At 47.7% G+C, this 71097-nt stretch overlaps 5 protein-coding genes across 5 annotated transcripts; 1 reads left to right on the top strand and 4 right to left on the bottom strand.

Moving 5' to 3' along the window:
- Positions 1 to 26593: 26593 nt before the first annotated feature.
- Positions 26594 to 26964, bottom strand: PtA15_1A550 (uncharacterized protein; the record flags this gene model as incomplete). The annotated part of the gene is made up of 2 exons (XM_053165589.1): positions 26594 to 26821; positions 26911 to 26964. 2 exons carry the CDS (start codon positions 26962 to 26964, stop codon positions 26594 to 26596), a joined length of 282 nt encoding a protein of 93 aa, XP_053016765.1.
- Positions 26965 to 32296: 5332 nt separating this feature from the next.
- On the bottom strand, positions 32297 to 33082 carry PtA15_1A549 (uncharacterized protein; the record flags this gene model as incomplete). The annotated part of the gene is made up of 2 exons (XM_053165587.1): positions 32297 to 32695; positions 33068 to 33082. The coding sequence occupies 2 exons, from the start codon at positions 33080 to 33082 to the stop codon at positions 32297 to 32299; spliced, it is 414 nt and encodes a 137-aa protein (XP_053016764.1).
- Positions 33083 to 41683: 8601 nt separating this feature from the next.
- PtA15_1A548 (uncharacterized protein) lies at positions 41684 to 43830 on the top strand (the record flags this gene model as incomplete). The annotated part of the gene is made up of 9 exons (XM_053165586.1): positions 41684 to 41737; positions 41811 to 41866; positions 41945 to 42056; positions 42155 to 42290; positions 42415 to 42493; positions 42582 to 43161; positions 43230 to 43355; positions 43415 to 43699; positions 43768 to 43830. 9 exons carry the CDS (start codon positions 41684 to 41686, stop codon positions 43828 to 43830), a joined length of 1491 nt encoding a protein of 496 aa, XP_053016763.1.
- A 1177-nt stretch (positions 43831 to 45007) lies between these two features.
- Positions 45008 to 53924, bottom strand: PtA15_1A547 (uncharacterized protein; the record flags this gene model as incomplete). Its single annotated transcript, XM_053165585.1, has 25 exons — positions 45008 to 45181; positions 45254 to 46064; positions 46137 to 46637; positions 46703 to 46802; positions 46888 to 47256; positions 47332 to 47624; positions 47700 to 47918; positions 47999 to 49184; positions 49260 to 49481; positions 49545 to 49895; positions 49972 to 50052; positions 50117 to 50224; positions 50306 to 50500; positions 50569 to 50625; positions 50695 to 50952; positions 51017 to 51063; positions 51124 to 51131; positions 51211 to 51703; positions 51776 to 51960; positions 52022 to 52318; positions 52399 to 52648; positions 52711 to 53205; positions 53295 to 53442; positions 53542 to 53677; positions 53754 to 53924. The coding sequence occupies 25 exons, from the start codon at positions 53922 to 53924 to the stop codon at positions 45008 to 45010; spliced, it is 7155 nt and encodes a 2384-aa protein (XP_053016762.1).
- A 10052-nt stretch (positions 53925 to 63976) lies between these two features.
- PtA15_1A546 (uncharacterized protein) lies at positions 63977 to 69616 on the bottom strand (the record flags this gene model as incomplete). The annotated part of the gene is made up of 4 exons (XM_053165584.1): positions 63977 to 63994; positions 65963 to 66322; positions 69321 to 69376; positions 69442 to 69616. The coding sequence occupies 4 exons, from the start codon at positions 69614 to 69616 to the stop codon at positions 63977 to 63979; spliced, it is 609 nt and encodes a 202-aa protein (XP_053016761.1).
- Between the last annotated feature and the right edge of the window lie 1481 nt (positions 69617 to 71097).

The raw sequence follows: 71097 nt of genomic DNA, 5'->3' as shown, positions 1-71097 counted from the left end.
GGTCCTCCAGGCTTTTGTTGTAAACCAAAACCATTTCACCAGGATCCAAGGATCTCCTAAGCCTAGCCGCCATCCGCCGATCCCAATATCTGACTGATGATTCCCTGGCTCTTAGCAATTTTTCATAAGCTATTCCCAGAATCTCTTCCCGTTGCTCCAGTTGCTTGGTCCGGGCTTCCAGGAGTTCCTCCGTCGTATGAATTTCGGTCCAATCAATCCCAAGAAAAGTGTCCATCTCAATATCCACGGGTAGCACTGCTTTTTGGCCAAATACTAGCTCGTATGGTGAGTATCCAGTTGTTCGCTTGGTGGAGATTCTGTCTGCAAAAAGAACTAATGGTAGATATTCTCGCCATTTACCACCAGATTCTCCGCACATCTTGATCAGGGTGTCCTTAATGGGTCAATGGCCTCTTTCAATCATGCCGTTAGCCTCAGGGTAGTAGGGTGTAGGTGGTTTGAAAGTAGCTCCAATCTTTTCTACTGCCTTTATAAACTCGTTCTTGAATTCTGGTCCATTGTCTGCCGTGACCGTCTTGATTACGCCGTACCGATAGACCCATTCTTCAAGGAGAAATTTTCCAATGGTTGCGGCTGTCAGTTTCACCAGAGGAGCCGCTTTGACCCATCCGGATAAATCATCCCGCACCACTAGTAAGTACTTATATCGTCCAGCCTTGATATGAAAGACATCCAAAGCTACGCGCCCAAATAAGCTGCTCTCTCCTGTCGGGTGCCGTATTTCTCGTGGAACTAGTGGGTCCCTCTTTTGACAAGGTTCGCAGCTCTGTACCCATAACTTGACTTTTTTCTTCAAACTAGGCCACCAGAATCTACACACTAATCGCTGATATGTCTCTTCAAGACCACGATGCCCAAGGTCTTCATGTACCATTCGTAAAATTTTGCATTGGTAGGATGTCTTGGAGATGACTAGTTGTGACATTGGTGAGTGCCTGCGCATGAGTCGTCCTTCTTGGATAAAATAGTTTGCTGATTTTCGCTTGAGTTTCTGGAATTCGTCTGGGTTCATAGAGTGAGGTTTACAAAGCGTCCTGAGATATTCCTTCAAGTCTGTCCAGAATCCCGGGGCTTCCCATTCAAAGACCTCTGTGGTGGTGGACGTCCCATTAAATTGTGAGCAGACTTTGATTACAGGTTCATCTTCATCAAAATCCTCTGTGTCGTTATAGAATTCTTCTTCTTCATCACTTATTGGTCGTCTAGAAAGTGCATCCGGCATTGTGAAAGTTTTTCCTGGCTTGTGGGCCATCTCAAACGAAAAGAGTTGGATGAATGCTACCCATCGTGTCATGGGTGCATTTGGGAGCGAAGGTGAGTTGATCATCTGAATTAGGGACTGTGCGTCTACCTGGAGTTCAAAGTGTTGGCCCCATAGAAGTGTCTGTAATTTCTTCAAAATTCGCGCCACACCGCAGAGTTCCAATTTCGCCTGCGAATATCTCGACTCAACCGGCGAAAACACTATTGATTCGTATAATACTGGTCGGTTTAGTCCTGTTTCAAGCTCCTGTTGTGAAAGTACTGCTCCAGCCGCAATGAAACTGGAATCTACAGCCAGTACAATCAGCCCTGCGTCCGGAGAGTAGTCGAGATTCTTGAGGGTGATGTCTTCTCCAATTATCTTTTTCAACTGGTTGAAGGAATTGTCACAGCTTTCGTCCCAGAGCCATTCTATGTCTTTTTGAGTTAACTTTTGAAGGGGAGCCGCAATTTCAGACAAATTTTTTACAAAAATCCTGACGTAAGTTACTATTCCCATGAAGCCTCGGAGTTCCGTAATGTTGTTGGGAGTTGGCCATGTTGTTATTTTGTTCTTTTTCTGATCCGATACCCTCCGACCTTCTTTACAGACCACGTGACCCACAATATCCAAAGCAGGTACACAGCATGCAAACTTCTTTCCTGAAATAGTGAGTCCTGCTTCTTCTATTCGAAATAATATTCGCTCCAGTGTTTGAGCGTATTCCCAGATAAAACGGCGTATTCCTGAATTTTCTTCCAGAACTTTGTCATTGTATGTGGTGCCTGGTCCTTTAATACCCCCATTGTCGATAAACACTCCTGCGTGTTTTGGTATTTCGTCCTGAAGGATCCACATCATTTGTGCTTGATATACTGCTACCGAGTTGGTGGCGCCTTGTGGAAGTCTCGTGAGTTGAAATCTGCCCAAAGGAGTATCAAAGGTGGTAAGGGGTCTGGATTCTGGAGCTAATTCTCTTTCGTCGTGACCACCCATAATATCCCCCAATCCATAACAGGCACGACCGGCGAACGATTCGACAAATTCTTCGGTTGCGGGTGGTAACCCTGCATCTTTAATGGTAACCTTATTCATTTCTTGCAGGTCGTGAACTATCCTTAACTTTCCGTCATGCTTGAGTACGCAAAACACCGGACTGGAATAACTTGATGTCGATTGTTCATAGAGTTTATTCCGTACCCGTTTGCGTACTTGCTCCACATATTCGTCTTTAATGGCGGCTGGGATCGGAATGGGTTTCTTCTGCCACGGCACGTGGTTGATTACTGGTATGACATAAGGTAAACCATACGAGTGCTTCAAGAGTCCTCTTTCTTCTGGCGTGAAGGCGACCGCTTTTTCCCGGATCACAATCAGGTGCTTAAAAAGTTTCAACTCTTCTTCCCAAAGCCACCCTTCTGGCCCAAAGTTAACTACCTTTAATTGTTCTTCAGTGATCCTGGAGGTAGGGGTGAAGTCTGGAGGGTTTGGCGTGAGTGGTGTTTTATATGGATCCCGTGAAAGTGGAGGTCGCTGAAGTGGAGGATTTAATGTTTGCGGAATTGGTTGGTTGATTGGTCGAACCTTCTTGGCAACTGGTTTATATTTTGTCATACACCATAGGTTTCCGTCTTTCCAGCTTTGGCACAGTCTGTCTTGAAATGTTGACCCTAATCCATTAGAGAGTAAAGATTCGATAGGCTGTTGCAAGTCGTTGTCTGTTTGCAATATTCTCGTGGTGTTGACGGAAGGAGGTAATCCAAGACCCCTAGGTTTATTGAAAGGGCCCGAATCTGGTTTTGTAGGTGAGTCCTTCTTTATGTTACAGATTTTTAATAGCTTAAGGAAAATGATAAGAATGTTCTTTTTAAGCGAAAAAAATTTAAAGAGGTATATTTTTATTTGTTTTGATGTTTTCCCAAAGTGTTTTAAGAGGAATGATTTGAGCCAGTCGATGAAATCCAGCGTCCGAGATATAACCCGCTTGACTAGCTGAAGCGAGTTACTCCCTAGCTGGATGCCGGTAGTTATAAAAAATGCTGACTAGGTGCCTTTTTGAACATTCGATATTCTTTGCTCTGGACATGTTCTGATGCAGGAACCGATTTCACGCTATTGGTGCTGAGGTCCTTCCGATTATCCCATCCTCGACCTTGCCCGGTTCGAGCCAACGGTACTGAAATTTGCCGGCCCTTGGTTCCTGCAAACGTGAGAGTCTCCCCCGTTTCGTGGTATTCCAAGGTGCAGTCGTAGTCGAAAAGGAAAGGCCGTCCTAAAATGCAATCTTGAGCTTTTGGTGATATAAAGAGGTGAGCGGGCCCAGAAAATCGGCCAATCTGTATTGGGCAATTTTTGACTACGCCGGTTATGTCGCATCTGGCCCCACCAACACCTTGCATGGGTATGTTTACTATCACAGATTCTAGCTCCAAATCTTCGGCTACTGATCGGGGTATGACATTGACCATAGAACCGGAATCCACCATAAAGTCGACTTTTTCCCCGCCGATTTGCGCTGTTATGTATCCTAGGGCGCAACTGTAGTAGCATGGGTCAGACGGACCTTCTTCCTCTGGTAGGGTGGTCATTGGCGCCGCTACTTTAGCTTCTTTAGTTGCAATGTAGGTGGTTGAGGTATTCTTCCCCGAAAGACGTCCCTGCAACTTTGCTATGATCTGTTCTGTGTAAGAAGGTGATATTGCAGTGAGTTGCGCAAAAGTTGTAGGAATCTTAACATTGTCCAAGTCATGTATTAGAGCTTCCTCTGGGGATTCCTTCGTGCTGATAGTCGGTATTCGTTCCCTACTCCAGACTTTCTCAGACGTCCTCCTAGGTAGTTCTTTTGGAGCAGGAGCTTCCTCCCCGTCTTCTTGGTCAATATCCATAGTATCCTTCTCTGGTTCTTGAATCCTAACGCTTCGACGTCCCTTCTGTCCTTCAGATCTTGTAATAGCATGGTTCTTCATAAATTTATCTGCTCCTAACGACGGTGGGTCCCAATCTATGGTTTGCGCCGAAGACTTCATAAGCGGAGTATTCCCGTTCCCATTTCTTCGAGATTCTGCCAAACTTCTGATGGCGTCCTGCATTTGAGGATTTGCTGATGAGGTGGCAACTACCGAGCGAATTGGCCTTGAAGGTATCCATGGTATGTGTTCCCCATTGGGTAAGAACCAATCTTTCCCCACTTGTTTCACCAATCCTTGTTCCTCGTCTTTCAGAAATTCTGGGCATCTTGCCGTAGCGTGCCCTTCTCTTTTGCAGTAATAACAGACCATGGTTTCGTATAATGGTGTTGATGGTCGTGGCGCTTCTTGAGAAAATTCTTGTCTATCTGTGGCACCTTGTCGGTTGTATGTTGTTGGTAAGATACTCTGCATTTTCTGTTTCATTGCTGCAAATTCTTGCTGCATGTCTTGAATCCGTTGTTCCACTATCTTATTGTTTGGTGTTTCCTTTAACATCTGATCTCGTCGCTTCCCATCTCCTTTCTTTATGTCCAAGTCTTTCTGCATCGTACGGTTTGCTTCCGAGAAATTTGAGAGATTCGTGTATCCCTCGTCAACTCGCACTTCCGTTTCTGCCGCTATCAGTAAATCGTCCCATTTAGGAGCCTTGTTACTTCCATCCTTGGCTTTTGGTAGTTGATCCTTGGTGACTAGTGTACGTTTGATGCTTCGTTGACTCTCAATTGAAAAGGCGCTTAAGAATAATATTCCGGCGTCGTCATTCTTGTTGATATGTTTGTTTTTTACCAGATAGGAGAGTACTAGCGTGAACTTTGATACATATAGCTTATAGTCCCGATAATTTGTGATACCCTCCTTTGCTTGTTGTTTTGCTACTTTCACAAGGTCGTCGATTGTATACATGATTGTATTATCCAGGTTGCCCCATGCTTTCACCATTTCTGCTCGGAGTTTTGTCCAATTGTAAGCGTCGTATCCGTCCATTTCCTCAAGTTGACATTTTAACTCCTCCTTTTGTATAAATCTCAGGATCTGAGCCGCCTTATCGTGATTGATGGCCCCGTATGCATTCGCTGTTCTTTCAAATCTGTTAAGGAACTTCATGAACTGAGTTCCTTCATAGTAAAGTCCCGAGTCCTTGATAATGACCGGCCTTGGTGGGTAGGCAGCCTCATAATATGCTGACCCAGTTTGTTGATCTGGTTTTCGTGGTTCTGGTTGTAAAGGTTGTTGTTGTCCAGCCTGAGCCTGATTTCTTTTTGGTTGAAACTGAGGCTGGAACATTGGTTCTTGTCTGTTTTCCGTGTTGTGTATTCCATACCCAGATGGTTGTTGTTGTCAAGGTGTGGATTGTCTCGGTGGTATATTTTGATGTTGTGGGGTTTCATCTGAATCTGATACGTCTTCTTCCATTTGGGTCCGGAACTGATTTTCTGGTCCTTCCCTTTGTCCTTTCGAGGTGGTGGCGGTGGATTCTGGGTATCCTGGTTCCAAAGCGTTCCTGAAGTTCCGGCTAGTGGTCTGTTCCTGAACGGGGTCGAGGGTGCAAATCCATCTTCCAAATCTGGTATATTGAATGGTAAACTCATGTTGTTTTGTGTTGATTCCTAGTTTTTATAATATGTCGATCCTTGGCTAACTGTTACTGTGCTCTGAAAAAGAAACAATAATATCTCTGGTCTCTGGTCTCTTTACCAGGGCAATTTGGGGGTTCTCTTCTCAATACTTCAAAAAAAATAAATAACTTTTACCGTAATGGGAGTATTCTTCAAACAGTATCCTAATTATCCAAATCCTTAGGTACTACACACCGTTGTTCAGTATATAATCGGCTGTTTCCTTCGAGTTGGCTCCAGAGTTTTCTACTAACAGTATCTGATTATCCGGATCCTTTGGTACGACACACCGTCTTCCAGTATATAATCAGCCGCTTCCTTCGAAAAACTCCTTTCAGATCCGGTGGTTACACTTTCTCTTCAGAGGTTTGTAATCGGTCCCGTAGATGGTTCCTAAAATTGAACTAGTCGTCCAACAGAATAACTGAATATGCCGTTGAGTATTCTAGATTTGTTGATAAATTCAATTCCTTTTTCCGTCCAAAGTTGAAATCCTTCGACGAATGCTTCTGGTTTTGATTGAAATTGGTTATACGTTTGTCGATCCACAAGATTATCCTATCACGTTGGGGACTCCCTTGTACAACTCAAAAGTGTTCCTGAAAACCTTTTTCTGAATGGAGAAGGGGATGATGGAGGTGCAAACTCTGCCCTTCTATACTACCAGAAAACAAGACCCACCAAGGTAAGCTTGGCAAGTTTTAATGAAGTGATAGGGTTGGTTGGTTCAAGATGAGCTTGTTGATGACACTGAATAATTTGTTGATATTGTTATTGTAAGGGTTGTTATGTATGTAGGTTGTTAAATGTATGTAAGGTTGTTTATGTAAATGTTGGGTTGACTGTAATTGGTGAGTAATGAACTCAGGAAAAGACCACTGAGGGGGGGAAGAGAGCTCCTTATATAGACAAATGTGAGGGAATTTAGCTACAAAGAGGCCATGTATGAGGGATTTTAGCTGCAGGGAAACTGAATGAGTGACTATGATTGGTCAGAACATGAGGGATTTAATGTGGTACTTCTATGATGTCACCTGCAGCTGTCAGTTGTGAAGATCCACTAATTTAGAATGCATGTACATACTATGCAGTGTAGATGAGTATGTGTAGCTGTCCAGCAGCTAGGTTGTGTATGTAAACGTGAGGTTGTAATAGGAGGTGAGGTGTATATGTAGCTTGGAATGTAACTTCTAGTCCTGTCAAGTCCTGTCCTTGCGCCATAGTCCATGATTCCTGATGAATACTATGTAAATAAAAGAAAACAGAGAATTTTTTTATTTTTGATGTAGTGGAACCTTTCCATCTACCACAACGCATACAGCGAGTCCCTCCGATCATCCAAAAAACAACCCATCCGAAATCCAATCACCGTCCTATCCGAGTCTTATCATCCCAAATCCAACCACCGTCCTCCTTTTCTCTTGACCTCTCCAAAATTCCTCTGATTCAACATGGTCCGACAAAACATTCAGTTCAACCACAAGAAAAGGATTCGAACGGAAACTTCAAAAATCACGGCAATCTGTAACGTTATCTCCGAGATGAATCATACTCCGAAGTCATTCCTGATTTCCTTTCTGACAATCAGCAATTCTGCCATTGCTTTTAAACGTCGATATTGGAGGACTAAGCGAGGATGGCAGTCTACTTTGGAGCTCTTCGGAACGCTCAGCTCTTTTGTTTGTCAAAAAAAAAAGGGAAAGCTCAATGGGATAAATACATACTTGACGAGGTAATGTATTTTAATCTATCTCTAAGGTTCCATGTATCATAATTGTTCAATCTTACTAATTTTTTGTTGACTTATATGTGCAAAAACAGGCAACAGAGATCGTCCAGATGCAAAAACTGCCGAGTGGCGCTTACCCGGAGGGCGCGTACCACAGCACAAAGTCAATTAGCGAAGATATCTTTTCGCCGGAATCCAAACATACTCGAGACCACAAACTTGTCACAGCCCACATGCCTTTCCTATTTCAATTAATCTACCGCAAGCTAAGCTTTCAACCTGGCACGGCCACCAATCCACATCTAGCAAATGATGATGATGAGCCAATGGAAGAGAACAATTCCATCCCTCCAACCAATCTGGATGGAAATGGAGTCAATCCGACAGATGAGATTGACATGAACTCGCCCTTTGATCACAACAAACGAGCCTACATGGTATGTTCCTCAGTCTTTCAAGTTTTTACTACTTTTTTTTTTGTGGCTAGCAGCTCAAGACTGATTTTGATTTATTTTTTTATTAATACAGGTTGCCAAAACCATCTGCGCGATGGTTGCTTTTGTCAAAAACCGAAGAAACAACGGCCCCCAACTAACAAATTCTGTAACCTTCCTTGCCAGCGGGGTCACCGATTGGGTCTCCGTCTTTTTAAATTATATTGGTTTGTCTTCCTCTCGAAGGACCGCTCAACTTGCGCTGAACACTGTCGGACGCCAGTCTTGCCTTCGGATCTCCCAAGCTATTGCCAAACCAATTGCGCCATCCCTTGGGGCCTTTTTATGTTTTGATAATCTTGATTTCGAACAAAGAGTACACACAAGATCCGTCGGCCACTCTAGTCACATGTTCCATGGCACATGGGGCTATGTCCATCACCCAAATCCGAAGCTTGTCTCGTCGGTCTCGGCATCCGATCTCACGGTTGAAAGTTACCAACAGGCCATGTCAAATGCAAGTAGCTTTGACGTCCACTCTTGAATGTTCTTACCAACACCCCAGGAGGAAGTTCAGTGGGAGTTGGTTATAAAAAGCCAAATAACTTCAGCTCTCCTCGACCATCTTGCCACTCAAGCCAATTCCTACGTATCCGTCAATAAAAATCCGCCAGTTGTCGAACAAATATCAGCCGAGATCCCAGATATCACAATGCTGAAGCTAATGATTGCTTCAGATAACTCAGCTCAAGGGGCCGGTGAAGTTTTCAATGCAATTGTTGATCAATCAACCGCTTCCATGTCCGATTTTGCCTCTCGAGTTCAAGTGGTGGACGGCGATTTGGCAACCTGTACTAATATCACAACTCTCCGAACACAACGCATACCAAGCAGGCACAAAGAAGAAAGTCTCCTTAACATTGTTACAATCTTGGGTGGTGCGCATACCTTGTGGAACATCGGTCAGGCTATCTACTCCAAGCACCTCGGTGATACCTCTGATGCTCGTGACTCAGGCGCCTGGCGAATTTTGGACGGATTAGGTATACCTTTCAAGAAAATGCTAGACAAAAAGGATTTCACTAGCATGATTAAAAACATCGAGAAGATTCAGAAAGCCAGCCTAGTACATTGTCTCATGTAAGTTTTATACGATCTCCTTGATTTGTTCAAAGGGTTATTGCTTTTCTTAACCAGTTTATTCTATCCACAGGGTTGTTATGGGGATCGCGGAGAAACATCTTACGGAGAAGCTCCCACAACTTTCTAGCGCAAGGATCAAAGAAATTGTTGATGAAACTTACAAGCGTTTTTTTTTGATTGAGGCTAAGGAAGCTGCCAAACTTCATACCTTGCCAAAGCTAAGGAATTTGATCTTGCGACTGTCTGATTTCGCAACCGTCGTTGAGGGTAACTTGGCGATGCAAGCCGGAGATATTGGTCGGATCATGAATGTTTGGAAGCGCTGGGCTGTCCTTTTGAAAGGAATCAAGAAACTTACAAACTACTCGATCCAACTTCCCAGAATGATCTTGCTTCTCAACGAAGTTTTACCCCCAGGACTCGGAAAACTCATCAAACACTCAATGTTTATTGCGCCAAATGGCAAACAAAAACATTTTGTTGCAAAGGATCGGTACCTCAAAAACCAAAACTATTGGTTAAAGCACTTCTTCAATCACACTGGTCGAGGCTCTAACATCGATTGACTGAAGGATGTGTATTCTCCAATTGTCCCCTTGGTACAAGTTTTTCTAATCTTTTCATATTAAATACAAGTTCTTTGCTAATAACTGACTATTTTCCCTTTGTAGCTTCAAGACTTAGTAGGTACATTGATAACAGACTGCGCGAAGGAAACAATTGGACAAGTTCATCACAATCAACTCGATCTAGTTTTGCTCAACAACTGCTTGCAGATGTGTCGACAAAACGATCTATGCTACGTCGCCAGCAAGCTTGACGAACATATCCCAAAGGAAGTCGATGATTTCTACGCTACAGGGATAAAAAAAATGAAAACAGTCTTTATGCAGAAGGGGAAACGCCTCAACAAACTTCGACCACCACCGGTAAAGAACTGGAGCCGCCAATTCAAAAATCAACTGCAGCAAGAAAACAACGGTGAATCAGATGTCAGTTCGAAGGGCGATTCAGAACCAGGCGAATCAGAGGATGATTTGGAAAGTAGTGGCAGGGACAACTGCGAAAGCAGCAGCCACAACGATTCTGACAGCGGAGATGAAGATTGATTATGCACGCAATTCTTGGTCTCTTATCAGCGTAAGTCTTTTTGAAGTCCTCTAGGACAATCTTGTCCTCCTCCCACTTCTTCTTTTTTTCTGACTTCCTTTTGGCGTCCTGCTCCTCCTTTTTTGACTTGTTCTCCGCACGCACCCGCCGGTTTTCTTCCACTTGTCTTGCGGTAGCCCTTGGCTTTCGAACCTGGACCATCGTTGGCGTTCCTTCACCTTCTCCAAGCACGGGTACATTGGATCTTGGAAGTGCGGCGATACTTCGGGTGGATGTCGACTGCTCTGGCAAATTAGCTCGATTTTTTGACCGGGCTGTTTCCTTGGTTGGGACCTTTCTTTTTAAGTTTTGTAGCCGCTCCATTTCATTATCAATATGTTTTGAGTACTTGTCTAGTTCCCTCAAATAGGCTTGGTAATCTGGCCCATCTCGGAAGTTGTTCAAGGTTTCTTCAAGCATATCTAACTCGCCGCTCAGTTGTTCTCCACCCACATGATTAGCAATATCACTCCTAGTTTTAACGCTGTCCATGTTTCTTGCAATGGCATCGGCCTCCGTTGGCCCAAATATTTGTTTGAGTGAAAAGGATTGCGGGCGCCCGTAAGTCTCAACAAAAAAGCGCTTGAATGACTCAATCAATATATAGTACAATTTCAGTTCGATTGGTCTGAGATCTCGCTCTTTCGGCTTGGCAACATGCGAGCGTTTCTCGGTTGGTTTTGTCACCGGAAGTGGGCCAGGTACTTCTTTTGGATTTTCTAAGATTGGATCAAAGTTGTTATTGCTAATCTGTTTCATTCGAGCCTTTAAATACTGCGCCTCCTTGGGAGCACAATTAGAGCATTTGCATGGCTTAAAATTTTCAGTGACCTTGCGAGATTCTTTGTGGATGTAATTTATATCGTCTTGGTCCATGGGTATGTATCCATGCCTGAAATCACGCCAATCATAAAGTAAGTTTGCCATACATATTCAATTTCAGCTTATGAAAATGTCTCACAAGTTGTCTATTGAAAGGGCTATGCGGATGCAGACCGGCGTGATGGCGAGGGCATCCATTCGAGTGTCATTGGCTTGCTTGTCGGCCTTCTTGATGGCTTCCGGGGTGTTCAGACCAAATTTTCTCTTTTTCTCAACGAAAAGGATTGCCAATCCTGTCTTACCGTTGCACCCGCAACGTCCAATCATCTGACTGATACACGATGGATCGCCGCGGCCCATGTGGATCACTCGCCGAACCCTTTTCCAATTCTGGCCAAGCCCCAAGGCCATCGTACATGAGATACACAAAAAATCAGCCCGCTCATAACCGGAGATCGTATCCTCCTTGTTCATGTCGCCGGTGCTGGCATGAAACCTGCGAATCAGGGGACTATTGGGATTAAATTCTTCGCCAGCGGTATTGTGAGCCTCATTTGCAACCTTCATGACTTGAAGTGTTGCATTTCTTGTACCAGAGTAGATCAAAGTAGGTACCATTGCTTCATTCTCAACTTCATCTTGTCCTGGGAACATATCTAAGAGATCTTTGGCCGACTTAAGGGAGAAATCCATTGGGAATCACAGTATTCGAAGCTGGAGAACCTGATATTATCCTCGGGGATTTTGAGACTTTTAAGAATCTCTGTGACAGCAATAGGACGGCATGTTGCCGAAAGGAAGAGGACAGGCGTGCTCTCGGTAGCCATCATTTGACGGCCCAGGTCCCCGTAAGACGGACAAAATACGGCTCGATCTTGATGGCGCTTGTGAGCGGATGACTTCTTGGCTTGTTTGTTGGCAACGAGTCCCCAGCTGTAGATCATATGCGCTTCATCCACCACGATCAAGGCCAGGCGATCTTGGAAGGACGAGTCATGGTAGATTTCGGAAAACATGGCGTTGTTCAAGAATACCTCCGGGCTAAGGTATACAAAATTATATTTTCCTTTCTGGATATTGGCCGCAACTTCCTGAGTGAAGTTTTGATTTTTCAGATTAACAGCAGTGTACCCGGCGGCTGTTTTCTCTAGAACCTGATTGTCACCCAAAGCATCGAGCGGATTCAGCACAAGGATGACAGCCTTCCTCGACTTGGCAAATAGGTTGTAGTACATCTCCGAGATGCAAGATTTACCACAACCCGTCCCGGTCATGACAAAGGTGTGACTTCCGCCGACCAGATTAGCCACCGCGTCGACTTGGACCGGCTTCGGAGGTTCATTCTCAGGGTAACGTGGTATGCAGTCGTCGACTATTGCTTGTGTCAGCTCGTTGTCTCCCATGCGGGTCCACCTACAGCTAACCCAGGAGAGCTTGCAACTTGGCGCGCAAACTCCGAGACTTTGTGCCGCAGCGGCCAGACTTGTCCGCAGCTCCAGACATCCGTGCGCGCGGACCGTGCCCGGGGGAACCCGGGGGAGGAGCCTGCAGGAGAGCTGCCTGCCGCCGACCCAAACCCTGCCTGCTGCCACCACCAACCCACCACCCACCACCGCCGAATCGACTGCCGAGCGACGCCAGCCTGCCACCGCCACCAATTTCATCCATCCCCGTTGTCCATTCCATCCACCGCCGCTGTCGAATCCAGCCACCACCACCATCATCAAACCCAGCAGTCGCCACTGACATTGCAGCTTGGATTCTCTCACAGGTATGTTCCTATTTGATTTCCCTTGAATGTCACAAAGCTGATCCCTCCTCTAGACACCATGTTTGTCAAGTATTCAGCCTCCTTCAAATTCATCGTTGTTCGGGCAGCCCTTGATGGAAAACCACTCGCCGAAATCAACGCGGCAAATGGATCTGAGGTTAGTTCTGATTCCCTCCGACGGTGGTGTGTTCTATACGAAAAGACTCGTTCGGTTGTCGTCGATCCCAAAACGTACGAAAAAAGGGGGCGCCCTTTGGCTCTCAGTGAAGAAGAACGATTGTTTCTCTTGGAGCTAGTCACTGACAACCCAACGATCTACCTACAAGAAATTCAGCAGGCACTATCCACCGAATGCAACCTCCAAATCTCAGTCCAAACCATCTCGAACGAGCTTCATGGACGCCTCCAAATGAGTCAAAAAACTATGCGTAAGGTAAATCCGAATCAAGACCGGACTCAACGAGCCAAGTACCTCCTTTTGATGGCCAACTTTGAGCCTGAATGCCTCGTCTTCACTGGTCAGTTTTATTTCTTCTCTCTCTGAATTTTTATTTGTATATAGTAGCTAACACCCTCCCTCTCTGAAAGATGAAAGCGGGGTATGTTTGGATGCAGTGATCCGCACTCGGGGTTGGGCTCAAGTGGGTGAGAGGACGTCACGGCTCCCGGTAGCGCGGGCTACCCACCGCTTCAATTTAATCCCAGCGGTGGCCCTGAGCGGGCTGGTTGCAGTGATGATACAGTCTGAAACTGTCAAGCGAATCGATTTCGAGACATACTTAGAGCATGTGTTGGTGAGTAGCTTGATGGATTCTGCGCGCGGCATCCTAACTGACCACTTTTTTTTTTTTTGAAGCTTCCAAATATGAATCCATACCCAGGACCCCAAAGCATCGTTGTGATGGATAATGCGCAAATCCATCACAACGGGAACATCGAACGCATAGTCGAGGATCACAGCTGTCTGCTGATCTATCTTCCGGCCTACTCCCCCGACCTGAACCCAATTGAAAAGGGTTTTAGTGTGTTAAAATCATCACTCAGACAATATGGCGAACTTGATGGGGGCGAAACCGATGGGGAGGCAATCGAGGCCTTTGCAAGGCTTGTTTTCACCGACGAACTCATGCGAGGCCTGTTCCAAGGGTCTGGTTACACCGATTAATGGATCCCCGGACTACCGGCTGCCCGTTTTTTTGACTACCGGCTGCCCATTTTTTTGTATTGATAAACAACTTGCTCAATTCTTTGTAACATTACTTTGTAATCAATGTGCTCGATTCTTTGACTTAACATTCGGTTTTTCTGCATATTTATCTGACTCCGGATGTAATTAACCACAAGATTGAGACTTCATTGGGAAAACGGGTCTGCTGAGATCCTCCCGTTCCAAGAGCCTCCCATTCCAAGAGACCCATGTGATGCGCAAACTCATCTTGGACCAATCAAATGGACTATTGATTGCTCCTTCAAATGGACTATCGATTATAACAACGTTAACCAGTTTTATTTACAAAAAGAGATGGTCGGAAGGAGGTTAGAATTTACATAAAGAGATGGTCAGAAGGAGGCTAGAATGCTGGAGCTACAATGTATTGATGACTTTGAAACAATAAGGAAAAGGAGTACATAAGAATGGATCGGGGGAGTAAGATACTTATTGGTTTCTAGAACCCTGGTTTCTAGAAACCTTCATTAAGTGATGCGCATATTTCTTTGCAGATGAGACAATGGATCGGGCGGGGCCTTCGGGGATACCTCTGCTGGCAAGCTCGTCAGAACTGAAGGACTTGAACATAGTCCAGTGAGTGATCCCAAGGGTTCCGATCCCCTCAATGACTCCAGGGGAATCTGGATTGACGTGTGCAAATTCAAGGAAATCCTCGAGGCTGTGGTCCTCGCCGCTTGGAGGGGTTATTGGTGAGGTGACAAAGCCCGGGGGGGATGTTCTGGGGTGCTGGGGCCGGTCGGGCCGGTCATTGAGTTCGAGGCGGCCAGTTGCATTGGGTTCAAGAACACTCCCGGAGGCATTGAAAATCCAAACTGTGTTGGATATTGGAATCCGGCCGACGTTGTTGGATACTGAAACGCGGCCGAAACGGGAGCTGGAAGTGTGGGGTGAACTGGAGCTTGAGGCGGCGGTACATCCTCCTTGGTCTGAAATTGAAAGCTGTCCGATTTTGGGGGAACACGGAGGGTGACTTGGCCGGGGTTGGTCTTCTATGAATCTCATGAGCAGTCAGATCAGATCCTCAGCCATACATCCCAAGGGAATAAAGGGAATAGAACACACTCACAATTGCTTTGGCCCACATAGCAATTCGCTTGGGAGTCATCTTGAAAAACTCGTTGGGGTTCTCGGGATTGATGAACACGCCGACCTCGTGACTTCTAGTCAGGTGTTCAGTGGGTTCGTGGATACAGCCAAGTTGCTGCACCAAGTCCGTGAGGGAAGCCGCTTCCTGTGCACCTGCGGAGGGCCCATCGGATGGAGTTTCTTCAGAGCTGGGACCGGCATGCATGGTCCTGAGGTGTTTGTAGGCAGATTCTTTCTAAAATATCACACAAAATGAGGTCAATGAGACATTCCGACTGGGTTGAGGTGGACAGGAAAAAGCCACTTACCTGAGCTACAACTATCGGATCTTTCTGGACCAAGCGACATATAATCTGGCGGCTTTCCGGAGTGCCCTCGGCAACCAGGAGGAACTGGGTGAATATCTCATCGGAATCGATTCTTTTTGTTTGGGCTGCTGAAAACACGCGTCCATTTGGGATAATCGCATTCCAAACAATTTTACCTTTTAGAGCTTGGGCTCGGGCAAAGAATCCAAGCCCCTCGTCTTCGCTGTGTTCAATCTCATTGATTGCCGCAGCTTTGAAACTCTCGAGATCGTAGTTGTGAGTGTCCCAGTTGATCATCAGCTTGCCAGGTTCCGATTCGACTTTATTGTATTGGGGGCCAATGGAACCAGCTAGGCTTCGTCGCTTGCGGGGGTTTGCAGCAGGAGGTTTGGGAAGGGGCGTAAATAGGATGAACTCAATACTTATGGGAACCTCAGGGCGGCCCGAAGTGGATCCTGCACGATTGGGAAGTGCCTGGCTGTGTTGTTGAGAGTTGGTAGCCAATGATTGAGATAGTATCAAGTCGCTCGATCGGCTGGTGGCTGCGCTCGATTGGCTGGTGGCTGGTGAAGCTGGAGGTAAGCCCGAGAGTGATGGGTCGATGTGAGACGGTCTTTGCTGGCTTCGTATGAAGGCGTCCCGGCGGCGGTTGCGATCCGCGACCAAGTGAGCAGTGCCATCAAAAAGCGAGGGCACGTGTCTGTCGGCAGGCGGCGTCAGTGGGTGGTGGAACCATTCGCGGTATTCGGACGGTGAAACTGAACAATAACGGGAGTTATTGTCCATCCCGAACCTGCTACTTTTACGGAAATGATCAATTGCGGCATAGAAATTAGTTCGTGGTAAGAAAAGGCCCACACATGATGATGATAAACCAAAATAACTCACGCGTGTTGGATTGTTCCCCAATGGCACAATGGTTCCAAAGGACCGTTGGGGTTGATTTTACTGGGGGTGGCGGTGGCGGGGTTGATGGATTCGGCGGTGGTGGGTGGTGGGTTGGTGGTGGCGGCAGGCAGGGTTTGGGTCGGCGGCAGGCAGCTCTCCTGCAGGCTCCTCCCCCGGGTTCCCCCGGGCACGGTCCGCGCGCACGGATGTCTGGAGCTGCGGACAAGTCTGGCCGCTGCGGCACAAAGTCTCGGAGTTTGCGCGCCAAGTTGCAAGCTCTCCTGGGTTAGCTGTATTTGCTAACCAAGCTTTTGACGACTTCTCCTTAGTTGGCGGCATTCTGAGGCAGTCGAGTAAGATGGGACTGAGTGTCCTATGTATAGTCGTGTTGGTGAGGTCTATCGGGTCGGATTCCTTGAGCTTTGGAGATATTTTTGTCGATCTCCTGAGATCTGTTGTGTCTGAGTTCTTGAGCTTTGTCATTCTCTGTTTTTTTCTGTCCGTCAATCTCTTCTTTATGCTTTTCATCTCTCCCTCTGACGTGTATTTCCGTTGATCTCCTCTTTTTTTTCTTCACTCTCTCTTGCATGTATAGAAAGCTTTCACATGCATCCTATTTCATTTAGAGGGGTATGGCATTATTCTCCGATCACAAAATGCCAAATTGAAATTTAATTAAGTGATTGAAAAACCGTAAAGCTCCAAGGAGACTTTGAAATGTGACTGATTTCAAAAAAATATAGAAAAATCACAGAACAGAATGGGGAGGAAGTAACTGTGTAGGATCCAAGATAACATGCCAGCGTATAGCTGGGATAAAAATTTGAAAGGCTGGGGTGTGTTGAACAATTTATAATGAAAAAGGAAAAAAACCCCAGGTCATTTTTGGGATTCTCTCACGCGAGGCTCTCCATGTTAGGTGTAAGCCCCGCTTGCACCTACGGCTTGGCGGTGCCGCGGGCTTTGTTACGCTCGCAAAAGGCTGGTATGGACTCTGGCCGTGCCAGGCGGAGGCAGTCGGGTGAGGGGATGGTGCTAAGTGCTGCCCTCGTCGATGGTCCTGCAAAGAATATTGGGTACGGTCAAACAAAGGTGAATATAGCGGTGGGGGGGATTTGTGTGAGAGGGAACGAGGGAGTTGGAATACCCTCGGCGGTTTTGGTTGGGTGTAAGAGCACAGGAAAATGGGAAAATCAGAGGAATGGCGGCGTGTTCGTCGGAATGTCGGCCGTTGATCAGAAGAAGGGAAACTCAGAGACTCAGGATCTACATGATCCGGATCAATAAACTCAGAACTCAAAAGATGATGATATTCCTCGTGGTTCGGAGGTGGATACCATGCGGATCCCTCCTCCAAGTTTGGCTGAACTTGGATTCAGGCCCGCGACATGCCGCGTGACGAGCCCTCGTGCCCGCCGCGCCCATACAACTAAGATGAGAAGATGAAGAAAAAGAACAACCAAAAAGAAACAACCTCCACACCAAAACCAAAGGGAAAAACAAACAAACCAACATCTGAAAACAAACAAAAGAACCAACCCTCCTCCAACTCATCCTCTCCAACGTGCGCAAAGAAGAAACAGAAAAAAAAAAATGTGTGTAAAAGAAAAAATAAATGGAGGAATCAAAAACAAAACCAAACAAACAAAAGGAAAGAAAGAAAGAAGAGAAAGTGAAAGAAAGGAAAGAGGGGAGAAATGAGAGAAGAAGCCTGAAAAGTCTTGAGAGTGTCGTGCGCGCCGCGCCGTTGAGAATGAAGGTCTTGATGATCTTGAGGCCTTCATCCTGGTGTCTTGATCCTGTGTACACACCAGAACTCCACACCGGCTTCAGTTTCTTTTCTATATTTTGTTCTTCCTTTCGTATCTTGTTTTCTACTCACGGGTATAAGCCGAGTTATTGTAGTAACTTTGTCTTATCCTGTCTAAACGCTTCCGATGCGTCTGTTTCTAGTGATTGGGTGAGTCACGTCTGTGTTAGGTTCTGGTTCTTTCCTTTGTGCTTAGTCTGGTTTGTGCTGTACTTACGGATAGCTGTTGCTGCCGATAGTCTGCCTAGTAGTTCTGGTTGGTTCTTGGGTCCAAGTTGTTCCTCAAGAGTTCTGCGTAAGAACACGGCAAAGTTAGTCTTAAGGTTTTAAGTCTACTTTCCGCTTGGTCTTGGGACGTACAAGGTTCTCTGTTTGGGCATTGACCAATAAGGTTCTGGCCTGGAACGCTTCTGTAATCAACAAGCAATACTTTGACGTCAGCTTCTGTGGTTAGGGCTGGGGTCTGGGGTCTGGACTGCGAAAGGGTTTACATTTCATTGCAGCTGGGCTTGGGCTTGCGCCTTGAGCTACCCGCGCAAGCTTCCTGAATGGTTGCTGCGGGGCTTGGTCTGTATTCCTACACTCTTCTTGTTGTGATGTTGATGTTTGTATCAGGCGTCCTGGTCTACCCAATGCACTACAGCTCCTCAAAAGTTTTTGCACTTGTTTAAAATAAATCACCTGTGACCAGTGAATGCAATTTTTTTACTCTACCAATGATCAGAGAAAGGCATGCCCGCGTCCCTCATACAGTCAAACCTCTCTAACCACATGCTTGTATCAGCGGTGGGTAGTTCTTGCGTTACCGATAACGGTAATGTAACGGTTTTTAAGCTGTTATTGTTACAGTTACTTGTAACGGTGGTGCGCTACGTTATCGCGCCACTCATGCTTGTACCATTTTTTTCTATTTGTTACGTTAACCAGGCCCGCGGCGCGCCAGATAACGGGCTTATTTCAGTGCCAAAACGGCCCTTGAGGGCTTGTTATTGCGTTATCCAAGCAATAAAGTAGCGTAACAGCGTCGGAAAAAGACCCGTTACGCTATCCATATGCCACTCAAACGGCCCGCTACTCGTAAAATAACGGGGCGCAGTGGATAACGCATGTAATTACGTTATGCAAATAGCGCAGATGACACAACGTAATGTAACTACCCACCGTTGCTTGTATAAGGGCATAACCTCTCATAGCACATACTCATTGGGCCACAAAATAAATGAAATGTTGGCCTATAGCTAGCCCTTCTAACCACATAACTTTCCAAACCAATAGTAAAATTTGTCCACCAAAGGGTGTGAAGCTAGAGAGTGTAATGACTAGAGTACTACAATAAAAAATTGGGCAGGCCAGAGATTGAGTATCTTGTGAATGTCTACAGAATAGCTAATGATAACAAAGGGAACACTTCCAAAAGGTTAAAATAAGGATTGTTTATCTAAGATAACAACTGATTGATAGATAAGGCTTGAATTCACACTTCTGATGATCATGATATATTAGGGGGTTTCACAATAAGCATTTTTGCTTCTCACGGCACTAAATTTCTTTACTCGCGGGTGACATACTTGCTTAAAATTTTGGCGTGAAGTCCCGCAAGAAATTTCCCCGAGGATCCTCATAACAATACTCGTGAGCGCTCAAACACCTTCCCGGGTTTCCTTATTGTGAAACCCCTTATTACAATGAGTTGAGAGGCTTACAAATTAGGATTTGAAGTCCTTCTATATTTTTATAATGTACCTGTGCACTTTGGTTGTATTATAACTCCTTTGGAAATAAATGGAGGACTTTCCATCAAGTCTGGGAGCCTCCCAGATCTCAATTTACACAGCCAAATTCTTAATTTTTGACAAAAAGTGGAATGTTTTCCTAACCCTACAGTTAATTAATTGCATGTGCACTGGTTGAGTTTTTGATAGGTGTAATACAGGATTTAGAGGAGCATCTAGAGCTCTCTAAATGACAATGGGAAGTCATCCAATGAATACAAGACCTTTCTATTTTCCATTTTTCTTTCTGGTGATTATTGGGAATCTGGTTCCTGGGCAAAATAACCATTGTCTTTACTGTAAATCTTGGTCCATTTTGTATTGAATTTGTTTTTCATACTGCATATATTTTTTTTTTTTTGTATTTTATCCTGAAATCTGTCAGATGAGGCTCAGAACCAATACCACCCCCAGAGGCACAATTCTCCAGTTGATGGTCTTGGAGAAGGCTAGTGAATACCTGGGCTCATGTTTGGAATCAGGATAGTTTGTTGATCCTGAATTCCACTCCCCAGGTCAATAGGCTGCTGTTGGATATTCCAAATTTGTTCAAATCCTGTTTGTGCATAATTAGCTATGTTAACTCAGTTATTGGAGGGGGGACACTATCCCACTGATTCCCACATGGACCCTCCAAAGGAGGGAACTATGCGCTATGTGGACCCCATGGTGGCAGAGAATTAGAAAATTTGCATTTCTCAATCCTTTCTGGATGTTCCATTTGTCACTGGCAATTAAAACTTTGGGGGAACAAAAGATGCACAAGATCATGCAGAATCTTTGTACATACTAAAGCTATGGTTCAGGGCCTTGGGTGGATTTTGCATTCATTTTCTTTTTTGACTAAAATGTGTCCTGCTTCATCCTGAATTGCACATCTGGCACTTTAAAAAATTCAAAACCAATGATATTACAACTCTGATTCCAGGTCAACCAGAGGCACATTATTCTAAAACATGGTAGATAGAAAGATGAGGACAGCTTGGAACATCCTAGAAATCCAAACTAGAGCAAAAAAGGTCCAGGAACTTGATTCAAGAGAATTTCCACTGGGGGAAGGCTAAATGTACTACCAAGCTTTACTAAATGTACTCCAAAAATGGAGTGCAAAATTGGGTACTCCAAAAATATTGGTGTGTACAATGATTCACTCCACAAATCACTGGAGTAAACATATGGCTACTCCAAAAAATGTTCAATTTTTGGAGTGCACAATCCTTGCACTACTAATATTTTGGAGGGCACTATTGTACACTCCTTTTTAATTTCTTTTTCTATTTTTTGCTCTGGGAAATGGAGTGCAAAAAAATGTACTCCTATACTAAACACAAGGTCCGCCTCCCAGACCTTCCAGGGTTGCTTGAAATTTTTGAAAATGGCCTGGCTTGAGTCTATCCAAGTTTATTGAAGCCTCTGAATCAAAAAACAAAACTTCGAGGGTTTGCCCTACAAATCTCCAAAAATCACAAAAAAAAATAAAGGGTTTCCCCTCTACAGCTTCTAGAAGAGAAACATGAAGGGATTTCCCTTTACAAATGCCCAAATCAACAATAAAACACAATTTTACAACAACCTGCAACCAGCCACCTAACATCAGCAAGCTGATGCACTGTGGCCCACCATCCATCCCTGTCTATCAGGGTTAAAAAATGGTGAGAGGATGACCCCCAGCGCGCCGCATTACAACATGAAAAGGGGGGCCAACAAGTTTAGCCCCTCAAACTGCGCAAGTGCAAAAGCGGAGGGGGTGAGGACAAACCGCAGCGGCAGAGGACACCTGGGGATTATCCAAACACAAGAGCACCCCCCCTTTCATACAACATCAACCAGAAAGCTCAACTCAAACATTGCCCTTGACTTGGCTTGCATGTATCCTTGACAACAACACCACTGCCACGCTTCCAATGTGTTTTTGACCCGCGAGGCACATATTAGCTACTGCCTGGATCTTCTGGCCACCCTGGTCAACACATCCAACATGCGCTAGGAAGCTGAAATTGACCCTAGACTTTGACCTGTTGGGGGCATTGTGGTGCCACCGCCATGTACAGTGCCCAGAAGAAAGTTTTCATGAAATTTCTTTTGACAAGAACACATACAAACCATGCCTGCTAATTTCTGATTTATTAGGAGGATGGACAGAAAGGTTCCAAAAGAATGAATATAAGTAATGTTCTTGGCAAAAATAAGTGCATACTAGCTGAAAATATTTTTTCATCAAATGATAATTTTGGAAAATCTTTAATACTATTCCAAAAAAATCATGAATAATCAGAATCAATAGACTGAAATGTGACTTGAATGATAATAAATGAAAAAAATGAATCCCAAAATCCATCCTAAATTTTAGTTGGCAGTGAAAACACCTCAGACACTGTTTTTTTGTTACCTGCAGTGCAAATTTGCAATTTTTGAGGTACTTTCCCTGCCCACAAAAATTTAGGATGGATTTTGGGATTCATTTTTTTCATTTATTATCATTCATGTCACATTTCATTATATTGATTCTGATTATTCATGATTTTTTTGGAATAGTATTAAAGATTTTCCAAAGTTATCATTTAATGAAAAAACTAGAGGCCAAGGCGGCTTCGCCGCTGCACTTTTTGGGGTACAGGGGAAATCTTATATCTGGCAAAGTGGTTAGTACCAATCATTCAGAGATTAATGTGTAGAAATATTGATGGCTGTTACTGGTTCTTGAAGGCAGTTTAACTATTTCAAATGGTGGGCACCAGTCATTGAAGCAAGTACATATTACTCTTTTGAATTCTGGGTACCATTCATTGAAGAGCTTAACTCTTTTGAATTCTGGGTTCAAATTCCATTCATTGAAGAGAGTACAGCAATACCAAAAAAGCTTGCGGGTGGGCGAGGCTGAAAATCCAACAGACAAAATTTTTCGCTTCAGCCCCGCCCCCTGTATTCTTCCAATTCTTCTCATCTTCCAGCCCCTTCGCCCTCGACCATATCCCATATCCCCTCCCACCTCCGCCATCGGAAATGGCCCCCGACCAAATCCTCCCCCGCCGGACCCAACCACTGCCCAGCCGCCAGCCAGGAACCAATCCAGCAACCGCCCAAAAAATTTTTTCACCGGTAAGCCGCCACCCTTTTTCCGCATCCATGATCAATCACTCACGTCCGCTCTGAAACTGCCCAGCTGCTGCAAGACTAGCCACCACCCAGTATCCCACCCGGCCCCCCAAAATAAATCTTCGGTGAGCCCCCTTTTTTGCATCCTTTGACCGCCGGATCAACCACTGACAGTGGTTGTTGCCACCCTTATTGTCCCCGGCCCAATTTCGTAGCCGCTGCCTGATTCTTGTGAGTTTAGTTTTTTATCGTCCCCCCCCCCCCCCCCCCCCGCCCTGCAAACCGTTGCTGACGAAAATCGTACCCCCAGACAATGTCAATTCCACCTTCCAACAAGCGATTCAGCGTCACCCGCCGGGTGGACCCGCTGCCCTTTGCCAATGTGCATGGCGAGCCGCAAGAGTCTTACCTGCTGCCGAGTCAGGCGCAGGCCTGCCGGTTGTTCTTCGAAGATGGCGACCCAGCGGCGGCAGAGAATTCCACGGAACCAACCGCGACCGCGCCCGCGCCCAACGGGAGCCGACCCGGCCCAGAAACTCCTGGCGCTCACCATCAACCCGGCCGCGGGCCACCGTCCCCCCAAACTACCCGGGCGATAACCGTGGAGCATCATGTCTTCATCCGCACTCCCGCGGGCCAGCTAGCTCTTGCAAATCCAACTGCCCCCATCGCGTCAACCACGAAGATTTGGGAGCGGGTCATTCCGAAGGGCGAGGCAGTGCTGAAGACGGTCCTCCACCACGCCGTCTGGCCTGTTTTCAAGACAAACTGCATCGCCGCAACCAATGCGACGATCCCCCTCCTTGGCAAGCACCTCCTTGCTTGCAAGGAAGAAGGCCTGCTCAAGTGGCAGGGGATTATCCCGAGGGACGAGGTGTACGGGAAGGCAATCAACGCCATGATCACGTCACCCAAGGATTTTCGCGCATTTGTGGATGCGTGCCACGCCAACCCGTTGCGCAAGGTGTCGGTGAAGGTCTCAATGGCGGACCCGGCAAAGGTGGTGAAGGCCCTAGAGGTGGTAAGTCTGATGGTTCACCCTTTTCTCCTTCCCACCACTGGATGATGTAAATTTCTAACGCGTATTGCACACGCTGGCCTTCCCAGGAACGTGCGCAGCGCGATAGCTTGGAAATGGGCTATGGGCCCAACGATACTCGATTGGCGTTGGAACGCACGGCAACTCGGCTGGTCCGTAATGTAAGCCCCTCCCCCATTGTGCTGTGAGGATCCGTGATCATCGGCTGACTGGGGTTGTATTTGGTCCAGCCAAATGCCAACGTGGTTGAGGGCGAGCGGTTGGCTGAGCGCATCCAGATTTGCGCAGAGCTGCAGCTCTATCTGAAGGGCAAATACGGCGGGAATGACGAGTCCCTACAAATCAAAAACCCGGCGGATCCCGCAACCTCCATCCTCGTGACTCGCGACGGCTTGAGGTGTTGGAGTAGGTGCTTACTCCACGAGCTCGAGGGGGTAGATTTCGACCATCCCCCAGATGTCCCTGATCTATTCACCAAGGACCCGCGGCCGGCGCCCACTTTGGCCGAGTTGGCCGCAAAACAGACGGCTCGGCTTGATGCGCACAGGTCGGTCGGCAAGCGCGCGCCATCATCCGTCTCATCTGGACCGCCGATCCTCCCAGGCGCATCTCACTCCAAAGTGGGCTCACCACTCAATCAGGGCCACCTGGCTGCTGATCCGGCAATTCCCTCCAAATTCACGGAACCTGGGAAGGCGTCGTCAATTTTCACACCTCCCCGCCGCGCCTCGTGGCGACTCCAGCGGCCCAGGGGCGTTCAGGACCTCAACCCGGTATACGAAACACAGCGCTATCTAAGCCATTGGCCACCTCTGCGGGTGGCCGAGCATCGGCCGCAGCGACCCACCCAACAACCCCTACCCCGGCCGTGCGCAACGCAGCTCCTCTGCGGGAGGCCGCACTGGTCCCTGAAGCAGACAAGCTAGAGTCATTGGCCTTGGACCAAGAAGTTGAATTTTTCAGCCCTGCGACCAGGGCCCCCAGTCCTACAAGCTCTATCGAGCTCATGTCCCCGCCGGAAGGCCGAGATGCTGGTGTTCATTACTCCCCGGCTCGAAAAGTTCCTCGAGGCCGAGCGGATGGCATTGCCCACACAATCAGCCGGCTTGAGTTGGCACGACCCAGGTCACCTCCCATGTCTCCTCGTACCCGAAAGGTGCCAACACCTAAATCCAACACGCTCAGCTTGAGCTCTTGGATTAGCAATTCTTCCCCAACCTCACAACTCCAACTCAACGAGGCTGGCCGGCGATTAACAATGAGCCAGTTCCTAGACCTCTGCAATTTCGAGCCGGATGATCCCCTCCCACGCGGCTTGATCAAACTGGCCCACATTGGGAGGTGGGATTTTTTCTTGGACACCAGCGACACGCAGCTCAGGCAACTCAACTTCCCACCCGCCGTGGCATCCCACCTCATGAAAGGAGCGCGCTGGTTAATTCCAACGCCCGCGATCTCACCCACCCCGGCCGAGTATATCCCTCCCGTGGCGCCCAAGGGAACGCAGGACCCGCTGGTCTTGCCCAAGATAGGCGCCCCGCAAGGACCTGTGATGCCGAGGGTCGCCCCCCTCCCCGCGGCGAAAGAACCGGCTATCGCCTTGCCTGAAACCATAGGCGCCCCGCAAGCCATGAGCCACGACACGGCCCCCCCCCCCCCTCCGCGACCGGAGCCGCTCCTCAAGGCCCGACCGACGCCACGATTGCCCCCCCGCCCTCCGCAACAGGAGCCCCTCCTCCGGGCTCCTCTGGCTCAGACTCTGAGCCATCCCTTAGTTGCATTATGCGGGCCCAAGCCAAACCATCTCAGGAGATCTGACTTGGGCTACTCGGGCCTCACTAAATCGGGTACTAGACCCGTGGTAAGTTATTTCTCTATGTTGTTATCAATGTTCTCCGTGGTTTTTTTCTCTGTGGTTTTTGCTTTCCCTCGCGGCCTTTCAGAGCCGCGACCGCAATGAGGAACCCCCTTTTGAACACAAATGAGAGAGATGCCCTCCCCCCCCTTTTATGTCCAACGCCCCCCGCGGGGCAGACAGAATGGGCGTGAGGATTCCGGGTGGAATTCCACCTGACTTGAGTCATTTGGTCCCCCCCCTGGGCAAGGGCCGCAAACCGGGCACTTCCACTGCAAAAATAACTTGGTCAACTGCTTGCAGTTGACATGCAGGATACTCAAGCCAAGCTGCCATTGTAACTCCACATGAATGCAGAAGTGCCTTTGTTGGCACAGTCACTGTGCAAGGTGCACAGTGACTGTGCATTGAAGCTTGGGTTGAGTCAAACCTTGAGTAAGGCTGGTGTAACACCACAAGCTTCCTCAGAGTTGCCGCATGTCAACTGCTCACAGTTGACACAGTTTTTTTTGCAGTGTTCGTGATTCCTGGTTCCTGCCTGGGCAAGGGCTGCGAACCAGGAACTTGGTGAATTCTGGTTCCTGCCTGGGCAAGGGCCGCAAACCGGGAACTTAGAGGTTCCTGGTTCCTGCCTGGGCAAGAGCCGCGAACCGGGAACTTAGCGGTTCCTGGTTCCTGCCTGGGCAAGGGCCGCGAACCGGGAACTTGTCGATTCCTGGTCCATGCCTGGCCAAGGGCCGCAAACCGGGCACTTCAGCAAAAAAGTGGCCCGCTTGAGCAAAAGTGGCCCGCCTGGCCAAGGGCCGCAAACCGGGCACTTCAGCAAAAAAGTAGCCCGCCTGGCCAAGGGCCGCAAACCGGGCACTTCAGCAAAAAAGTGGCCCACTTGAGCAAAACACCTATGTGTCTTGTGGCACTGGCCTCGGACTTCGCAGGAGGTGGCCGTCCCCTTGGAGGGGAGCGAAACTTGGTCTTGGATCATATTTTTCCCTCGCTCTTAAGCCCTCTTGTTAATTGGGTTTAAGAGCCTCACATTACTTTGTGTTGCAGAACCAAAAGAAAACAACGGAATTCTTATCCCTATCTGAAGGGATAAGAACCCCATCAGATACCTACACCAGAAAGATAGTTAAAGCAAAATGAGTGCCATCAATGTCGGCCCTCAGAATAGCCGCTCCCCCGGTAGAGGCCCCTCATCAAGGCCGGCGTGACGACTGTGGGCAGGAAAGCCTTGACCAGCTCTGCATCTGCCCGAGTACTGGTCGGAATCTGCGCGCGTTTGAGCTGGGACTTGAGCGCGGAGAACACCTTCTCTATTGGGTTGAAATCCGGCGAGTAGGTTGGGAGGTACTGGAGCAAAACTCCCGCCGCCGCGCAAATCTGTGGAACCCGCCCGCCGTGATGAATGCGTGCGTTGTCCAGCACGAGAATTGAGTTGCGACCTGGGAACAGATTCATCTCGGGGATCTGGGGGAAATGAGGACATCAGACGCCCAGTGTGAGCAACCCTTGCCAGGAAAGGAGCGTGAGGGGGGTGATAAGCTTACCAACACGTCCTGTATGAAATACTCTGTGTCCAAGCGGGACATCGAACCCACTTGGGCTATGCAGCCCATCAAGCCGTCCAACAATACGGCGGGCATGACTGTGACCCGATTTGGGTGAACGGCCTTCGGGATCCTTTTAGTGCGCCGGCCCCGAAGTGCCCAAGCAGTGTCTCGGGAGTGGGACCCCAGTGACACACCAGCCTCATCTGTTCCAAGGTTCATATCAGCCACCCGTGCAATCAAAGAAGGAACAGCGCAAAAGAACAGCGCAATAAAGGGAACAAACTTACCCATGAAGACGAGATACTTGACAGGAAATCCGCCGATCCTGTCGGTATATGCCATCCGAGACGCCTCGTCTTGGTTGGGATCTACTGTTCGGGCCTTCTTCTTTGTCAAGAGCAGGCGGGCCATCAACTCATCTCGGATGGTGGAGATTGGATGTTGAGTTCCGGTCATTGCTTGAATATGATTCTGGATTTCGTCCAGATAGAGGGTTGGTTTGGCTTCAAGCGCGGCCAAGACAAACTCCGCCTCTTCACGGGTGAAGGCCAATGGGCGGCCACGCTGGTTGTATAGGGCGGGATCCCTCACGACATCTCTGGTTCGGCGGTATAGGTTGTTCCAGCGGGTGAGCGAGTCGGCCGATATGTTGTAGTCAATCAAGTTGTTGATCTCTGCAAGGGACTTCCCTCGCAGGCTGAGCTTAACCACGATGGCTTTGACCTCCCGCGGATATTTCACAAACGCCATCGTACCGCTAACCTAATCAAAAGGACCGCGGATAATGGGAGCCGGGGACAAGGTGGGAGGCAACAACGACTTGTCAGTGGTTGATCCGGCGGGCGGGCATTGATGCAAAAAAAAGGAAAAAAAGGGGGTGGCTCACCGATGGATATTTTGTTTTGGCCGGGTGCTGGATGGGCTCCTGGGCGGTGGCAGGGATGTCTGGCCTGTGCAATTGCAGAGCAGAGCAGACATCAGTGGTTGATCCGGCGGGTGATGGGGGCAAAAAAGGGGAAAAAGGGTGGCAGCTTACCGGCAAGAAATAATTTTTGGGCGGTTGCTGGATTAGTTCCTGGCTGGCGGCTGGGGGCGGCTGGGCAGTGGTTGGGTCCGGCGGGGGGGGGGGGGGGTTTGGTCGGGGGCCATTTCCGATGGCGGAGGTGGGAGGGGATATGGGATATGGTCGAGGGCGAAGGGGCTGGAAGATGAGAAGAATTGGAAGAATACAGGGGGCGGGGCTGAAGCGAAAAATTTTGTCTGTCGGATTTTCAGCCTCGCCCACCCGCAAGCTTTTTTGGTATTGCTGTATAACTCTCTTGAATGCCTGGCAGCTCTCATTGAAGGGGGTTTTACTCTATCAAATGGCAGGTACCCGCCATCAAGAGATTATGTAACACTCTCAATGACTGGTAATGGCCATTGAGAGAATTTTTAGCTCTCTTGATGTCGGGTACCAGCCATTGGGAGAGGGTCATCAGGGCAGGCCCTTCGGCCCCTGTGTTAAGCTTGGCTGCAGTTGCCCGGCCTAAGAGCATCCTTACCGGTGACTAGTTTAGCTTGAAATTAGCTAGTTTAGCCACCAATCTCAACCACACCGGGTGTAGCTAAGCCCAAGCTAAATTAGTGAGAAGCTTGAATTTCAGCTAACTGTCACTACATTTAGTGACGGTTAGCTCGAAGCTAACTGCCATTTCCCGCGCCCACCACTCAGCTCCACCCCGCACAAGCCGAACCAATACGGCTGAATCGCTGTCGCTAAGTTAGTTTGCAACAGCTGCGAGTCAAAACTCGCGCCAACATAGCTTGACCGGTAAGGATGCTCTAACACTGAGATTCCGGAACCAGGTGGTTCCCACTCCTCTCTATCCCCGGGTCTCCCGACGGGGGGTGGCCCGCGGGGCCAAAGCGGAAGTCCCGAGAAAAGCGGGCCCGTGGCCAGACCCTGCCCGCCCATGCTTGGGCGGCCTCTCTGGTCATCCTGGTTTGCAGCCATCAAAACCGTGATGAAGAGTGCATAGAACTCTTCGATGGCCGCTGCCATTGAGAGAGTGCATTTCTCCTTCTTTGACCGGCACCGGCCATTGAGGGAGGGTGTGTCATCCTTGATGACCGGTAACGGCTATCAAGAGAGTGCATAGCTCTCTCCAATGACCGGTAACGGCCATCAAGAGTGTGCATAGCTCTCTCCAATGACCGGTACCAGCTGTTGAGAGAGTGTGCAGCGCTCTTGATGACCAGTACCGCGGCCATCAAGAGAGTTCCCTCAATGGCTGGTACCGCTCATTCAAGATAGCTATACATGTACTCTCTCAACGGCATGTACCGGTCATCCAAGAGAGCCATGTCACATGTGACTCTTCCTCGGGAGACCGGGGCCATTGAGAGAGTGGAGCACTTTTGATGACCGGTACGAAGGGCTTCAAGAGAGCTTGAGGATGTAGCTTGATGACCGGTACCGGCCATCAAGGCATAGCTCTCTTTGTTGACCGGTGGCGGCCGTCAAGAGAAATTACAACCTATGCGTATTGATGGCCGGCCATCTCTACCTCTCAATCAGTGGTTTAAGACCGATCATCAGGAGGTTTCTTCCTCTCATCAACAGGCCTGATTGTTCATTCAGATTTATTCCTCTCAATGACCCTTCTGACAGGTCATCGAGGGGTTTTGCAGGTCATTGAGGGGATTACACATCTCGATGACCCTGACTCATCAGCCCCAGGTCATCAAGTGTAATCAACCTCTTAAGCTTGCCTGTACACAAGTGTGTACAGGCCAGTATTGTATGCCCTGTAGGGCCCTGGCAACGGAGGTGGGGTGTGAGGGCTTAGGGGGGCATGGCAAGGTTGGATACTTAAAGAGCATGGAGGAAGCTGTTTGTCCCCCCAGGGGATCTGGTTTTTTCCCACCCTCTCCCTGAAGGCCCTAGTACTCACTTGAGTAGGCGCCTTCTTGATTTCACAAAAAAACAATTTTGAACTTAATTAACAAAACTTGAACAAACCAAAAAATTTAAACTCAATCATAATAAAACAAATTAAACTGAAACAAAACAAAAAAAAATCAACTCAAACAAAACAAAAACTTTGAACTCAAACAAAACAAATCATTTACTCAAACAACAAAACAGACTTTCAACTAAAACAAACAAACAAGTTGAAAAACACAAATTTTGAACTTTTTATTCTTTTGCCTGCAATTTCAATGAAATGCAGCATGAGACCATGAAGTCAGTTTCTGTGAAACTGTGGTTTTAATAAACTTGGATATTTTCAGCTAGTATGCACTTATTTTTTCCAAAAACATTACTTATATTCATTGTTTTGGAACCTTTCTGTCTATCCTCCCAGTAAATCAGAAATTAGCAGGCATGGTTTGTATGTGTTCTTGTCAAAAGAAATTTCATGAAAACTTTCTTCTGGGCACTGTACCTTTCATACCAATGGATACCAGGAATATGTATCTTATGGGGATGTTGATTTTTACATGGTCTGTTTTACATTGGGGGGGTTCACAATTGAAATTAATTACAAAACTTTGGAGCTAAATTTAAGGCCCTTCTGAACAAAATTTTAAAAATTTGGTAAAGTGCACAGCAGCATGTGATACTTGCCAACCAGTCCAATTGATCAATTTTTTAAAAAAATGTTTGTAAACACCTTAAAATGTGTCCTAAAGTTTTGTGAATTCCAATCGTGAACCCCCCTATTGACTCCACACTGTAAAGTGCATTAAGTGTAAAATTACATCAGTGGGCCTATCTAATGAATTTTACATTCACTTCCAAAAATCCCACCACATGTAAAGCAAACCAATGTAACGGTCACCATGTAAAATTATACTGGTATTCAGCGCAATAGAATTTTACAGTCTGCTTTGCAAAATTTGCAGACCATGCAAAAAGCATGCCATGTAAAAGTGCAGCTGCATCAAAAAGCATGCAAATTTACACAATTGCTTACCACCATGTAAAATTCACCGGATGTAAAAATGCACGTTTACACACCCAATATGCAAATTTGCGCGCGGTGTAAAAAAGCATAAAAAAATCAAGAAGAAAAATGCGGGAAAATGGCAGTGAAAAGAACAAAGCCAGAAATGGAGAACACCCCACAACAAAACCAGAAAAGCATAATCAAGAAAAATAGCAAGTGAAATTTAAAATCATAGAAAACAGCACCACTGACATTGCCATTGCCTAAACCCCAAGACCCTTCTTAGCCAACCTTTGACCACACCTAGCTCACCTACCTTGGGTTTCTCTTCTGCCTCTGCTTGCTTTCTATTCCAAAACAACACAACCTGGCTTGCAACTGTGTACTAGGAAGAGCAGTTCACTCATCAAGAAATAGTTTGGCAGAATGAGGTGAACTAAAATACATATAATGCGTCCAGGACATAATAAATATGCGGAAAGGACACGGATAAAGTGACCTTGATTGAACAATATCTCAGTCGGCCGGATGCACTTGTTTCTGGTAGCAGGAGATGCTGCGGGGGGAAGCACTGCCAACAAAGCGGCCGGATGAACAGATGCCGCAGTTGCAGGAAACCCAGGTGGCATGCCGTAAATTAGCCTTCAAATGATTTGCCCTGCTTGGTTCCCGCTCGGGCAGGGGCGGATAGAGACAAAGCCAAGGGAACAACCGGTACAGCAGCCGACGCGGTGGCCAGTAGCCCAGATACAGGTGTCGCCGTCAAAGTCGGTGGGTGCCGTTGTCAATCACATGCCCTTTCTGGATGTTTGTTTTCTTTGTCACAGACTCACAACTGCGGCGGGGGCGGATAGGGACACAGTCGAGGAAACAGCCTGTGCTGCAGCCAAGGGGGCGCGTCCCCGGTGATCTTGTGTTCGACAAACCTCCCGGCAGTGAATCCGTCCAGTCCTTTGAGCTTGGCACATTCAGACACCTCGGCAACCGACCATTGGTCGGGGGAGGCAGAGGAGAAGGAGGCAAAGCCAAACGGCTTTTGCGATAAACTGTGGGATGATGAGAGGGAGGCGTCCCTGGGTTGGGCTCCAGCTCCTCCAGCGGATGAGGGGAAGTTGCTAGTGGTTGGGCTGGTGGGCTGCTCTTCGGTGGAGATAAACTGCTCGACTCGGCTGCTGGAGTGGGAGCGAGAGTCTTTAGCGGACGATGAATTGGTGGTTGAGATGGAGGTCTTGATATCTTAGAGAAGTGAGAGAGTAGCTGAAAATGATACCGCTGCCGGTGCTACAGGTAACGCTACCGGTGCTGCAGGCGGATGTTTGGCATGGATGATTATGGGGGTTTGTATTGGAGGGGGTGGCGTTCAAGTTATCCTGTGAACAAGTGGTAAGTGAGTTCCTTTCTGTGGAGACGGCCACCGTTTCCGAGAGATGCTCCTGAGGGGATGTGGGCGGAAGCAGCAGCCAAGCTGAGGAGAGTAGTGGGGGTGGGGAGGAGTGGGACTGGACAGAATCTATCAGAGGGAGCTGTTAAGCGCAAGACTGTTATTGAGATCAAAGAATATGGGCAGACGAGACATTGTGCCGTTGTACCTCCCACAAACCATCCGCTTGATCATTGCAGTTGATGGGCCTGCTGATCCAACCGACCCAAAATGCAAGGTGAACGCGGGTTTGGGACCATTACCGTTGGATGGAGTGGGTCGTGGTGTTCGTGTACAAGGATGTTGCGCCAGTTTGAGGAAGGATGGGGGTGCATGGGATGTACAAGGGGAGGGTCCGAGGGATAGTCTGGCAGCGGTATACCGGGTATCATGTAATGCCGGTTGGAAAATTAAATATATCCGGGTGCATCAGCAGATTTTCACCCTCCGCACACAAGCTTGTGAGCAAACAGCGTGTGAAATTACCGGATGCGGATGCGCAGGGGTGTTTTTACACACTGCCATTTACATGCTCAGACTTTACATCCGGTAGTTTTGATAACTAACTGTAAAATTACGTGGAGGGGGGATTTTCTGCAGTTTTACATGCATAGAGCTTTACATGCTCATGTAAATGTAAAGTGGTACCATGTAAAAATCACCCACCCCGTATCTTATTGATGGGCAGGTGAAGATTATCCCTTCTGTCATGCATTTTGGAAAGACTTATGGGTGCTAGTTTTGCCAACCGTTGTGGTATGCTTTATGGTTAGCCATCTAGCCCATTTCAAAATTTCCTTTTTTCTCATATGTACACTCTCAAATCAACCAATATGGCAGCACCACTGGATTCTAAGGCCAAAACTACACAGGACACCATGGACAACACACCTTACACCCCTCTGGATCAGAAGATACAACCCCTTCAAGACACCATCATTCAGTTACATACACTCAAAAACATCATACTCAGGTCATGTAATCTGTTACATGAACCACACATACTCAGGTCATGTTATCCGTTACATGAACCACACTTACCCATGACATGTAATCCATTACATGGACTACCCTGACAGCTTGTCTACCCTTTACATGTACTCTACCTCATCAGCTGCACTCATGACATTGTGCTATGCACATGTCATGCAGTGTCATGCAGTGTCATGCACACTTGATGCAGGCTTCTGCAGTCTTATGCAGGTGCATGCAGACTAGTGTAATAGGGGCTGCAGTCTGACAGTTGACAGATGACATCATGCAGGATCATGCAGGTGTCAAGATAGCAAAAACCCCTCATGCAGCTTGCAGATGACATCATTTGACAAGCCAGGCCAGCTAAAACATCTCACCTCCTATCTCCAAATAGATAAATCCCCTCACATGACATCATGACCTCATGTGACCTGTCAACCACCAGCCAAAATAACTCATTGTAGCTTTCAGGGCAGCTAAAACCCCTCATTCTCTTGTTCCCCTGGAGCTAAAATATCTCACCCTTTTCTATTTAAGGAGGCTCTCCTCCCTCCAGTTGTAATTTCTCTCAGCAAACTACTTGCACTCAGCTTACCCCATAACAGTACAATACTTGCTCACTCTACAGTATTAGCCCCACTCTATATTGTGGTTTTACACCCTTACATACAAATTACAACCTCATCACAACACTTACACATCAGCTACATTACCATAACCCTTAAGCCACCTGTTCAAAGTAGGTGATGCACCTCCACTATCACTACATTAAAACTTCCAATCTAAGATTGGGGGGCTTGTTTTAGTGTCTAGTGACACAGGAAAGGCAGAGGTTTCCTCATACATCCCTTTCCGCACTCAGCAAAAGGTTCTCAGGAACACTTTTGAGCTTTACACCGTAATCCTAGTAAGTGCCATAAACCTTATTTGGGCTTATGACTGCATGTAACGCTGGACCCTGCCAAACAGGGCCTTGATAGACTTTCTGCTCTTGTACACCACAAGAGCAATTTTGGCTCCCTTGGACCAACAACCCAACAACAAAAGGGACACACGTTGGCCTACCGTGTGAATGCACAGCGTCAGGGTTTCCATCCTGTCAGGCTGCCATGAAAATGCAGGGCAGCACATTGTTGGCGTCTTGCAACAGTCAGGCTGCCGTACCTCTTGACAACAGGCAACCACCTTGGTCAATCCGCCGCAAGCCTGCCGTTCAGCTGCCTGGCAGTGACCTGGTGGCTCGACCCAACTTGCACTGCCTGTCAGCCTCCCGGTAGCCGTCCTTGTCCTGGGCTCCCTTGGAGCAACAACCCAACAACATAAGACACACTGTTGGGCTGCCGTGCAAATGCAGGGCAGCACGTTGTTGGTGTCTCACAATGGTCAGTCTTTTTTCTGACACATCTGATACTGGAGACTTGAGCTCACAGGGGCTGTCAAACCAACCCGGAAGCTGTCTTGCCAAGGCTCGCCCGGGTCAGGATGACCGCATTTTGCCGCTGGCTTGCCGTTGAGGCCTCCCTCAGCATTGCATTTCCTATTCATCTCAGAGGTTATTCTTCCATGCAAGAGATCAAGAAAAAAAAATTGAAGAGTTTTTTTTTGACAAAAAATTGGATCAGCCCATCTTGAGGATGCAAGACTATCCTCAAATTTTACCTTCCAAATAATCAATTGGTCTTTGGGGCCAAGTAGGAAGATGCAGCGCCTCCAAGCCCGGGCTGCTGCAGCAATATGGGTTCAGTCCTTGCTTGGAATATCTTTTTGATGCATTCCGAGTGTCTCATCCCTGGACTCTCACGGCCTCTCACGGCAGAGGTGCAATTACATGATCCCACGCACCCATCACATGACAGGTGGCTTGACGGCTGATTGCCAACGGGCCGCTCCTGGCTGCCCAAAAACATAATCTCAGGACCTGGAGAGTTGCTGAGAGATTTGTTTGAACAAGGGCAGCCTGTCAGCAACCTGCCCCTGCTGCCGTCAGATATGTGGCAGCATTTGTGGTCAGCCCAACACTGTGGCTGCAAACCGCAACACCACGACGGCGTCCAGAAAGAAGGTTTGGCTGGGTTAGGGTGGGTCAGGTTGCCCACAAAAACAATCAGCAAACCAACGTCAGCTCACTCCCTTGGTGTAAAGAAGATGTAACTCTGATTCTCACAGAGAGGTATGACTGTACATACATGAAGTGAACCAACCTCACAAGTGTCAATTACCGGCCTTTTGTACACCACTGACTTCAGTCAATCTGCCACCTGTCTGCCCATGTTTTGCCGGCAGGACCCATGGTGGCTTGACCATGCCTTGACCAAGGTTGATCCCCCGCTGGTCTGCCGGTCTGTTGCCGATCAGACAGTTTCTGGTAGAGATGGGTGCACAGAACCCGTTGCGGGTATCCGCTATCCGCTGGAGGCCCTTGGGTACCCGCCAGCGGATGCGGATGTCTGAGATTCCGGCAGAATCCAGCAGGTACCCGTGTATTCCGGCGGGTATCCGCTCTCCCTAGGGTATGGGAGCTCCGGCTGTTGGAAGCCATAAAGCCGTTCTATGTTGCTGTTTATCAGGAGGAGTCCCTCCCGGTCAACAGCAACATACAATATTCAACTGGGATGATTACTTCCCGTTCAACAGGCATATGTATCAAGCAGTTGACCGGGAGAAATCCCTCCCGGTTGACAACTAGACATACCAGTTGACTGGGAGGGACAAATATACACACCAGTAAACCGGGAGGAATCCCTCCCGGTTGACAACTAGACATACCAGTCAACCGGGAGAAATCCCTCCTGGTCAACAACTATACACACAATTCAACCGGGAGAAATCCCTCCCGGTCAACAGTCATATCAAGCAGTCGACCGGGAGGAGTCCCTCCCCATATCAAGCAGTTGACCGGGAGGAGTCCCTCCCGGTCAACAGCCATATTGAGCAGTCCAGTCGACCTGGAGGTGTCCCTTCTGGATGACAGCATTTTGCAGCAGTTGACCAAGAGAAGTCCCTCCCAGTCAACAGCCATATGGAGCAGTTGGCCAGGAGAAGTGCCTCCCGGTTGACTGACATATGCAGCAGTCAACCGGTAAGCACGTTTTGAGGGGCAGGTATCCAAAGATACGCGCGCGGGTACCCACTGTCGGATGTGGATGCGGATGCCAGGAAATGGCTAAAATTGGCCGCGCGTACCCGGATGCAAAGCACCCATCTCTAGTTCCTGGCTTGACTGGTCTGCTGCCCACTGGCCGACCTGATTCACACCCAGCAGACTGCCACCAGGTGTTTCCCAGGCCTTTTACAGTCACCCAACGGGTAACCAATGCCCAAGATTGTTTGCAGCCCAACAATCTCACAGGCTGTTGGTCAGCTACCCAGCATGCAAGCTGGCAGCCCAACCGTAAGAGTCCCTAAAGACAGCCGCTTGGTCATTGACCAGCTGACCATGAAGCCTTGCATGGTCAGCTGCTGGGAAATTGAATCGAAGCAGTCTGCAGCACCCACTTTTTTCCCCCTTTGATTGGGACTTTATTTATGCCCCCCTGGTTTGCTCCCACCCTTGTCTCCTCCCCTTCATCTTTAAAGAACCTGGGACTGAATTTCAGAGCAAAAGACCAAAAACTAAAAAAGAACAAGAATGAGAAAACATTATAGGAAGGAAATAAACTAATTTAATAAGAAAACAAGCCCTGAGACAGATGGCTATCTGTAAAAGAACAACTGGGAATTGAAGGTGTGACGAGATGTTGTGTTGAGCTGAGTTGTTGGGATTGAGGATTAGTTGTGAGAACCAAAGGGAAGATAGACAAGAAGAAAGAGAAAAAACCCTGAGGAGAGAATAAGGACAACAGTATGGAGCTAAGAAAAAAAGGAGCACAAAGATCTGAAGAAAATGACTGATGAAAGATCAAGAGTGTTAGTAGGTTGAGGAAAAGATAAATGAGAAGAGGATTTGGGAAATGCAAGGTGCATTTCTCACCAAGTGGGAAGCTAAACAGGTGATCCTAGATAAAGCTTTGTGGAGACTTGTTGACAAGGTTTTGAGAATGTCTTGACGTCTTGATCTTGAGTGAGGAGAGGCGCAGAGAGGATCAACAAGGTGATGAGCTGAATCTTGAGTCAGATGAATAAGGTTGAGAGGTTCATGAGGAAACTGAGAGAGATCTCAAGGCGTGAGACATGTTTAAGGAATAGGTTTCAACCAATGAGATTGAGCTTGTGAATTTCTGCGCATGTTGCGGCGCAGGATTGTGAGCGCAAGTAGTAGCGCGTACAGAGTACATGGATTGTTGGAATATGTCATAAGTCAAGGCGAGTTTCAACAATCTTCCCTCATCTTCACCTCCAGGCTCCACTCATCTCCAAGAGAGCGCTCACCAGTGCCCACAAGGCCGCACCAGCAACAAACAAGCAGCCGTGGATCAACCACCGCATGGTCAAAGTACAATTTACAATGTTGCAAATCCTAAGGATTCAAGCTCCCAACCCCTGATGAGGTTGCGGCTGAGGTCAATGTCTTGAACCGCACACCCGCCGCTTAACTCCCTTGCCAACATGTCTCTCAAGTTGTCCAAACTGGACCTGTCTGTTACCCCAACCAAATGTTGGGGTTTATATGATCTCTCTCTATTCTCCCTGTTTCCTTCCCAAGTAGTCTATTTTCACTCTCTTTCCTTGCCAAGGAGTCCAAACCCTACAGGAATGTTTGATCCCTGGTTATATTCCTATCTCTTTTTGGGGTAATATCTGTCAGTCTATAAATAGGTCTACACAGGTCTACACATTTTGTAGTGCAGTTCCCCATAGATTTTGTACTTGTGAAGATAAATCAACTTGTGATCAGTGAAACCAACTGATTTTGGCCTATTACTGCTCAGAGAAGAGTATCCTTGCTTTCTGATCAGTGAAACAATCCCAGGCACAACACTCAGTCCAGTTTGAGGAGATCAGTGGTCTCTCAATCATACCTCAGGGCCCTTCCAAATGCCCGCCTCCCAATGTCAAGCAACAAACTTGTAAATTGGGAAAACTTGAGTTTGAACAATAGGTAGGGTGTGAAATGTTTGAAGAGAGTGCGCACTGCGCAGCAAATATTTTCTGCTCACATATATTGGTCATTTTTTTCCATGATGAGTTTTGTGAAGCCTGGCCAACTGCCAAGCACCAGAAGACTCCGCAATGCCATTTTCCTTCCCGTCCCATGTACAGGCTGCAATTGGAAGTTCTCCCCCCAAGTTTTGGGGCCAAAGACCCACTCCTAAATTCTCCGCTGGCAAATTTAATGCTTCACAAATTCATGAGGAATCATTGTCAGTTATTTCTCTTTCTAACACATTTCATTTATTTGCCTCTTGTGTATCATTCATCAGTTTTGTGTTATCTGTGGCTACCCTCAATATCCTTCAATTTTTTTCTTTCTCAACAAGAATTACAAATACCATGATATGATGCAGCTCTAACGCCATGGCTCAAGTATTGCGTCTGGGATTGGAGGATTTTGGCAGGAGTCCATGACAGTCTGAGTCTGCCTGATTTTTGGATCATTCCTAGTGGCTGAGCTATCCCTACAATCTGGAATTCAAGCCAAAAGTAAATTGTAAGGCCTGCAGGAGGCCTCCAGAAGGGCATATTAAAAAGCTTCACATCTTGAGAAGGAGTGGAACTGCTGAGCCAGTGGAGGACTTCCTGTCAATCTGGAAAGTCATATCTGACCAGCCAGATTTCAGATTTTGCAGGGAAATCTAGGTCCCCAAAGATCCCCAAAGTGCTCCAGAGTTCCAGATTTCAGATTTCCCTGCAAAATCTGAAATTCCAGGTCTGTTCAAAAGTGATGGGAAGTCCTCCAGTGTTCAACTTCCAGGACCCTTGAACATGAATCAACAATGGGAAGTTACTTACGTTACGTTATCCAGCGGGATTTTTGTAAATTAACTTCCCACCGTTACTAGATAATGTGTTATCATTATCTGGTGAAATGTTCCTGCGCTTGTTTGGATAACGTAACGGAGGGGACTTTCTGCCTTGATGCCGCAAAAAATAATGCCAATAACGTGCTAACCGCGTTGTCTGGCGTAAAAGCACCGTAAAATGGGCAAAAAAACCGTGTTATCCTCCTCAGATTGCGGGGGATAACATAACAGGTCTATTAAAACAGAAAAAAATCAAAAATAACGTAACTAAAACAACGCTGCTGTTAGCGCAACAATAACGGCACCAATTCAGTTACATTATCCATTACTTTTTGTTACAGATAACGTAACTTCCCATTGTTGCATGTTACTTTTCAATAATAGCCAAGAAATAGTTTTTCTTCATGGTCTGGAAGACATTCTGCAGAGGTCTAAAGTAATAAGCCCCAAAAATTTGAGAACAGCCACCAAAGGTATGAGAAAGACCTGCAAAAAAACTCACCACTCACTTGGCATCCTTGCAACTATGTCAGAATTTCCTGAGGTGGTCTCAGCCACACATTTTGGTTGTGGTTTCCAAACAGCTCGTGTGATTTGGACTTGTTTATGGAGGTCAATGGAGGACTTCCCGTTGGCATTTAGAGAGCTCTAGATGCCCCTACAGCTCCTAAATTAAGACATCTACTAAATCAACAATCAGTGCGCATGAAAGTCATGAGCTGTAGGGTTAGGAAAACATTTATGGTATTCAAAATTGCATAAGATTTTTTTACATAAAATCATAAACTGCAATTTTGGCTGGGAGATGTCACTTTAAGTCTTATGCACGCTGATGAATACCATAATTTTCCCTTCTACCAAAAATCAAGAGTATGAGTGTGTAAATTGAGATCTGGGAGGCTCCCAGACTCGACGGGAAGTCCTCCAATATATTAATTTTCTCTCCACTGTAAATGCAGAACAGTCACTCTCAATAGTCTTCATAGACGGCAATCGGTCGAGTGGTCTTGTCAGTCGGCCAAGCCCAACACCGATCATTTTGTCTTCATTCAGCAAGAAACAACAGTTGGACCCCTTTTCAAGAGAAGATGACTAATTTCAGCTACATGCCTTTCTATACTCTGAGTCTCCGGCGGTATTCCGGCGGAAAATCAAATTTTCGTCATCAAAACAGGTCTTAGGAAGCTGTAATGCGTGCGTTTTGTTTTTACACCCTCCTATGCTCTCCTGCACCCCATCGCGATCCGAACCTCATGGGCTGGGCGTGGCGGGCCTTCTCTTGCGAGACATCGGGAGTCCGAGTCTCGAGCTGTCTCGAGACTCCAGTTGATCTGCAGGGTATGCATAATGACACGACTTGAATCAATGGGAACTTGGTGTAATATGGATTTATGTCGATCCACACCCACCAACCATGTGTGAACTTGGTTGAACTAAACTCCTATTCAAAAAATTACCACATGTTTGTTCTTAAAATGCGATAGAATGCGAAGCAGTTCAGATTCAGTCCGATTCCCAAAGCAAGCCCAAATACACGTGGTGGAAGCTGGGTGTTTTGTATTGGTGTGAAGTTGCAATTTAGATGTGAATGTACGTGCGCCAACTCATCAGTGTGGGTGTGTGAGGGTGGAAGTTGTACCCCAAAGCGTGTGATTGGCGGCGCTCTGATGGATGTCTTCTGTGTATGACTGTACAGAAATAGGGGCTCAGTGTGGGTTGGGACAATAATAAATCATGACATAAATCGTTGGAGATTGGGTTTTATGTGTTTATGAAAGTGCTGATTTACACCAGCAGCTGCTGTGAAACATTCCCCAGCACCCCAACGGAGTCAGAGCAGTCCCAGAAGAAGAAGCCCCACTCGTCGATCGGAGCCAGTCGTTGCAGAAAATAGTTATCCTCGAAAACAACTGAACACCCGATGAACTTGCTCGGATTGGTCTGGCTGGCGATCCGCCACCCTCAAGAACTCAAAGTAAGCCATCCATCCATCCATTCAAAAATAATTTGCGCCAAAAACTGATTCTCTGTTCGCCCGGACAAACCAGGCTCTAGTGAATCATAAACTCTGGTATGACCCGCCGAATCTGGAAGAACATCCGGAGTGAGTCCAGTCTCCGTTTTTTTCTTCCATGAGCACCTCTAACAAGAAGAAATGAATTCTGTTCTTTTTTTTGTGTAGGATCACTCGAATCAATGAGCCCACCATGAAGGCATGCTGGACATTCCTCGACCAAACGAGCCGCAGCTTCAGTGCGGTGATCAAAGAGCTCGACGGCGAGCTCTCACGAGTCGTACGTTGGCTCGTCTGGAAAGCTCCTCTTGTGCTGGCTAAGGAATCCGGGCACCGACCAATGTGCTTTTTTTTTTTTTTTTTTTTTTTTGAGTGCAGGTCTGCATCTTTTATCTCGTCCTCAGGGGGCTCGATACCGTCGAAGATGATATGTCAATCAACATCGAACTCAAAGAAACCCTCCTCAAAACCTTCTACCAAAAGCTCGATCAGCCCGGCTGGAACTTCGACGGATGTGGGTCACCATCAAATTATATAACCCTCTGCAAAAAAAAATGACCTGTCAAATCTCACCTGTTTTTTTTATCAATCGATCCCTCAATTTAATTCCCCCCTTTTCAACCTCTTCATGGCTGTAGGTAGTCCGACGGAAAAAGACCGAAACCTATTGGTAGAGTTCGACAAGGTGATAACAGAATTTCAAGTTCTAGAGCCCAAGTAAGTGATCCAAAGTTACTTTTGGCCTCGAGAAATAGAATGGGTGTTTTTTCTGATCGACTGGAGGAATCAATTTTGAGGGAAACAGGTATCGAAATATTATCGTAGACGTGACGGCTCGAATGGGATCGGGGATGGCAAGATTTGCACGGACGGCGGTAGAGGGCGGGGGAGTGTTCTCGATCGACACGATGGGTGCCTTTGACGGATACTGCCATTACGTAGCAGGGTTAGTGGGGGAGGGTCTATCGCGGCTGTTTTCGGAGTCGGGGAAGGAGAATGCGGAGCTGGGCTACCAGCTTCGCCTGAGCAACTCGATGGGCCTGCTGCTCCAGAAGACCAACATCCTTCGCGACTTCCGGGAGGACGTGGATGCCGGACGGATGTTCTGGCCCGAAGCTATCTGGCGCAAGTTCGTCGACCAACCCAAGCTCCTCACTCAGCCCCAATTCCAGAAACAGGCCCGCTGGGCTCTCACCGAGATGACTATCGACACCCTCAGTCATGCTATCGACGCCCTCGAATACATGACCCTCTTGAAAAATCAGTCCATCTTCAACTTCTGTGCTATCCCTCAAGTCATGGCTATCGCCACACTCGAATTGTGCTTCGAAAACTTGGACGTCTTCCAGAAAAACGTCAAGATTCGCAGGAGCTTAATGGCCCTTGTTAGTTTCTCTTTCTTTTTTCGATATCACATAGTTTTTCATCTGATTTGCTCCCTTCTGTTTTACAGTTGATATCTAAAGCTATCAATCCCCGAGACCTGTCTTACATCTTTGTAGACTTTGCCCATAGGATCCATCAACGAGCCGATCCCAGTGACCCGAATTATCTGCAGCTATGCGTGCTAGTCGGGAAGGTGAGAGTGGAACAAATCTAAATAACCGATAAGCATACAACTGACGGTGAGTTACATAGATCATAGCATGGGCAGAGAACCGTTATCCGAGTTTTATCACGCCGATGAATCCGCCGCCGCTATACTCCGACGACCCTATTGCCTCGAACATCCAAGACGTCCGAGTAAACCAACAGCCGGCCCTGCGCCGGATCGGCATCAAGCCGCCGCCCGCACAGCTCACTGCTAAACCCAAGATGGGCTTCGACGACCTCAAGTTCATCCTCATCATCGTATCTAGCGTCCTTGCTCTTATCCTTAGCGTCTCCGCTATCCTAGGCTCATTGGTCTATCTCGCTACTAAAGTCAGTCCCTCCTCCCTCCCACTCTTTGCTGAAAAGCTGCCATTGAACTTTTTTTCTTCTTTACACAGAAACCAGATACTTCTATCCTTAACTTCACTCTTCCTCTCACTTCTTGGAGAATCGAACTATAAAAGAAAAACCTAGATATCCACTTCGATTTATGCGTGTTTTTTTTGTTGAATAAAGAAAAGAAAAAATCACATTTCAGCTCGTTTTTTGTTTCTCTATACATACTCGTTCTTTTAATATAAAAAAAGTCAGATATTCGCAGGTCTGAAGCGCTTTTTTTTTTGCAGGTTGTTTTTTTCTGCTCCGTAGCTAACCAATCATACAGAATACTTGAAACATAAAGATGTCTACCAGTTTTATTACCTGATCTCTTTCTTTTTATCCTTTCTGAAACCAAAAAGATTGGTCTTGATGGAGGGGAAAAAGGGGGAATAGTCATAATCTGCAGTGACTACGCCAGAAGACCATCACAGGACTCGGTCATGGGGCGCTGATCCGCTCCTTGCAAGCTATTTCACAAACAAAGCATGGGAGGGGAGCTTTTGCTAAACACTCATCATGGGTGGGAAGGGAGAAGGGTGTGTTTGGAACTTGAATGTCATGTTAGTTATGTCTAGTTTTCCGTTCCCTTCTTGCCCGCTATATTTCTTTAACAATGTCTTCCTCCTCATCTTTACCTATTCTTTCCTTAATGTAATTATGCATTCTTTTCTTTTTCTCAATCTCCTTTTATTCCCACTCTACCTCTGACTGTATACTTCTCAGAGCGTAGTCACATTGTGGTGCAGCGCAGTTTTGATTTCATCTAGAGTCCTTGAGAATTTCCCTATTTGAAAGCACACATGTATTCCTCTGCAACTCCACCAGTTTTGTTTTGCCCACAATTGATTTATTACGAACATCAATCCAAAGAGCCTCAGCATGACCGAAAACATCAATGTATATTCGGACAAGAGGATAACTATGTATTGCAGTGGAGGAAGAAGCGGATTATCAAACCGGCGGGTTTTGTGATTTTTCGATATGGATGCGAGTGCTTTTGCTTCTCCAAAAATATATGAGAGTTGAAAAATAGAGAAAGATGTAGCAGAAAAGTGGTGAATGAGGAACACCGAACATCGTTTTACAGAATCACATGAGTTTTTAATGGAGATCTAAGAAGAGGAACAAGACAGCTTCGTGCTCCTATGTCCAATACTTGCCAAATTTTCTGGTCATATGTTGATAGACTCGAGGACGAAGAGCATGAGTGAAAGGGGTGCCTATCACACAAAGTTCATCCACCAGAAAGGAAGGTGTTCATGCGAACGGATCAGCAGTATCGATAGTTGGTTCCTCTTCGGCAGCAACATTTTGGAAGGCGCTGAAATGGTTTGGTCGGTGGCTGGGGTCCCAGAAAGGAATGGGCTGGCCAGCCAAAGTCATCGTGTATTCCATCGTTGTTTGGAACCTCGGTCCAAGACCCACCGAGTACTTCAAAGAGAAAAAAAAAGAAATGATTAGATCAAGCTGGTAGAAAGGTCCAGCCTTGAAATGATTACTTACGTTCCAGATTCCATCTTGTGGCACAAATGTAGATCCCAAGATCCGATCACTCAGCAACAACTGAACACGTTCGGACATGCTAGCAGGGTTGTAACCGTTAGGGGCATTAGGGTCAGCGTTTCGACCCCACTCAAAGCCTTTCGGTGTGAGGACGTAAGCGGAGAGGGAGAGGGAACCGGGGGTGAAAGCGACGGTCAACATGATACTAGTGCCGTCCAACTGGGAGTGTTGAGCCATCAGTTTGGAGAAGAGGATCGCATCGTTTGGAGACAGAGTCTGGGACTCTTGGGCTTGGGTGTGGATCACCCCAACAATCTTCATGTCGTCCAAGAGCGGGTGCTTCGGCAACGCATTCGGCAGCTCAATAGACCGTTGACTCGCCCGTTGCGGGATCACAGCGACCGCTCGAACTTCAATGACCCGATTATTGTCCGGCGCTGCCTGACCGTAAAGGATCGCTGCGATAGGTGTCCTGAGATCTGCCGCGCACACGAAAGACTTCATAATGTTCTTGGCTAGCACAAAGGTCGGCAGGGAGTCAGATACATCGTCGTTCTGCACATAACAATGCTGCAATCGCAGCGGAAGATTCGTCGAACTGATCGCTCGGATTCGCCAGTCAGTCTTCGACGAAAACGTTTGCGTTTCGTACTGAGTAGTCGTGACCACTTGAATCAAATCACCGTGAACATTGGTGGTTTGGGTTTGAGTGGCTGTCACTTGGTTGGCCTGTTCCGCAGTTTTTTCGATCTCTGCCATCTGCTGTCTCTGGATAGATGGAGCTTGGATCTCCATACCCAAGATGATATCCCTAAAAGAGGACGAAGACAGTGAAGGTCAACATAAATGAAGCGGGAAAAACTTGACAACACGAGATACATACCGAATCTCGGAACTGGTCAATGAAGCTGTATTGACGGCGTTACGCTTGGCATAATCAGCTAAGATTAGGTCCCGGAGAGCCAATTCGACTCTCATCCATTCTTCATCTGAGAGCGTTGGCCATACGTGATGTGGCTGAGTAATGGTCGACTTGTTCGGCCTCAAGATGATCTTCGATTTCTCTTGGTTGACGTGCAGAGCCCGCAACAGTAAGATCAAACGAGAGAATGCAGTGTAGGAGGAAATCGATTTGAGCCAATCATCAAACAGATTGGCAAGAATCATTTGTGGCTGAGTTGCTCGAAGGATGAGATCTCCGAACTTTTCAAGCTTCATGGCTGATTGGAAGGGTAACTGCAGTTCGCTACCTTTGATGACAATGTTGGGGAAATCGAGTAAATGGACTTCGAGAGGGTCTAACATCCCTTTACGCGTCACGATGACCTGTTTCGGCTGCTCTTCTACCGGTAGAGACCGAATCAAGGCTGCCACTTCTTCGGCACTGTATCAAATAAGTGAATATTAGCTTGATTAATTATAGGTATCTATTGGGTGACTATCACTAACGTTTTCCACTTGGCTAATTGACCCAATCGTTTTTGACCAGCCCATACGGAAGTATGAATGATTTTCAAAAACAACTGTCCGGTACGAGGATTGAAGATGACTGCGAATTGTTTGTAAAAGGTGTGAAAAGTCAGACAAAACAAGTTGCAAGACTGATCGCAAGCAGAAGTAAACGTGTTACTCACAAATGGCACCGTTGATAGGTTTGGTGGTCAAATTTCCTTCGAATGTCTTGTGGATCGTAACCCGGTATACGTTTGTATCATCAACGAACCAAATGATCTGATTAGAGAACAGCTCGGAGTAATTCTGAGAGTTCAAGTACGGCTCTGTGGGTTCGGAGGAGTAGAGCTGGAGACCTTTTCGGATTCGTTCTCTCAAGACGTAAAGGGCGGGGTTAGCCTTCATAATTTTAGCCATTGCTTGCTGGATCAGTGGCTTGGCTCCCGGGAACCAATGTCCATACGCTGAGTGTAAGTTGTAGGCCAGATCTATCCCGATCATCAGACCTGTTGGCGATGGATAGATCGACGTGTTGTCTTGGGAATAGTCCACTGGGTTTTCGTCGAGCGAGAAACAAATCATTTTTCAGCAAAGGCGCGATGGCAATTATACAAGATTTGACTTACAGAATTTGGATCGGGTGTACCGTTCGATATCATGTGAGTCGAAGTCTCCCCAACGACATTGGACATCAAGCCAATACTTCTGACTAGTAGTCCCATCCAAAACATCCTTCGAATCAGTCAACAAAGAGGGCCTCGTCATATTCCATTTGTATGCGCTGAACAACAAGATATCAGCACAAGAGCTGTTCATCTTATAACTTTTACGCGGGTGGATCGTTTCCTTCTGCACGGTCTCAATCTGTAGGGCTTCTAACTCTTGATCAAAGACTTGACAAAGATCCATGACAACCGATCTGCAAGGTTGGTAAAAAGAATCACTAAATCAAAGTGGTAATCATTGGAGTTTCTTGAATAGCACTCAGACTTACTCGTGAATCTTTTGCCACAAATGTGCCCTGAAAATTTGGATCAGAGAGATCTTGAGCGTGGGGATCTTTCCGTGCATGAAAATTCCGGTCAGATCAAGTTGGACTTGGAATCCAACATAGACGTTTGCACGATTGATAGTGGGCGACCACCACAGAGTGAATCGACGATTGGGGATTTGGTTCAAACCAGATCGCTGCGCGTTCGTAAGTTTTTTGAATCTGAAGTGAACAAATCAAGTGGGGTAGGGTTAAGAAAAGTTGTAACTCGGAGCATGATGGTGGAGTCTGAGATGACTGACTTCATAGATTCTTCGAAGCCGGAGGCTTTCTCCCAAAATAGCCCCTCCCAAGTCGGGAAATAAGTGCCTTTGAACAATGTGTGCTCTAAGATGCCCTCGACACCACCCAAAGCTGCGATGACATCGACTCGGTAGTTGTTCAACTGCCATAACTTTCCGTCGTGTCTTTGGTTGGTCCACCAAAACGGATTGTGTTTCAACAATTGATACTGCTTCCAATCCGTTCGGACTCTCCAGCCCTTATCGTAGGCTAGCGTATGTCGATCCTTTTGGAATAAGGTGTTGATTCTCGGAATACCCCGATCCCAACTATCTTCCAAATCTTCCAAGGTCAGTCGCCTATTCTGAGAATTGGCTTCTTTTCTCTTCATCGCGTATTCCGACCAGACTCGCGCAGAATCCTCGAATTCGGAGGACCACGGTTGGATATATCGATACAAGTTGGGGATCAATTGATCTTCCTCGTGGCTCATTCCGCTCCTGAAGTGAGTGATGCCAGTGTCCGTTTGCTTCGACCATCGAAGGTCGGACGCGGGAATCAGAATATGTCCCATGGACAACATGCCCAATCCACCTAGTTCCTTGGGCGTGTAGAAGACGACGGGCGGAAATCGAGAAGGCATCTTGGAATTCAAACCGATCTTCACACGCGTTTGGATCTTGTTTTCACTTTTCACGAGGAGATCCAACATTTCATTGGTATGAATCACCGCTTCTCGATAGTAGGTCATCAATCCGATAATCGCAGTATTCCACTTGTTCACAATCTTACTAAAGGTGGTCGATCCGGAAGCCATCAAGACTTGTCTGATTCGATTGTGGAACTGATCGATACCATAATCGCTAACTCGGAGATAAGCCTGGGCAGTCCTCTCTTTGGTAGCTTCGTTAACCAAGTTCCACACGCCGTCTTTGAGGGTAAATGCTTCACCGACATTCCGAATTTTAGGAAGAATTCGAACTTCAAAGTTACTCATACTGAAAAGCAATTGCGGGTTGTCTTTAGAATAGACACTAGCATTCGTGTCAACCCATTCGATAGTGGTGAGCGAGCGAGGAAGACGATTCTTGATATCCCAGAAAACCGCTCTCCCGAGGTTGACGTCGTGTTTAATTAACCTCATACGACAGTCACGTGGCCAACATCGCTTAGAGTTGTACCCAATGATATTCTCGTTATTTGGATCTAAAGGGTATGTTTGGTCGAATCAGTAATGGGGAGAGACCTGAAGCAGCTAGAGACGGGTAGAAACCAACTTACCAGGATTGGCAGACAAGAATCTCTGGATCAGGTCTCGAGATTCTTCAGCAGTAAAGCGGAAGAGGATATGAATCTTATCGACATATCGAGCATAGAGTCTGATCGGATGTCGAACCTCGGTGGAAGTGTCTCGATATTGGAGGAAATTGTTAGGCATGGCTGGAGGACCGGCCATTTCACTTGCTCGTTGTAAGCCCATAATTAATAAATCCAAGACCAATCCTGTAAACACATCTCAAATCAGTTTCTGTTACATTAAAGGAAAATCGAAGGAAGATTGCGGACCGTAGAACTGGAACACAAAGCTTGAGAATTGCAACCCTCTGATCAGACCGTACGAGTTGACATGGCTCATGTCTTTATAGGTCAGAACGATGTTATTCTTGGCAGTTATATAATCAGCCAAATTGTGGTCCATGATCAATCGTAGCAATCTGTTCAACAACGTCAAATCCATCTTTTCGTAGGGTTTCGACAACTGGGTTTCGAGCATCACGTTACATTCGCCATCAGCAGTCTCCCATACTTCGTGTAGATTGTTGATTCCTTGGCACCATTTGTACACGAGTAAGGGTGGCGGTTCAGTATCGGCCGGTTTGATCCAGGCCGGAAACAAGCCACGCTTGTCGGCCTCAACTGAAGAAAACATTGACCCCCATGGTCAGGTTTAGTGAATGTGGCGCTTAAATAGGGCGACAATCGCGAAACTTACAATACAGAAATTGATCCAAGTAGGCGTCCGTAATCTTTTCAATAGGTTCGATGTCGTATACAGGAATCAATTTGTCGTATGCTGCAGGAGGCCCAAGGGACATTAGGACTGGAATGAAAGGAGATTGATACGAGCGAAAACGTACTATCGAAAAACTCGAGCCCTGCTTCTTTAAAGGCTCTTTGAGTCAAGAGTAACCGTTTGATACGGGAGAGGGTCTCGTGAGGATTATCATAAGCCTGTTCGATCAGTGCTACAAAAACAAATTGTTTACCCGGAAAGATAATCAGACAACCAATATGACCATTAATTTCATTCGAGAGGGCAATCTTACCCAGCTCTTCTCGCTGATTTTGATTCAGTCGTCCTTGGACCGAATATGCCTCCTTGAGCTTTTCAAGAGCCAAGACCAACAGTTTGGTGTCGTGCTTGTAATTCAGTGGGGGGAATGGAATCGGCGCAAACTTGCGACTCTCGAGCCAGTGGACGGTCGCGGAATATATGGCTACGGCCTCTTCAGCCGTAACATCTGATATCGAGAGATTCAAATTCAATAAGCTTCCATGACATGGGCGGAGAATCAAACAGTTGACGTACAAGGACCGTCCTTGAGATAACTATTCTGTCTCTCTTGCTCGGCTTTGAGATACAGTCCTGTTGAACAAAGCAAGGGAGTTGAATGACGAACAAACTCATAGGCCAGGTCATGATGACACTACTCACGAGTCAATCGGCCCAAATTTTTCTTACTGACGGTTTTGTCTACCGTGGCGCCACGTTTGATTCGCTCTCGGTTATAGTGCGCGACGGATGTCCACCAATCAGCCTTAGACTTCACATATCTCAATATGATGTTCTCAACCGCCGTGGGCATTCCGGGTACTTTCCAAGGTATGTTCGCCTTCCAACATCGCCAGGCCTCAGACAAATGCTGCAAGATAGTCTTAGACTTGTTTTGCTTCAATCCTTCCGGCATCATGTCTAACAGAGAAACGTGTTAGTGCGTGTGCTGCCACAGTCAAACTGGCTGGAAAGATACACTTACCCAGTATATCATGCATGACTGCTGCACGCAACTCCAAATCAAAGTGACTGGAGAAGAAACAAGTGATTAGTTGCGTATTTTACCAAACAAAGTTGGAATATGCTGACCTTTCAACCTGGAATGTGTCCGTTCAGAAGAGAACAACTAATCAGAAACGAGCGAGAATTGAGGGGAGAAATCATACATATACGCACACGCTGTTTAGTCACTGTTTTAGCCACGCCTTTACTATTACGACCTTCAAACTGTCTGGCGAGCAGATTTCCAAGCCATCGCTCCAATAGTGGCACGATCCCACGCATGAAGAACAGCCACACCCTCCATCCAGGAGCCCAGAATCCTACACCAGGACCCTTTCCAACTGCGCCGGTATTGAAGCGATAATAGATCAAATGCTTCAAGTCTTTACATTGTCGGATTTGCTTCATCAGTTTGTATTTGTACCGGTACATTCCCGTGAGTTGACCAACGTGTGCAAACGTGAACTGTAAGCCATCAGCCAATTGGAATGCATCCACATTTCCTAAACGGTATTGAACGTGACAATCGACAATCAACTTGGTCAATCGAAGGATTTCTCGGCATAAATGGAACGCATTTCCGAATCGCGACTTCTTTCGTTCCTTCGTCGTAAGAGTTTTGACAGGCTTGAGATTCATGTTGTAGTCGAGATGCAAGTAGTTGAGGCTAAGTTGATCGGATAGGTGAGTCACTAAAGCGACCAACCGAGTTTCTAAAGAATTCAACGCTTGTACTTACTTTTTACGGTGAATCAATAGATTCAACATGTTGTAACCTTGTCGGCAAACTTGCAATCCCACCTCAACCCAGTCTAATCGAGTGGTCTGGAAGAATTTGGTGTTCTTCAATTGGCGGAACAGATACTTTTTCGATTGCGGTTTCGGCTTCCTTTTGTGAAGCTCGTTTAGGACGTAGTTTTTCAACTAACAGAGGAAAATGATCAGCAGCGATCGATGAAATCGAGGTGTTGGGACATGGACCTACCAGTTTTTGATATGAGACTCGAACTTTCACAGGCATTCCTGGGGGGCAATGCTCCATGTACCAGTTCTTAACGAGCGGAACATCCAGAGTCCTGATCGTTCTCCCGCTACGATGGTTGTACGGATAAGGAGCCCACCACATGGCAATTGCTGAAGTGGTGTTGTCATCCGCGATTGGCTTATCGGCCAGAAACGGCTCGAGGTCGTCGGGAAGTTGGAAGTCATCTTCATCCGCATCGCCGAAGATCTCTTCTTCATGCGAGACTCCCTGATTTTGTGGAGCTACAGCGCGCGAAGACTTCATAGTGTTGACAAGAGCATCAGCGTATCTAACGGTGATGCGATTGAAAGAAAAAACCCTCTTTATGAGATACTCACAATCGGATGAATGATAGGATCAAAGTAGAAAGTGGGTAGGTCTGGATCTTCCACTCTGATGAACAGATTTTTGACTTCATGGTATTTGGGGATGTGAACGCTACGAGGCCTGGAGTTGTAAAGATGAGGGAAAGCGACTCGGTATTCAGTTCGGATTTGCTGGCGAATAATAACCTTGTTGATGTCGTTAAACTCGTTCCAATCATCATCGTAAGATTCGGCGTCACGGTGTAACGGTTCAAATCGAGCACTACCAAAAGTGACTTAGCATTAACGGCATGCACTTTGAGGAGTAATGGGCTTAGTACACACCCTCCTGGGATAGCCATGTTCATAGCTTTGGCGGTAAAAAATGCCTTGGGTTCGAAGAGGTAGAAATAGTTGTTGTCAATGAAATCACTGAGCAAGTTTCTCCCAATTCGATACAGCGTGCTCATCATTCCCAAGTCGAGCTGCCAGGATTTATAGCTGGAACCATTGACATATTGAACACCTTTGTACTTCTTGATGAGGGGTTTGTGATCATAGAACCAATCAAACACCGGCGCGTCCTCTTCCTCGTCCAAGTCCATCTGGATAGCTTCAAGGGGTTCCGTGTCGAGAATGTTGTCACCATAATCAAGGGGGGGCTCTTCATCGTCAAACGGAGGGAAACGCATTCGCTTGAAGTGACGTCGATCTCTCTTTTCTCGTCGCATCGATAGCCACATTGAAGCCCATTGAGCATGATAGACAGGCGGGATGACTTTTGGGACTTCATTGACAAAGGTAATCGCACCAGTGATGTGGTAGATGACAGGAACCTCACTGAAAATTTATAAGAAAGAAAATGAGTGATGACTTGGTCAGCAAGCCCGAGATTTCGTGTCACGTTCATGAAGATGATCATCACGCACCGAACCTGCTCCCAAGGCATGGGCATATTTTCGAGAAGCTTCATAACAGCGTGTGGGACATATTTTAAAGCCCCCAAGTGAACTCGCTTGTCGGTCCGAAACTTGCGATTTGAGAGATCCCCATGGTCCTTGATGATTTTCCGGACGTCTGGATGAATAGAGAGCACGTGTAAGTGGTAACCTTGAGGACTTGAATCGGAGGCTTCCCCGTGGTGAGAAACAATTAACCGTCACACAAGCCACTTACGTTCGGGGGGCATTTCTTGCTTCCCGGTATCAACAAAGCTTGTTTTGACTTGTTTATCGCCATATTTACGCTGTTGAAACTGGGTCCATTTCTTGGCTTTGGCGTCTAATTCCTCTTGGGTCATTTGAGCAGGTTCCTAAACAGAAGAAAAATCATGTTAATTGTGATTTATGCTTGTTTAGTCAAAACGGAAGTCGCAGTTAATGACCAACTTGGTATGAGACTGGAGGCATTCCAGACAGGTGAGGGGGTGCAGGAAGTCCATGAGGTGCGATATGAGGTGGAGCTGGAACAAACGAGGATGAAGATGACGCTGGGGGTACGGGTAATGGGTGATTGAGATTATGATTATTGGGAGGAACCGAGGGTGGTGGTTGAGCCATGTTGCGAGAGGCGTCAAGTTAGCTGAAGCTTGACGCGAAGACCGATCCTTGGGGAATCGGATGGATTCAAGATGACTGAATGACGGCAGGCCTTCAAAACGACACAAATATCGCGTGAAGTCGAAGTCGAGATCGAGCTAGTTGCTCAGTCAATCGGGACGTTGCAGTCATTGGGTTTCGTGCTCTGTTGCGGTGCGCGGGGCGCCGCGCAGATCGAATACAGGCAGGCGGCTCTCACTGCGGATGCGGCGGGAGACCCAGCCCACTCGGATCATCATCATCGAAACACAAGTCCCTCCTCGGACGAGAGTAGCACTGGCGACCTCCAAAGTAGGGACATGCCTCCAAATGGTGTGTCTCACCCTGCGGAATCAAGCAAGATGGCAGGGAATGTGTCACACTCCCCTATTTTACCCAACACCTCCCTGTGAACCTCTGATTTTTTTGTGCCTTTGGGACCATTGAAATCACAAGCTTCTTAGCTTATTTTCCCCCACTTCAACCTCCATATCCATCCCGCTGGAAAGAAACATCCGGTAACTGTTTTTCATGGCAGATTTCTGTAACCAATCTGCCCCCCCTGAGGTTGTGTGAGCTCAGGAACTCTCAAGTTTTGAGCTCAAAAATACCTAAACACCACTTCAGAACCACTTCATGGACCAGTAATTTTGTGAGTCACTAGTAAGGTAAAGAACCATGAAATGAAAAAAATCTGTCTACAAGTTTGTTTCTTCTTGATAAAATACTACAATTGTAAAAACATTTTGAAAAGAAGATAGGGATTTTTATCAGAAAATCTTGAGTCTGTAGGGCCAATGGTGTGAAAATGGAGGTAGGCCTCTCCTTTGGAGGTGATTTGTGCCTCCTCAGAGAGGCTTAGAGTATTCACATTTTTTGGCTAGATTTCCAGGTCAATTAAGCCTGGTTTTTGTGGGCAGGTTAGCTGACTGAGGCTATTTCAGCTGGGCAGACACATTTGTTGGGTCAGTTTCAGGCTAACTGACATCAGAAATGCCCTAGCCTGAGGCTAAATTTCATGTTTAGGATAGCTAAATTGAGTGAACCTAAACCTGAAATCAAGCCTTAGTTTTGTTGACCCTGGGTCAGCCAGGACCAATTCAATTGCCAGCTAGGTTAAGTTCCCTGAAATTGTCAACTTAACCTGAAAAATGTGACTGATCTTAGTCAAGCTCACATCATCACCTGGTTTGAGCTAACACAAGTCTCAATTCCCTATGGGGGTGCATATGTAGCTTGGGTTGAGTAGCCAGAAGGTGGCTGGATTGGGCTGGATTGGCCACACCCCAGTTGCATTGCGCCAACTGCAGGGAGGGAATTGGGCCCAACAACCCCAATTTGGTGTGGATAATGAGGTAAAAATTCAACATTTTTTGTGGTGTAAATATTTGCCCCCAGGTCCTCTCAGCACCCTTTCACCCAAAACCTCTGCCCTTGTGTTATTTTGAAGCCCTCCATCTGTCTTCAATCCTACTGCTACAATTTTTTATTTGCATCATCCATCACCAGGGGGGAATTTGTGGCACTCTCTAGAGAGTGCCATACCGTGATTTCTTTTGGGAACTGTGATTGAACTCAACTATTGGGGCATGTGTCACGCAAGGTTGATCCCAATTGATCCTGTCTTCAACTCATTCTCATCTCAACTCTAACCTGTGACTTGAGTAAGGTTGTGTTAGTTACAAGTCAGGTTTGGCCAAAGCATTGGAGGAGTTAGAGCCATTTGAATTGCTCAGACAGATGTTAGAATTAACCAAAAGCTGCAAGCCCTTCAGGGAACATGAGTTAAGTAATGTGGTTGCTTGAGGCAATATTTGATTCAGGTTTTGTAATCCGCCAATAACCAAGGCCCCATCTCACCTGAGCATAGCCAGTAACAGTGCATGGTATTCCTTCTGTTCATGTGGCAAAGGCCAAGGCTAGCATCTGTTTTCTTGATTGGGAGGCCAAGAACTGTTTGATGTTTATAATCCCAAGATTTGAACAACACTTGGAGCCAGCAAGTCCACCTGGACTTGGAGGCATCACGGAGCACATACTCGGTCCTCATAAACAGAATCCCAAGGAGCTTCACGGTTCACAGGATGGAAAGTAAGATGATGCTGGCTTCCATTCCTCATTTCCAGCGGAAAAAAACCACTGAATCAGATGGCGAGGCGGCAGCAGGGAACCACGCAACCCCTGAAATGCAGGAACAGTAGTGGTGGCGTTGACGGACTCCACCCTTGCCGAACCACTGATCAACCAGAGGTGCATTTACCTGGAATGTCAACACTACCCGGCTGAAGGCTTCAAGAGATTACCTCTGCAGTGCTTCAAGTGCCTGGGTATGGGGCATTTTGGGAAGTGGTGCCGGGCGGCGCCCAAGTGTGAAAAATGTGGGGATTCTCATAAGACTCATGAATGCCTCACCCCCGCGGAGAGGGAGGTGGGAAGGTCTGCGTGCCTTGCAACAACGGAGGTAAAGAGAGGGAGATTTGGACGTCCCAAACGCCGTTTGACAAGGTCTGCCGAGTAAAACCGGAACTGGCTAATTCACATAAAAACATCTTCCTCATTACTCCATCTGTAACACCAACCCCCCCCCCCCCCCCTTGAATCCTCCTTGTATTTTATCTAGTGAAGTGGTTTGCAGCAATGAAGACCAGATTTTCCCTTCAGCAGTGCAGTTGAACTGCCACAACAGCCGGGTGGTGACATTGAGTATTTTGAATGATGAGCAGGCCTCATCAATTTTCCTTCTTCTGCAGGAGCCTTGGATAAATCCGCCAAAACTTGTTCCCCCTGACCATGATAGCTGGTGGATACTCAGCAGTCCAGAACACAGCCCCAAATATCTTGCGGACAAGCATTGGGTGGTGATATATATCAGTAAGATTTTTCCTTCTAATTCTGGTCATTTATTGAAAACAAACTCTCCATTTCTCATTGCCTTGGAGGTTGATGTAGAGCCCAAAAAAAGACTCCGACTGGTCAATGTAAACAATCAACCTAGAAGCTTCCCGGGAATTGAAGGAGGAGTGGCTGGCAGGATTGGACAGCAGGAAAACTGCCAGGATCATCGCGATGGACGCCAACCTCCATCATCGGATGTGGAACCCAGCTGGCTATTCTCACTGTCATCCCAAAGCGGCAGATTTTGTGAGAATATGCAGCAGGGCCGGTTTCAGACTGAACATTGAGTGAGGCGTGCCAACCTTTGTTTCAGGGAGAAGGGCCAGGACAATAATTGATCTCACATGGACCATTTTCCTGGGGAGTAAAGTAGTTAAATCTGTGGCCACCAGTTCAAATAACCACGGCTTGGACCATCAAAAGATACTGACCACTCAGGATATTCACCCCCCTATTGCAGGCACTCAACGCGTTCCACCGCCGTGGGCAAAACTGGATGGTGCAAAACTCCGAAAGGAACTGGAAATGAAGATTGATCAGCTGAGTACTACCCAGTCTGTGGGGGAAATAGACAAATTAGGGGCTGACCTGAGGAGAGCAATCCGGTAGGCTTGGCTCCAGCAAGGCAGGGGCGTTGGGGACAACCCAACAAGGGCTAAGAGGTTGTGGGACCAGGGCGTCCTTGACCCGCTGGTTAAGAAAAGGAATAAGTGCCCCCGTCTAATGTTCATGAAGAATACTGACAAAAACGTTGACAGGTACAACTACTGGAACTCCCGTTTCAGGGACAAAGTGGTGGAGCTGAAGCAACTCCACTCAAGGCGGTTCTTGGCTACAACTACGGTGACGAGGGTGTTCCAAGCCTTGCAGTTCACCAAGCCCAAGAGCAGGGCATGGGTTCTACCCCTCAGAACCCAGTCAGGATCTCTCACATCTAACAAGATGGAAAAGGCTGATCTTTTGTGCAAAGGGACGTCCGTAGTGGAGAGTGCTTGCAACTTGCAAGACCTTGCCCTGGAAACCCAGTCATGGTTTGGGATCTATCCTGAGATCACAGTCACGGAGACTCAGAAGGTGTTGGCGGGCCTAGCAATGAAAAAGGCATCAGGACTGGATAGGATCCCAAATGAATTGCTGAGTCGTGCATATTCTGTCTTAGTACCGATTCTTAGGTCACTGATGAATCTTTGCATTCACCTGGAATATTTCCCCAGGGAATGGAGGAAATCCAAGACAACTATCCTGAGGAAATTCAACAAACCAGACTACATGGCGCCTGGGGCCTACAGGCCAATAGCACCGCTAAGTACTGTTGGCAAGGTTTTTGAGAAGATGATAGCTGACAGACTATCTTTCTAGGCGGAGACTAGGAACGCCCTGCCGGACGGGCACATTGGGGCAGCCGGTAAAAGAGTGGCAAAGAAGTGATGATGGCCCTCACCATGTGGGTAAATAAACAGGGAGGGTGATGGCAGCCCTCTTCTTGGACGTGAAGTCAGCTTATCCGTCGGTGTACCTGAACAGACTGATACATTCTTTGAAGAAGAAGGGTTGCCCTGCATACCTATGGAAAATCAAAGGGAAATTTCTGCCAAGGACAAACAACGTGTCTCAAGCTTGCGGACTTCCTGTTGCACGAAATCGAAGTAGAGAAGGGAAGGGTGTTCACCAAGGATCCCCCCTTTCAGTTATCATGTATATCCTGGACTGTTGTGACCTGCTGATCAAGGAATTCACCTTGGCGCAGGACAAGGTCTCCTGAGGTTTTATAGACGATGTGGTGCACCTGGTAGCCCATCACATGCTGGGTGGCGCACGGGAAGGGCTCACAGGACTTGGCGAGGCCTCGCTTGCGTAGGGAATAGCACACGGGGCGGGGGCGATTTTTGACAGTGCAAAGGCGCAATACATATGTGGTATTCAGAAACAAGCATACAGCTAAGTTACCCTATTTGTTTGACAATTCAGAGCTTCAGCCTCAGGCACAGGTGAACTGGTAGGTGTCTTGTGGGATGAATAATTGAGCTTTTTCAAACATATGATTGAACAGGTGAAGAAAAAATCCAACAAAACCCTGGGTCAGGCTCAGATAATATGGAAATTGACGAGGGGAGTGAAGGAGCGGGAGAGAGGACTCCTCATCTCTGCGGTCCTCACCGCGCGGGTCTTGTATGGGGTTAAGGTTTGGAATAGAAACCAGAACAAGGCCAAAGTCGAGGACATGCTAAGTGTGATGAATAACCAGGCAGCCAGATTTGTCACACGAGCAATCAGAACGACCCCTTTCAAACATTTACTTACACCAATACCAACTCTTCCAGAAGATTGAGACGGTAGCGCAAAACCAAATCGCCAGATTCTTCTTGACCCACATGGCACAGACGGGGTCGTCTCCCTTGATCATAGAATTACATACAAGGCAGGACTGCATTGGAGGGGAGGGGAGGTTCCCTGACCCCGCCAGTGCAAATTTGAAGAAGGAGCAGTGGAAAACAGCCAAATTGACTGACTTGACTTGGAAGCGGTGGTGTTTTTCTCCCAAACTTCCCCCACCCCCCATGGGAGCCTATGGATAGGATCAACATCAGAATCGACATGAGGAAAAAGGAAGAAGTGACCAAAGGGATTGCAAGCGCCATGGAAACTAATCCGGGGAGTGATCTATCAATTTTTACGGATGGGTAGGCCCACGCTGAAAAGGGGCTAGGGGCGGCTGCGACGACAGCTGATGGCAAGTTTTGTAAAAGCGCAGGACCAGGGCCCAGTACCGTGGCGGATAAATTCGAACGCAAAGTGGTAGGCCTGCTGCTGGGCCCTCAACTGGGGCGCGAGATGGTGGAGCAGGGGCTCACTAGGACCATCACAATCCTTTTGGACAGCCAGGCGGGGATAGATAGACTTAGATGCCCGATGGCACCTAAATCAGGGCAGTACCTGTTCTTACAGATAATGGAAGAGACAAAGACCCTCCCAGCTGACATCTTGATACGTATATGGTGGTGCCCTGCCCATGCGGGAGTGAAAGGGAACAAGGAGGCGGACGGATGTGCAGCGCAGGCGTGCAACGAGGAAATCGGCCCAGTTTGGTTGAAGAGGAGTCTGTAGGTGGAACAAGCTGGATTGGTCGAGCAGAACCAAGGGACAACAAAGGAACGGCCGGCGTTGGAATTTCCCCATCTAAAATCTTTCATCATCTACGCTCCCGCCACACGCATTTGAATGACTATCTGTTTGGCTTCATGATGAACCATTGCCCAGTTTGCGACGTGTTAAAGAGACTGTGGAACACTTTCTGGTTTATTCCCGAGTTCAACAGGAACATAGACAACAAATAAAACAGATGTTGAAGACAATCAAGATGCGATCAGCCTCACTCTCGGCCAGATGTTCATGGAAGGCGAAGGCAGCAACCCTGGCAGTACCAAAATTCATATGGGATACAGGACAATTCCGGTACACACAATATTGTATCCTTCCAACGACGTAAATGTCTTCAAATAGCACATAGGACCTAGCTCTCAAATCCCCCTTTGGTTATCCTTTTGTTATTGTTTTCTTCCCTTTTCTCTCTTCTGCAAAAAATTCTCCCCTGATGTTTCAGCGGGAAAGTCTTGTCAGGCAAGAACCTGTAGCCCATAGAGGCATCTCTGAAACTAGCTTCAGCTTTGACTCATTTCTTGGTACCTCAGAGTGCGCGATGTCAAAACAAGCTACACTTTAAAAATAAGAAAACATAAACAAACATGGGTGTAGACACACGAATAACAACGTCCGGTGATCAATAAAACATTCAAGACACGCCATCACACATGCATGGATGCAAGAAAGAGCAAGACATAGAGTGAGCCGTAGACCGCCACCTACATACCTCAAAACCATCTTTGGGCCCTCGGCCCCACCTAGTGAAACATGGGGCTCATGTGGAACAAAGTAAAAATGACCCATACACTTAGTTGATCGCGGAGAGCTACTTTTGCCAGAGGGCGGTAGCCTGGAACAACTTCAGAAATCCTCAGGGCATCCAATTCCCGCCAGAGCTGTGGTGAATGCAGCAATGACACTGGCTAGGAAGGTGGTCTTTCTGATGAATGAACAATGGGCAGAGAAGAAGCAAAGAGTGTATTACAAAAGGACATCACGTCAGTGGTAGTCTCCAAGGTTGGCAGCCACACATCTGTGGTGTAGTGTGCGGGGATGCAAGGCAATGAGTGATATTTCCCTCCCCCGGCAACCAGGATTATCAATGCGGAAAACCTTGCTGTGACCTTTGAATGATGGGGTGGAAGATTTCTATGTCATTGCCAATCCAGCGCGGAAGCAGCAGGGCAGAGCATGTCAGAGGCAGAAACATGAACTGTTGATTGGGTTTTCCGCGTGGTAATGAAGTTAGGCCTAGTTAGGCACAACAACAAACTCCGCTTTCTCACACTATGATGCCTGCTGCAGGTGCGTCTGCTGTACCGGGTCTGTCACTGGATGTGGAAACTGTCATGTGGGAAAGGTTTTGGCATGTATTTATGTAGGCAACATGTTTCACATGTTGGCAGGAGGATCCTGGGAAGTTTCTTGGGTGTTGCATACTGCCGCCATCGCCGGAGGACAGATGAGTGTATCCTCCGACCACTGTACCACATGCAATGGATGGATGACCTCATACGCGCTGCGGGCCTGTTCATCTATGTTTGGTCCCAATAGGGAGGATTGAATCTGGCTGTGGAGGGGCTTTTGATTATTTTGCATTGCAACAGTCCAATTGATGAGTCCTGTAACACTATAACAACGCAGAGTTGGAGGGTGATGAGGGGTTCACCTAGTTACGTACGGGTGAATGAGAAGGTTGGGAAGAAATGGGGAGCAGTGATGAGTGAGCCATCCATGCCTGTTATTCCCTTCTGCTCAGGATGACAGACTTGAACCATCTAGAGCTCAGAAGCTTGCGGATTTGGACACTGAGCAGGGGGGTAGTTGCCCTGATGTTGACGGCTTGCATTTTTGGTTTGGCCCGCATGATGCAACACATTGTCCACCCTGATGTTCGCGCGAACATCACGGTGGACATTCCCATTTTGGGCCTGATGGGACGGGGGCTGGATCGGGGCGGGGGGGGGGGGGGCAAGCATCGACAAGATATTCATGTGAACCGTGTATCAAGGACTGCCCCGGGGAGGAGAATGGCCACTAGCACTCCCGGGCAATTGTCAATCCGCGGGGACGCGGCAGATCTGCAATATCTGCGAGCCAACTTAAGGCGAATGCCAGCTGAGCGGTGGCATTATGCTTGCGTTATGTTATGGAGATCGCTTGTCGGCCGGACTGCCATGTGCATCGATGATCTACCCATGGGGATTTGTGTGTGCTGAATGTTGCGGGACAGGCGGCGGTTCCAGTACTAGAAGCGATAATCACCATACCGTGTGTGCCCCAAAAGTGGTTCCGTGATCATCTCAGGAGCTACAGATGAGAGATCCCGGAGATTTTTGACAATGCATCACAAGATATTGGTTAGATGAAACGAAGATGAAGCAGCCAGATGGCACATTGTGATCACAAGGAGGTACGAATGCAGCGAGCCCCGGAAACACCTGAGCCAACACATACATCAGTCCACCGATATGTGATTTGGTGAACAATATGTTCAAACAACCTGATGCATGGCAGCTTCTGTTGTCAGTCGCTCTCATCCTGAGTCGTGGTTGGAACCCGTGGAGGCGATGTGTTATAATATGAACAACTGTTGCCGCCTGCGAGTAATACAGTGATGAGTTGCGTGCGGGGGTGATTTTTCTCATGCCAAAGAGATTGCCACCAGCAGGTAGGGCTGCAGGTTAGGGCGGACATCGCTAGTTCAACAGCTAATGTGGGGAACAAGCGACCTACATTCAACTGAGGCCAAAGCTAACAGTGGCCCACCATGAAAGGGCAAGTGCTTTGCCTTTGTCGCCGTCCGCATTTGCCTAGTCAAAGGCTGTGGGTCTTACATCAACGTGCTGCAGAGTGGGTGAAATGAACAACTGCAGGACACTCTAAAGGCGGGCTTTGGAGAAGGAGTGTGATTTTGACAAACACACACAATGAAAAGCAGGATCCCGGTCTCTTGAATGCCCTTTCAAAAGCATTACGTGCGACAAAGGCCTCACCCAATACGCTATGGAGTTGAGAAGCTGTGGATTTGAGGTGCACATCCTGTTTATATACTGCTCCCATTTAGACCTCTCCGCTCAGAAATCATAATCATCCCGCATCTCGATCGCTCCGCCAACACAATGATTGAGGTTGCTGGAAATGTCCGTCTCGCCAATACTAGCGCATCCAGTATCTATGGTATCAGGGACGAAATCCATTTCAAAACCTGTATCGCGTCCCATCAACTCCCACAAGAAATGATAGACTCTGGTAGCTTCCAAGAATATCACTTTGTGCTCAAGTCCTTCTCGTCAAAAGTTCCTGCGATTCTATACGACTTCTGCACAGAAGTTTTTTTCACCGGTCAGCTCACCATTAAACCAGACGGACACCCCATGATCACCGTTGAGCGGTCTAACTGGCAAGTTCACCGCGGCCAGCTTCTCCTTGCAGCGGAGTTCGAGAACACACATGCATTCGGCACCGCGACCATTGTTAAAGTCCACTGGAACGAGGCGGTTGGCTGTATGAGTCATGTTGAAGTGGTTGATACCGCCACAAATTATGTCAGTTTTTCTGAGGCACAGAACCATCCGCGGCAGAAAGGATGTTTTGCATGAAACCTTTTGTCAAGGCTAACATGCTCATTTATCCTATAGTCCAAGGGCGGTCGGATCAAGTTGGCACCTACTCATGCCCAGGCACACGAGTCTTTCCAAGGCCTTCGACCAGGGGATGCAATCCGGTTCGGCGGGACAGCCCCTAGGACGTCCAGTCGGGGAAGCAGAATGCTGGCGCTTCGTGTCAGTGTGGTTTGCTCCATGAAAGGTCTCCTTCCACTGACCATGATATATTGTGTGGCAGGTAGAGTACGCTGGGAAGCTCTCCAGATCGGAAAAGACGAAGTATGGCTTGAGGAACCATCCCAAGAAGCGTTTTGAGTACCGAGCATGACATCCTAAGCAAACGGCATCCGGCAAGACCATAATGATATTCTAAGCTAGCTCACTTGCCCGTCACGAGACAGACATGTCCTGATGGCAGAAACATACATAAGTCTCCGCCGATAAATGATTTTTCATAATATAATCACCGACGTTTGTTACCTCATGTGCTTACAAGATGATGTCCATGCGCCTACATTAGTCACATCAATTGCTTTATTGCTGATGAGCCATAACAAGACGCTGTGATTTCAGCACGCGATTGTTTTACTTCGTGGTGAGCAATGGGGCAGCGTTGCAGACTATGTGGCCTCACAGTTCGCCCGAAAAGGCTAACACACAGCTAGTGAATCAGAAAAGAAGCTTGATTCCTGCTCTGTAAAGGTAGTGGAAACTTTCAGTGCAACTCCGTCGTTCCGCTTTGCACATGGTATCACACCTAGTGCAGGTTACAGCACTTGAAAGTGCGGCCCTGAACAGGTCCCGAATGGAACGCATAGCAGACGGGTGACATTTGCTCAGATAATAGGGCACATCATTTCAGCGTGCACACCGTGCTGAGAAAAGAGTAAGCAAACAACAGGATCTCATGAGCAGGATGCATTGCAGAGGATGCATGCTTTTCACAATTGGAGCAGCTAGGGAATGAAAGCGGAAAGAGAGGCACAAGAAAGGACGAGGCACGTTCAATGTAAACTATTCGTTCGGAATCTCGCGGCTAGAATTAGGAAGGAGGAATGGAGTGGTGGGGTGTGAAGTCTGCCAATGATTAAGGAAATCATTGGTGATAGCCTCGGCAAGTTGGTATCGAGTGGGTGGCCGAATTTGGGCAGAGGTAGCATTGGGAGATTGAAAGACCGGGGTGAAAAGCCGGACTAAGAGTGCTGATACATTTTTCCAAATTGGCTCTTCTGGGTTGCGGATAACAGCTGACCTGCGTGATATTATCGCCATAGCCTCAATGAATGACATGCATTCTGCAATACCGGCGACACGGTGATTTCTCGAGGCGATGAAGAGGCCTCGGACTCCACCAAGCACAAAGTAGACTAGTGGCTGGAAATTTTGCTTGCGTTGGAGCTTCTGGAGTTGGGTCCGGGCCTCCGGTTTTGCATTGTCCAAGGCAGTACCACTGTTCTGAGCTTGGGATCCGGTCGGTGTTTCGTTTGTTGTCTTGGGGTGAAGGGCTCGGCGGTTGGACTTTTTCTGTGCTTCAGTCAAGGGAGGCTCGCTGTTTGCGTGGGTTTGAAATATGATGTATGCCATGAGGACATCAAGAATGGTGTTGCGAAATTCATGAAGGATGTCGACAGAGTGCGAACGCGGTAATACGTCCGGTACAGTGGGATTTTCGCCGGCAACTGCTGGTGTGGCAAAATTCGAGGATGAATTCTTGACCGCATCAAGGTATTCGAGCATCTGAACACCGCGCGTTATTTGGTCATCTTGGGTGTCGAAGGTGACTGGAGGTGGCTGAAAAAGGTTCTCGCTCATTGTTTCAACGGAAGCCGCGATAATCTTTGCCCACTCGGTGTGTACATTTGCCGGGGGGTGAAGGAATCGGTACAGGAACCGGACAATGGTTGACTCCGGATGTGGTGATTTGCTAGTTGTGGAGATAAATTCTGCAGGTCGGAGGGTATCATCGTTATTACCAAATTTCGAGAGCAGCGGAAAGTCAATCAGATCCGGGCAGTTCCATTGTTCATTTGCGCCCGGAGGCAAAAACTGAGTGGCTGAAAAGTTTGTAATCGTCGGTCAGTTACACAGCAGGGCGATGATGGGAGTCATGATATGAAACTCACCCAAAGCAGTAATAGACTTTATCCATGCCGCGTAAGAACAGGTTGTACCTTGGAATCGGAGATTTTGGTGGGCCGGAGCTGGTGGTTGCATTGAGCAAGGACAAGTTTTGACGAGGCCGGATAGTGCTTCCCAGGCGGTCTGATATTTGACCCACGAAGGTTTGGTGCCTTCGTGTTGCCGGTGGATCCTCAATACCTCCAGGCGGATGTCATCTGATCGGAGGATGGTAAGATCGGTGGGGCCGGTGCGAACGGTGCTGGTGTCATCTTGGCCCTTCTCCATAGAGTCTGCAGGCGCAGTGCCTTGCGTGGCGGAGGTGGGCGCAGGTGGTGCATGGCCGGCATTATTACTCACCGTCGAGGGCTGGGCATCCTGATCAGCCGGGTTGGCAGGCTGCGGTTCCAGGGCATGTGCAGCAGAGTGTGTGGCCGCCGGAGGCACAATTTCTTCTTTGTCGTTGTTTGGGCGAGCGAGCAGGCCGTTGGTTTCAGGAACCAATGGGTCGGGGGTTGTACGGGGGCATGGAGGTGTTGTCTTGTCGATAGCCATCTTGTTGCCCGCTGGCGAGTCATGGTTGTGAGGGCTTGATCCCCAGGTGTCCCGCTGTGGGTCCTGTGGGGGGGGGCGTCTTGGAGATTTTGTGAGCTTCACCGGATTGATGACTTGAAGGTGCTCCTTCAGGGCCGTTCTGTTGGTGGGAGCTCAATGTTGATCCCCCGGACTGCTTGGTAAGAAGATCAGCGGGATTCTTTTTTCCAGATTTTTTTGCACGTTTCTTCGGAGGGTTGTTGGGTGTGTGCGAGAGTTGGGTCGATGGGGGAATGGAATTGGCAGGGCGTATTCGAATGGCCTCCTCCTCGGGTATTGCACCTGTCGAGTCATATCCTGATTCGGCCTACATGTCAGCAAGAGAATGTGTGAGGGAGGCCAAAAAAAGGATGCTCACGTCGTTTACTAGCCACGATGGACTGCGCAAGCTCACTCGCCAGTCGTTTGCAAGTTCGCGGGAGTTTGAGACGGAGGAGACCTTCGGCTGCTATGGTTGCCGAGTTGATCGAGCGGACAAACTCTTCAGGGGTGATTTCCTGGATTTCTGTGTCCAGAACGGCTTCTTCAGGATCAAGCGCGGCGGGATGAACAGAACCCCTCGGCTGTAGGGCAAACTCCGCGAAGCTGGGAGCAGCCCTTAGGGGGTGAGGAATATTCTGCTGCGCATCCTCTTGAGCTGTCGGGCATGGTCAGTGGAATAAATCTTGCGGTGGGTTCGGAGTAGCTGTGGGAGAGACTGCACATACTGGGAGGTGGGGTTGTACGTCCGGATTCTTTGGGTTCGACTGCATCACTGCGGGCGGAAGGGTCGCCGCCCCCAGGAGGTGAGTTGGGATTGAGGTCAGCGGTATTCATTGCGAGGGATGTGGCAAGGGAATCTTGGAGGGCAGCGCAGGCGGAGACAATCAATCTGAAAAGGGCAGGACTGAGGGGAGGTTGGAGGGGATGGAGAGGCAGAAGGCACCTTTAAGTATCCGTTCGACTGTGACTGTTGGTGTGCCTTTGTCGGTGTGTGCCTTTGTGATGTGGTGCGCAATCTTCGATTTGACATACACTGACCTAAACATTGGGTCAGTATGAATCACAAGGTTGGCTCAGTGAGCCTGATGAGGCACTCATGTACATTTAGTTTGGTGTCTTAGAGCAAACTTTGTACGTTGCTGATGAAGTTGTTGTGTGTCTGACCAGGAAACTACACAGGGTTATGGGGCGAACTTCATCAAAGATAAACGTGCGTTCGGGCGCTCATAACTCTGTGCCCCATTCGTGGGGAGGCCCACGAATCACAATGGTTAAGGAATAGCCGCAGGAGTCCCCAAAGGGCTCCTGCTGCGGACTTGCGGAAGCCTGTGTGAAGATGTCCACCCTGATGTTCGCGCGAACATCAGGGTGGACATCAGACAACCCTCACCAAGCGCCCACACTGAGGTATTGGCCTGTACTGATCAAATCAACTAACCCACCTCCCGACTGATCAGACCTACACTTCAAAACACAAGCAATCCTGACATGACAAATGGGCACCGGGCCGGCCTGCTGCCACCTACATCGGATATTCCGATTGGATATTGATTGCACTAAAGGAAGCCAAGCGCCAAGAGATAATGAACATCTCTTCGCCCACATAGACAAGGAGCTTGGAGCGCGGTAAGAAAAAGCCTATCAAAACCATAACACCTAATCTACATTCATACCAGCACCAAAGACCGACGTAGGAGCGCCCTGTTGGGTGCTGCTGGGTCCGGCATTGCCGGCCGATGAACCTCCGGAGTTATGATGGACGGGAGGTGCCGCTGGAGGTTGGTTACGATTGCAGAGTGCTTGCAGAGCGTCTGAGATTGCATCCAGCCCGCATGCTTTGACTTTAGAGATAGTTTGCTGCTCGAAACTACTCAAGGTGGTCCAATACGTTGGGTTGTAGCAATCGATAGGCAAACCTCGAGGTACACCGAGGACACCTTTCGTTCTCTTGAAGTTGCGCTTAGATCTGCCGTAGAGCTTTTCATTTGCTGCAATTGTTTTGTGGTGTGTCGCTTGAGCTATCGCCATCTTGTCTAGACAGTGGAGCACCGTGGTTAGCTGATCGCTTCGCCAATCGGGAATCAGACTGATTGGTAGTCCACCGGAATCCCCATCTTCGATGTCGGAACCACAATCCTTCACTTCAACAACATGAGCCAAAGCAATGTGCTGCTTATACATCTTATCCACCATGCTGCATCTGTTTTCTCTGATCTTGACCCACGAGTCACAGCCGTTAAAACCCTAACCACAGGAATTGATTAGTAGGGAAAACTGTGCTTACTTTGTTTCGCCATCGCTGGTATTGCGCTTTAGCCGCTTTGGTGGTCTTCATCGCCTTGTAACTCTCCGACCCCATGTCAAGACACTGTCGAATTTCGCGGGACTTTGTTTGGAGCCACCGTTTGATGATTGCCGGCGCTTCGCCGGCTTGCGCATTGGAAATTTGTGTTGAACGACGCAGGAATTCGACTGACTTTGTCGCCAGGATGTCAATGACGGTAGAATTCCAGGCTGAAGATGGCCCCACCTCCCACTGAAATGTCATTCTCGAAATCCCAGCCAAGGCCAGGGATCGCTCCACATCGGATTTTGTGTGCAGGTTGATAGGCTGACAACCTTTCACATTGTCGCGTTGGGAAGCGGGAGTGAAGGGGGGTAAAACGATGTTCTTGCGAATCTCCTCTTCAGCACGGGAAACGTAGTAATCTTGCTCCGCGGCTGATTTGCTGGAAAGAGCTGCTCGAATTCGGCTGAGTTCTTTCACAATCTTTTGAGCTCTTCTTTCTACCCAATAGAGGTTCTGGAGTTCGTTCGTTGTCGGGCTTTTGGGATAGTCCTGCGGGGTTTCCGGACCACCCAGAAAGAACTTCACAAAAGATTGGATTCCACGTGAATACTTGTCGCAGTGTTCCGTCAAGGCACCCTTCTTGGCAATCCTATGGGCTCGCTGTTTCACTCTCCGCTCGCAGTTTTCCTCCGCAGCAACATTCCTTGCTTTCCGGGCATTCTCCACAACGAATTTCGGATCCAACATCACTTCCTCAGGCACCTCCGCAGGTCCGGAATTAGCATTCGGTGGCTGGCCCGACCCGTCTGCATCGTTTGTGAAGTGTCAGTAGAGGCCACAGGTCTGGACCAGATAAGAGAAAGAAACATACCCTCCGTCACATCAGTCTCCATTGCAGAAGTCCCTCCCGCGCTTGGGATTTTCGCCACTACGCCATCTACCAGTTTTCGGATCCACTCCTCATCAACACCCCCACTCGAGCCTCCCTCCGCTGATTGTTCATCATCTTGTCTCTCGGGAGCGTCACCAGGGTCGTCTGGCGGCATTTGGGACTGATGACGCGTGCACAAAATAGATTAATAAGTTTGAGCGTAAATGGAGGTTGTCGGAGAACTGGGAAACGACACTCAGGATATCAAGATCACAAGAAGCTGCTTAATGATACTGCACAAGGATGATTTGGCGGGTATGAACAACGGAGAGCGAGAAGAACATGAGTCATTCCCGAAAGCAATTCAGCTGAATACCTGATACTTGCTACTATTGGGAACATGTGTATATTTAGAGATGCGGGGATTCATCATGCAGTCAATCCTTTCAAGCAGCCCCAAATTGCCCATCACCGCACACACAGTTCCCTTTGACAAGAAATGTACAACCCAACCCAAACACTCCAAGTCCCCACCTTTTCATGTGTCTCCAATTATTCGTCGTCAACTAGGCTCTCCCACCCCTGTTTAAATCCAAACCAATCAACAACCCACATTACTCTCAACCCACCAACACGCAGATATTAATGTAAATCAACTTACTGCAGACCCCAAACCCACTGCACTGATTGTTGCTTTCGGAAATCCAAACGTCCCTGCGGGATTCTGCATAATAGCCACATGACCAATTATCCTTTCACTGTCCACCACGGCCATCACCTCATGATCGTTCAGGACCAAGCGACAATTGAGATCGGGATAATCGCGGTATGGATCTTGATTGCGCGCTAATTCCTTGAACGGTTTGACCACCACCCAAACCTTCTCAAGTGTCTGCTCTGAGCGGAATATCTGCTCTATTTCGCCAAAACGTTGATCATCGCCAAGGTAGAACTCAACCAAACTATTTCCGTGATGATGCGCCCTAGTTGAAAACTTCTTCCGGTTGAGCAAAACACTTTGAACTGGCGTCACCACAGACTGCAGATGCGTATTGGATTCGACAGCCCCTAATCTTCCCCGTTGTCCTGCCTTCCCAGCTACCGCTCTCTTCCACTTAATCAACAGGGGACCGGTGAGGTGCGTCTCTTGCGGTGCTTTCTTCTTCGATTCATCTTCCACACTGTGTATGTCCGTGGTGCCATGGAGAAGGGATCGGAGGGTTGAGTGCATGTGCCATTTGTGTGTCAATGTCTTGGGGATATCATCTGGTGTCCAAATGAATTCCACAACAGAAGGGGTAAATCAACTGCCACACTTGATGATAAACAACAATGAACTCACCTCGGTGGTGATTTGTCGGCAACCTCTGTAACAACCCATTTACTCGTTCTTGTGCCCACGCAGCTGTTGACCGTGGGGGGCCAAACCTGCGGATGACTTCAGGGTAATGCTGGGTCAGATGCAAATTAGGCTTGCTTGATTCCGCAGGCCAACCCTCTTGCACACATCTCCGATAATCCCAAATCATCTGATCAAGTTCGCTCAAGTCCTTGATTTTGATGCTGGGTAGGGTGAGGAAATGCGCAATCTGACTCAACGCTGTGGTTGACCTCAACAGTGCCAAAACTCGAGTCTTGCTTTCTGCTGTAGCAGCA

The sequence above is a fragment of the Puccinia triticina genome, chromosome 1A (assembly GCF_026914185.1).
Source record: "Puccinia triticina chromosome 1A, complete sequence".
Taxonomy (NCBI): Eukaryota; Fungi; Basidiomycota; class Pucciniomycetes; order Pucciniales; family Pucciniaceae; genus Puccinia; species Puccinia triticina.
The sequence above is the reverse complement of the archived record's forward strand: the minus strand, read 5'-3'. Positions and strand labels throughout refer to the sequence as shown.